This window comes from Hippopotamus amphibius, chromosome 1, assembly GCF_030028045.1.
Source record: "Hippopotamus amphibius kiboko isolate mHipAmp2 chromosome 1, mHipAmp2.hap2, whole genome shotgun sequence".
Classification (NCBI taxonomy): Eukaryota; Metazoa; Chordata; class Mammalia; order Artiodactyla; family Hippopotamidae; genus Hippopotamus; species Hippopotamus amphibius.
The window spans coordinates 122,147,798-122,213,159 of NC_080186.1; the positions used below are offsets into that span (position 1 = coordinate 122,147,798).

At 40.0% G+C, this 65,362-nt stretch overlaps 2 protein-coding genes and 1 pseudogene across 2 annotated transcripts; all 3 read right to left on the minus strand.

The window, feature by feature from the left end:
* Nucleotides 1-5,479: 5,479 nt before the first annotated feature.
* CRP (C-reactive protein) lies at nt 5,480-13,537 on the minus strand. The gene is made up of 2 exons (XM_057727298.1): nt 13,358-13,537; nt 5,480-6,317 (listed from the first exon to the last, which is right to left on the minus strand). The coding sequence occupies exons 1-2, from the start codon at nt 13,419-13,421 to the stop codon at nt 5,710-5,712; spliced, it is 672 nt and encodes a 223-aa protein (XP_057583281.1). The 5' UTR covers nt 13,422-13,537; the 3' UTR covers nt 5,480-5,709.
* A 9,138-nt stretch (nt 13,538-22,675) lies between these two features.
* On the minus strand, nt 22,676-50,641 carry LOC130839200 (C-reactive protein-like). Its single transcript, XM_057713200.1, is given in 4 exon segments — nt 22,676-22,893; nt 22,896-23,270; nt 23,488-23,566; nt 50,624-50,641. Coding segments are annotated over 4 exon segments (690 nt in total).
* A 349-nt stretch (nt 50,642-50,990) lies between these two features.
* LOC130839245 (C-reactive protein-like) lies at nt 50,991-52,963 on the minus strand (annotated as a pseudogene).
* Nucleotides 52,964-65,362: the final 12,399 nt, after the last annotated feature.

Sequence of the window (65,362 nt, forward strand, 5' to 3'; positions counted from 1 at the left end):
TCTTATTTACATTTGAAAAGATCATTCTCTCGGCTTCAGCCTGTGTGGCAATGCTTTCTCTTTGAGGCTGACCTCCCAGAAAGAGGTTGGAGGACTCTGAGTTTGTACTATGTAGTTAGTGCTTGCAAAGCCTTGCTCTCACAGGAGTTCAGTGGTGACTCCCTTGTCCTCCAGCCCAGACCCACCCCGGCTACCACCTTCCTTCAGATTTAGAGTTCCCAGGCCCGAAGGGCTATTCAATGATACAAAAACCTTTCTTTCCAGCTTCTTTTCCTCAGAAGTTTGATCTGATGCTGCTTTCTCTAACATCCCACTTCCTTTCTCTCTGTTCTTTTGAAGCCAGCCCACTGCTGAGCTGTGAAAGTTGCAACCAACTGCCCACACTGATCTTGCTCCTTTTACTCCCTATAGGACCAACACAGACCAGATCGCAGTATCTCCCATTCATTTCCCACTTCATGTTGTTTTGACTGTAGAATAAAGCCTGTCCTTTAAGTTGACTTCATTTCCCCTGAATTTCTGATGTTCTCCCAAAAATCCAACATTTCTGACCACATACCAAATTCTGAAGCCTCCTCACCCTTCATTGTCATCCTCGTTCTCCTGCAGAGCAAACTTGTTCCCTGTGGCCACAAGGGTCCCAGGCACAGACCTTTCAAATGTCCCCCTTGTTCCTTAAGTTTGTAATAATTTCCATATTTTTTATCTCCACCACAAGCTGACACATTGTTCACAGAGTCAGAGTCTTCATTCTTCTATATCTATTCAATGATGAAACTCTTCAACCTATTGGGTCTCTGATCCAGAGCCTGGGTCTTTGAAATCCACAATCGTGATCCACCTTGAATTGAGCAGGACCCTGTGCAGCTTCTGGGCATGGAAGCCTTTCAAACAGTTGCTAATCAGGGAAGGGAAGGGATGCAGAAACAAGGGAGGAGCAGTCAAGAAACAACAGTGCAACCTTGGGGCAGGGTCCTTGTTCTACCTCAAGGGATATGTATAGCAATATCTTTGAGCTCTTTACAGAACTAAAACCATCAACAAATGGAAGATGTTGGCATTCTTCATTCCAGAGAATATCACAATTTAATAACTTCCAGAAGCTCATCAAGAGACCACCTGAGACCAGATAAAGGAGTGCAAGCCCTGCACACACCCTAATCCTTACCAGCAACTCTGCCCTTGAACCATTGCTATAAAACTCCTCACCAAATCCTCCTGGGTTGGATCACACAGTTTTGAGGGGCACAATCCCACCGTGTCCCTCTTTGCCTTGCAAAGCTATTCTGTTAATAAAGCTGTTCTATTCTACTTCACTCAGAACTTTATCTCTGAGATTTAATTGGTGTTGGGGTACAGAGGATGGATTCAGCTTCAACCCTGTCCCTGATGATAGCAGACCCTCAGTGCTGTATGTGAGAAGTTGTCCACTACTCTGTTGCTGCACTAACAAGCCTGAAGTCTGCTCAGCCCCCCTTCCTGCTGCTTGTAGGTGGGGAACAACAAAATATAGATCGCTCAGTAGAGAAGCTCCTGTCTGTCTTCATGCTCCTGTTAAAGCTCTGAAGGGATAATCTCACCTCTTTCCCTGTAGGTTCTAAAGGAACTGAGCCATAGACGTAGGACTCAGGAAGGATCACATCAGTCTTGCCACTGGTGTTGGGGAAAGAAAACATTTCCCTCTACGCTTTTCAGGTTCTTCTGGCTGGTCTAAGAATTAAATTGACATGAGACAGATGAACAGGAGAAAACCAAATTCAATTACATATGAATGGAGGCCAAATGAGAAAAATTGAGGCAAGAGATAGATGGGCTCCAGGCTAGGCATTTACAACTGGCCTCCTGTTTACATTTCTTGGGGCAGGAAAGGTGGGTTTCAGCCTGGACACTTACAACCAGCCTCCTGTTTGCCCTTCGAAATGGAAGTAACAGATATAGGGTAAATAGCCAGGCTTTGTCTCCTGTGGACACCTTAAGTTAATAGTCATGGCAGAAACAGAGAGGGGCTAAACCTTGTTTAAGTAAAGGATCAAGAAGTCATATATTTCCCAACCTTGGGGCAAGGGAGACATTGCACATTTACAGAAAAGCTCCTTGGGGGTCAGAAAGGAGGGGTTACCACCCCATAATATGTGGTGTTAAGACCGCCCCACAGGCCTCTGGAAAACAGTTGCACATGCATGTTGGGGAGGGTCCTAGGGCAGGTCAGGTGTAGAAAAAGAAACCAGATAATTGGCCAAGATAAACAAAGACCCAGAGGAACTTCCCTATAAGAATGCTTTAACTGCCTCTTTACTGCAATCTTCCTCATTAGGAAGGAGGCCTTTCTTTCCAGGTGTGCACTTTTACCTTGCTTCTATCTTAAATAAACAAACCGTTTCTCTGTGTGCTCTTCCACTGCTGTTGTGCTATGTCTCTAATAATAAACTTTGTATCTGTTTTTATAGTTTTTGCCTCCATGAGAAATGCATTTTTTTCACTGGGGGCAAGGGCCAGGGGAAAATAGCTTCTAGCCTCTAGTCCTTGCTGGTCTAGTGGCTAGAATTCCTGGTTTTCCCCCAAGCTACCCAGGTTTAATTCCTAGGCAGGGAATGAATATCTTGCTTCATGCCACAGCTCACTGCTGCCTCTCTGAGATCAAAATGAGACACAAGGATAAGTTAGGGAATTGAGACTTATATGCCACTGAAAGAAGGAGAAAGGGGTAGAGCTTTGAGCCTTCAAAGTAGAGCAAGGCAATTCACATAAAGATGGAAAAACAAATGTTTGCTATGCCATGCAGAGACAATGGGACACGAAGAGGGCTTTAGTTTCCAACACTGCCAAGTTCTCTCACCACACCTAGCTCATATTCTTTTCAGGTATCTCTGGTGAGAGTGCTCTTTCTGGACCAGGTCCTTTATCTAAATTCTTTTAGGCAGTTAAGCGGAAGGTAAAAAGAAACGCTTCCTGAGTCTTCAGTTTCTTAAAAATAATCAGCCTAAACTAATCCCCCTGCCAAAGAGATAAACTTTGGGGAAGCAAATTTTGATCCACTACAGAATCTAGCTTAGACCTAAAGGAAGAAAGGTCTTCCTGAAACTTTCTCTCTCCAGATCTAGGTTTCAGGACAGAGCATGTCAATGAAAGAAATGGATCTAAGAAAGAAATGGAAAATTTTAGTTGAGCCAAATCTGAGGATTATAACCAGGGAAGAGCATCTCAGAAAGCTCTGAGGATTGTTCCACTCATTAGAAGTCAAGGTGCAGTTATATAAGTTTTTTGAGACAGAGGGCTTTACATCAAATGATGTATTATCATTGACAGTTTACATAATCCAGATCTAAGTGTCATTGTGGTAGGTCACGTGACCCCTTACAAGATCAAGAAGGAATGTTATCTTTTAAGGAGTTGTCTTGTTGATGCTAGTAGAATGGTGCTCTTTATGGTTAAGCAGGTACTCCTGCTGATGGGGGAGGTTTGGTGGATGCATTATGCAGATACACCAGGCAGAGTGGGGGGAGGGAGAAGGCCAATGGGCAGAGAATTATTTATATTTAAATTTTTCTTGCCTTGCCATAAAATATGAATTTTATTTCACAAGCAGCAACAAGAATCTTCGCACATGGTGGGGAGCAAAGGATCTCAGAGCCCCAGAGGTTGTCACGTGCATATGAAATCTGACCCCTTAGCTGTGGACCCATGGATGTTAGACTCGGGAAATGGTACCAGCATGATAAGTCCTTCTTCCTTCCAAGGGGAGGAGCCAGTCAGAGGAATGTGAAGGCTTCCCTAGTCTATGACCCTCTCCAAAAGAACCAAAGACATCATCTTGCCTGATTATGACGCTATTATCAACTGTGTCCTCCTCAGCACTCCAGGTCTTTCCATTGAGAGAGAAATGAAGACACAAATATCTTAAAAAGTGCACCTATGTGAGTCTGGGACAGTTGACAGGAATTGATGGAGGTAAGGGTCATTTAAGATGGGAGCTGAGGATGTCAAGGCTGGAGATGCATGACTTGAAACTCCTAATATAAGCATCAGTCTATCAACTAGCTAGTTTAAATTGTTGGGAATCTAATTGTGGCCAGATTAGCAGGAAGGAGACTCAGAGAATTCACCTCTCACACTATATTAGAACAAATAGGAGAACTAAAAAGTACTAAAGTATAAAAGAAAATTATTTAAAGCATGTAAAAAATTTACTTCATAAAAGATTAATCACAGGAAATTTAGAAAATTTCAGGCAGCGACGGCATTAAACTCTCAAGCAAATTGAAGAAAACAGAGACGATGAAAGATGAAAGTAGAAAAAAAAAACCATACTAAATCCAAGAAAGCATTTAAGACAAATCAAACCATTGCAGAATTTTAAATGGCATTAGAAATAGAAAGGATCCCAATACACCAAAGAGAAAAACACACCACTTGTAGGGGAGCAAAATCTGCCACCCCAAAATGTTTCTTTGGCATGTGGATTATTTCAAGCTGAAAACAACCAAGGCTCAAAAGACTCAGGAAGAAACTTTGACCTCCTCGCAATTGCCTAAAAGAATTTAGATAGAAAGACTATTCCCAGAATACAGCTATCACCAAAGATACTTGCCAAGAATATGGGCAAGAGGAGGTGGAGGAAACTCTGCAGGGACTAGAGCTCAGAGTCCACTCTGTGTCCCACTGTCTCTGGTGGCCCAGCAAACATTTGTTTACCAAACGTTTGCTTCTCCATCTTCCTGTGACCTGCCTTCCTCCCCTTTAAAGTCCCAAACCACTACCCCCAACATCCTCTTTTGTCTTTAGCTGAAGATATTAAAGTGAGGATTTGGGCCATTTTGGCAAGTTACTTAATTTTTCTGAGTTCCTCCCATGTATACATGTTATTAAACTTTTGTTTGATTTTCTCCTGTTAATCTGTCTCATGTCAATTTAATTCTTAGATCATCCAGAAGAACCTAGAAGGGTAGAGGAAAAATTCTTCCTCCCTAACAGTAATATGAAGGATGGCTTTGAAAAAATAAAAGCTCAAAATATAGGGATAAAGGATACATATAAAAGTGATCTGAGTGATGGTAAATGAGAAGAAAAAATAATGGAAATTTCACATAATGAAAATTGGTGATCCTGAAGAAAAAATAGAACACATTAAACAGAAACAACAAAACATGTCTTTTTTCCATTTTTGAATATTCATATTGAAAGGATTAAAGAATTAAAGATAACTCTAATGCGTAATGACCACATCCAGATGATGGGGGCAGAATGCTGGTAAAATTCTATTCCTGTATGATTTAGATAATTCAATAAAATACAATAAATGCGGTGGGTGTTCCTATAAAGGGAAATGAAAATGTTGGCTGGACTACAAACATATGCAGTCTTTTAGGAGAAAAAAAGTTGGCTCACTTGTTCTTCAACACTCATTAAAATGCAATGGCTCTCAACCTCAGCTGAATACTGGAATTACTTGCAGAGCTTCAAAAACACACTGATGCTTAAATCTGCTGAAAACATATTTAATTGGCTTGGGGTGTGGCCTGGTAATTCTAATGTGGAGATGTGTAAGACCCTCTACTGATGGAAAAAAAGTGGTGAAAGCAGCAGGAAATACACTCCCCCCAGGGCACAAGAGCCCAGTTTGCAGGGCGGTAGGTAAAACACCAGAGCCAGAGACAAGAGAAATGTAAGGTGTAATCCCCAGAAGACAACTTCAGGATTCACAAAAGGGCCTCAGGACCATAGCTGGTGTTTGACGAACACGTCACCATGTGTGTTATACTCCAGCTCCCGCCAGTTAAGGACGTTAGGCTGGAGGGTCCCACCAGAATAGGCAGAGCTAATCTCTTCTGGTGACAACACATAGTCCCACATGTTCACATCGCCAATGTCTCCAACGAAAGACTGGTTTTCCTCAAAGCTCCCACCAAATGAGTCCTGCTCCTGTCCCAGGATGATGCTTGCCTCTGTTCCCAAAGAGTATCCCCTCTTCAGACTCCTCCTCACCATGGGCTTCCCATCCACCCACAGCTCTGTAATCCCCGTGGTGGACTCCCAGGTCATACAGAAGTGCGTTGGTGCAGGAAAACGCTCAGGAGGCCTGAAATAAACGTCAGCTCCACCCACCGATACACTGTACGTGCCAGTCTTTCCCCTGAAGAGGAGGATCTCATTACTTTCTTTCTTTGTGGCAAAAGAGAAGAGGCTATAGTCTCGGGTCAGGTCGGTGTAGGCACCCAGGCACACGGTGAAGGCCGTGAGCGGCTTAGTTATGTGCGCAGTCAGCCTCACAAAGGAATTTTCCGACGCTACGGGAAACACAAAGGCCTTTTTGCGCATGTCTGTAGGGTAAAAAAAACAGAGGGGAAATGTCAGCAGCGGAGCTTTGTTAAAAAAAAAAAAATTCAACTGAGTAAATTTAAAGATCTAATCGTCGTTATTCAACGATTTGTGAATTGGGAGCATCCCATTTACACAGAGAAAGGCACTTCGAAGAGCTGTACAAAATGAAAGACTTATAGACAGAGGAGGGTGGGAAGAGGAAGTTCCCAGCAAAGAGTGGATTATTTCAGGCAAGGTCACCTTCCTATCGGGAAAGAAAGGGGTCTTATTGTGTGGATTACCTCATTAGAAAGGCCAGGTAATTTCAGACTGACAGGTTAAAAGTCACATTCCTGGGAGAAGCAAAACTACAATTAGGTTAGGTATTGCATCTTGGCTTGTTAACATGGGGCTTAACACAAGTGACTCCATTTGAGGCCAGTTGTCTCTTTCTTTAACAATTCCCCCCTTTAGATCATCCTGATATGTCTCCAGCTGGGGTGCAGGACCCGAAGTCAAATGGAGGCTTCTTGACTGTGAGATGTGTACCTAAGGTTCAAGTCCCTGGATTTTGACTGCCGTTTTGGTAGTGAGGAGGACCACGAGTCCTTTCCAAAGAGATTCAAGGACAGTCTTTGTTCTTAGTGATTCCAAATCAGAATGGGAGAAAATTGGAAACATTCCTTTGGAGATTCATAGCCAAATTCTTTAGGAAAATAGAAGAATTCAGGAGCCAGTCTAATTTGCAGATATATAACAAAACCTCAAAGACAATTAACAGGATTATAATTTAATATTTATGAAGGTCTATACATAACTTTTCTCTCTAAAATCACCTCCATTTTAAAAAAATCAAACATAACCACAGTGAAACCAATTTATTTGCAATAAATTTGGCCTCATTATTTACATAAATGCAGCAAGAATAGTGACTGACCATCTAAGCTCTTTTGAAGACTGCTCTGTTGGAACCTTGTAAGTAAAGTACCAAGCCTATTTTTCCAACGGGCTTTATTGACTCCAGAAAGTGAATGTTAGTTCCTTAAAACTGTTGGGTCATATCCAAGCCTATGCACATCTCCCTCAAATATGACATTTCAGTCAAAACCTTGGTAATATAACCAGTGTTTCAACTTGTGTACTGCTGCAAGGAGAACAGATTCTTATTGAATTTATGTAAATGACTAACTATAATGCCATGAAAAGGATATTCAAGAATTTTCAAATTCGGGAGGGATCAGGTAGAGAGAAAAAGTAAATGTTTCATCTTTGTTTACAAAGGTATACTTTGCCAAATTGCTTTCAGTCAGATAGCTTAAGAAAAAGCGTTTCCTGAAATCTGGAGAAAAAAAATATTAAGGAACCAGCAATATTTCAAACAAAAAAAATCATAAAAAATTATAATCATCTTCCTTAACTCTTTCAGTCTCATGTAATTAATATTTGTTTGCTCGAATCCAATTTTTCCATTAGTTCTGTCAATTTTTACTCAATTCAGTTTTATGATCTTAAAGCTACCAGAAAACTGCAGTTGTCAAAGCCCTTTCCACTAATCTTCTTGAAGATGAAGCACATTTACAGAAACACTGTTGCAAAAGCATCTGAATAAAACAAAACAGTCTGTAAATGACAAAAAACTTTAAAATGCCCATTGTTAAAGACCTGTTGAAAGCTCATTATAATGGAATTGACAAGGAAATTTGGTTATTTCTCTGACATGCAATGTTTTAAGATAAGACTGGAATTATGACTGTAATCAATTATACCAGGATATGTCAGATTTCTAGGAATTCCACACAATTATATAAAATTTATAGCATATACACATACAACATAAAGAAGGCTTAGTATTACTTCTTATTTGATAATGCTTCCAATATAATTTAATATATCAAATAAGCCTAATTGGTTTAACATCTCTTTTTTATAAGTAGAGAGAGCAAGTGTTTTGAGATTTTCCAGGGGTCCTCTGGAATATCCCAAAATGAGTTTGAGGTCAAAATGACTTCATTTAGAATTTGATTTCGGGGAAGTTTGTGAAAAATATCAAAAGATTTTAAAGCCCTTGGTCAACTAGGATCATAGGTCACTGCGAAATAATACTTATCCATTTAACCATAAAGACAGTTAAAGACTTCAAAGGCAAATAAAGAAAGTTAAATAGTTGTACAGTAAAGTGTAGCTCTTTTAATAGAGAACACTCAGCTTTCTTGACTAATCAAAAGAGAGAGTAGCATAGACATATGTATACTACCAACTGTAAAATAGATAGCCAGTGGGAAGTTGCTGTATAACAAAGGGAGATCAACTTGATGGTGGGTGATGCCTTAGAGGGCCGGGACGGGGAGGGTGGGGGAAGTCAAGGGAGGGAGGGAATATGAGGATATATGTATAAATACAGCTGATTGACTTTGGTTTACCTCAAAAACTGGTACAAGAGTGTAAAGCAATTATATTCCAATAAAAAAAAAAGACACGATAAAGATAACACAGGAAATTATTTTGACAAGACACAAAATCTTTGTTTTCTAGGCAAATTATTTAAGAGTTAAGAAAAAAAAAAAAACCTTTCATAGTCTCCTATCAAGAGCAGACCAATAGTTCAATAAAACTTTGTTTCCACAGAGAGAAAAGCAGATTCTAATTTTGTACCTGCTTCCTTTTCATATTAAAATTTACTCACTCAATTAATTTCATTTCTATCTTAGCCAGTCTTGACCATGCATAAAATCCCTTACCAAAGATTCCTTTTCCACAAACCTTCAACAACTTTCTTCTTTACATTCATAGTTTGTCCTATGTTTTTTCTCTCTCCCATTCTGAAATAACCAGCCTCTCTTTAGGACAAAATTACTTTATTTTCACTCAATAAAATGCTTTTTCATTCCTTGTACCTTCTTTTACTAAAAAACACACATCTTATTTTCTTTACATATGGAGATATTCACCTCATTATTTTGGGTAGTTTAAATCACATATATTAGAATTTTTTAACCCTTAGAAAACTTAAGTTTTAGTAAAATAAGGAAGTAAATAGTTGTAAACTGTCTTTTACCTTAGTATTTTGTGGCTTGGCAAATTTATAAATACTTTTCATAGTTTTTAGAAACATCTGCTTTCTCATAGTAAATTTCTCAGTGTGGTACAAAACATGTTTATTAACCAAACCTCTTTAGCTCCTCTGTAAATGGAAGCCAAAAGTGGATAAACCTATATTTAGTAATTAATGTTTCAGTATTGTATCTTATTTGGAAATAGTCTAAATAGTCAATGGCTGTTCATAATTTAGTTTAAACTAGCAAAATTTAAAGGTGTTAGTTTACCAAAAAGATTTGGGGAAATTATTTTTCTTAAAAATTTTTTTCTGTAGTTTTAATTTTTTGTTTTTTTGGTTTTTTATTCAAAAAAAATTTGAGGGAGGAACTATTTTAAAAGTTCACCTAAAAGAAATAAAATAAAAAAATAAAATCCACTTCGTTTAAAAAAAAAGTTCACCTAAAAATTTTTTTCCCCACTTACATCTATTTAATTCACTTGTTTTCAACAATTATGTTTACTCATGAAAATTTCATCATGCCAAGTTATTTCTCTTGCTGACAAATTTTGAAACAGAGATGATATGAACTTATTTGACTAGTAAACCCAAGTAGAATAAAAGTTGTATGTTTGCATCATTTTAATGTTGATAACGCTGAAGACGTAACTCTGTGGACATTTTAATTAAACCAACAAGCCTAAATTATCATTAATATTGAATATTGTCCCAGATTGTGTGGGCTTGAAAAGTATTTGGATTAGTTTCTATTATATTTCTGAAAATTTTAGGAACACTTTAAGTGCCTAATTTTCTTTAAGCCAATTAAATAGCCCTGTTTTACAAATTAATTTTTGGCAATACTATCCATAGGTAGAAATATACTATACATCTACAACACAAATATATAGACACACATAAGTGACAGATGCAAGTGGAGACTTTATAGCTTTCATTTTAATATTACTGCCACTAATCAGGTACAATAATACACAATTCACTAGTTATAAAAGAAGTTGGATTTAAGTTGTTATGGTAGATAGAATAAGTTAAGGTTATCTGCTCAGACGGCTAAAACTTTTTACTAATATTTGTGGAGAAGACAAAGATTTTTCATTCATCTAAGTTTTAAATGACCTCTTCCTCTTTTGTTTTTCCCCTAATAAGAATTGAGTCCTTGGAGTTTGTACTTTAAAGAGATTGGCTAAGAAAAGAATTCCTGGAGGAGACCAGATAGAACATTGACATCTCAAAGGCACAAGGGAAAGAATGCAAGTTCCTCTGAGAAGAACTTTGCTTCTTAAAGCCAGAACTTTTACAATACTTACTTGAGATAAATAGAGGAAGTTTCAGGATTGATAAAAACAGGTGGGCTTTGAACTTTTTCTAGAGAAGGTAAGGGCAATTGCTCTTAATTCCTCAAAGAATTGTGTTGCAGCCTTAAAAATACCAAGGGGCTGATCCTCCCATCTAACCATATTATCTTCAGTTTGCTCTCCTCTCCTCCCAGGTATGTAGTTTTATTTCGGCAGTATTAAACATCTCTTGGATTCAAGAGGTGTCCCCCAAAGAGGCTGCAAAAGATATTTTATTCCCCTCTCTACAGAGATCCAGAACAGCTGGCTCTGATAAGCAATTTTACCTTTTGGGACTTCCTAGGTGGCGCAGTGGTTAAGAATCTGCCTGCCAATGCAGGGGACACAGGTTCGAGCCCTGGTCCGGGAAGATCCCACATGCCACAGAGCAACTAAGCCTGTGCACCACAACTATTGAGCCTGCGCTGTAGAGCCCGTGAGCCACAACTATTGAGCCCATGTGCTGCAACTACTGAAGCCCACACACCTGGAGCCCATGCTCCATGACGAAAAGCCACCTCAATGAGGAGCCCGTGCACCTCAATGAAGAGTAGCCCCTGCTCACTACAACTACAGAAAGCTTGTGCACGGCAATGAAGACCCAATGCAGCCAATAAATAAATAAATAACTTTTTTAAAAAAAAAGAATTTTTACCTTTTGCTGGCTTCTGCCCCTTTTCCCAAGATCCCCTCTGCAAGCTCCAGTATCTATCAGAATTTGGCAAGGTTTTTAATTAATTTTAAATTTAGTTTCCCTTTGGATGTTTAAGGGAATAACATAGCAGTTTACCAGAAAAATCTCTGAGTCTCATCAACTCAGGGAGTGACCCATATGGGGCCTTCCATTGAAGGTAGACATGGGGTCTGTAAGGCCACTTTGGTTTACAGTCATATAAAGACAATTCAGACAGAGGGTCAGTAGACTCTGAATACTCAGTTAAAGGAGGGTAAAGAGGGACAGTAGGAATCACAGCAATCTTAGACTTTTGTTTTGGGTACTTCTTGTATCTTTTTCATTAGCCTTTTGCAACACATTTTTCAATGAAGCTATTTTGGAATTTTGAAACCTCTTGGAGGCTTCTGCATGCTGATTAAAACTGGTATCCTATTCTCGTATTTGTTTGATTTGGGAACCCTTACTTTCAAGCATACTTCTTAAATAATCGTATCTAATTGGAACATTCCCCATAATGGCCTTTATAATTCTAGATTGTTCTTAGTAAGATTTTGTGATTTTTGTACTATTTATAGCTTCCAGGACTATAGTTCATTGACATAAAGTAAGCAGGTGTGCAGGAAGGTGGCATGCGCAACTCTTTTGAATTCAAGGATTCCTATTTTTTTTTTTTAAGCTAAGCCTTTGGGTCCTCAGAGGCAAACTAATACTTAAGAGGGATGTGCCACTGGGTTGGGGATTGTGTGGTGTTTTACAGCATACCTTGTTGCTTGGTAATTTTCTTGAGGTTGGCAGGTAATCTAGTGTCAATATAACCTGTTCCATGACCACCTTATCCTAACACTGGAGTTTTAGTTAGGTGGTGAACACGCTAACAGCTTTTAAGTGCCTGAGTCATGCTCACCAATTTTGTGGGTTTTTTTTTCTTTTTTACTTCTATGATTCCTATTAGCAATAACCTTTATTTACTAGACCCAGCCTAGCTTAAGATGGACCCAGTATGATCTCAAACCCAGTCCAATTTTTCAGCTGAACCCAGTCCTGCTCCAGCTGGTAACCACAGCAGTTCCCAATATGGAATTTGGGGGTTGGGGAAAGGACTTGATCAGCAGACCCCCAAGAACAGTGTCTGCAGACTGGGGGTCCATACAACAGAGAACTGCAGACTGAGCCATCAGTCATTCCCAGCGCGGAATCTGGGGACAGAACCAAGGGCTGAGATTTCCAATCAAATAGGAAACTGATTGGCAAGCCAATTAGATTAGGAGCTTGATGCAAAGAGAGCAAAGCTCAGAACATAGAGCAACTTACCCACGGCCCTTCTGGAAAGAACAGAATCCCAGAAGGGCCGAGAGGACAACTACCATATTTCTAGTTTCGGAAGATCTTGGAAGGGATCTGTGGATTCCATCAATGCCGCCAAATCAGATCAAGTTCAACTGAGTAAATTTAAAGATCTAATTGGCTTTAATTCAGTGATTCATGAAGCAGGCAGCACTCATCTAGCTGATAGAAAGGAATTTAGAAGAGCTGTACCAAAGAAAAGAATTTTATAGGCAGAAAGGGGTAGGAAGAGAAGTTTTCTAACAAAGAGTGGATTATTTCAGGCAAAGTCACCTTTCTAAGGGGGAAGGAAAGGGTCTTTTCTGGTGGATTACCTCACTAGTCCTGACCAAGTAATTTCAGATTGACTGGTGAAAGGTCACATTTTGGGGAGAGGCTGAAGCTGCAATTAGGTTAGGTATTAAGTCTTGGTTTGCTGACATGGGGCTTATCACAAGGGACTCCATTTTGAGCCTGTTGTCTCTTTTCTAACCTTATTAGGCCACAAAGACATATTCTCTCACTATGTATAGAGAGATTGGATTTAGAAACCACAGACTGCCCCCTTTCCCAGATCACAACCCCTCTCCAAAGCTGGCTATTTTCCCTAACTTGGCTTTGTACAGGCAACCCTGATACAAGAGCCCGGCTACCACCTGAAGCAGCACTTACCTGTCTGGGAAAAAGCACTAGGGAGGCTAATGATGACCAGGAAATACAGTGACAGCTTCTCCATGTTCCCTCCTGCAGTCACTGTGCCCAGAATCTAGGATAGCCTCCTGGAAAGAGTAGCAGCAGCTAGGCTATCTGGGGCTTGGGTGTCTGAGAGCCCTCTGACTCAGGTCTGCTCTGCTTTGTCCTTATAAGTGCAAGAGTCAGATTGCCTCAGCTGACGGGTAAATGATTTTCCAAAATCGCTCCTTGGAGCCATAAATCAAGGCTCTAAGAGCAAATAAACCAAGACAAATCACAAAATGAGAGATCAATATAGATTATTTATTAGCGACTCCATGGGGCCTGCTGGTGCTCCAACAGCTCTGTGTGGCAGCGTTTTGTGAATTAAAACAGTTACATCCTGTGAATCCATTCTGGAGAAATGCTATTAAAAGTTTTGGGGTGGGGGAGACATTTTACTCACAAAGGCAACAATGATACCAGTTAAGATAGTGAAAAATTAGAAAACTGGGGCATATTTAAGGAAACTGTATATATCTGCATCCACTAAACAGAATGGATAGTCATTTAAAGTACTGGTTGTGAATTTTATGCTACAACATGTAAAAATGCTTATAATAGTATAATATGGAAAAAATAACAAATTTGTTTATGCACTGTATTTATTTTTTTTTAATTTTATTTATTTATTTATTATTTTTTGGGGGTACACCAAGTTCAATCATCTGTTTTTATACACATATCCCCGTATTCCCTCTCTCCCTTGATTCCCCCCCGACCCTCCCTCGAGTCCCCCCCACCCTCCCCATCCCAGTCCTCTAAGGCATCTTCCATCCTCAAGTTGAACTCCCTTTGTTATACAACAACTTCCCACTGGCTATCTATTTTACAGCTGGTAGTATATATATGTCTGTGCTACTCTCTCGCTTCGTCTCAGCTTCCCCTTCACCCCCTGCCCCCTCCCAAACCTCGAGTTCTCCAGTCCATTCTCTGCATCTGCGTCCTTGTTCTTGTCACTGAGTTCATCAGTACCATTTTTAGATTCCATATGTGTGAGTTAGCATACAATATTTGTCTTTCTCTTTCTGACTTACTTCACTCTGTATGACAGACTTTAGTTCTACCCACCTCATTACATATAGCTCCATCTCATCCCTTTTTATAGCTGAGTAATATTCCATTGTATATATATGCCATATCTTCTTTATCTATTCGTTTGTTGATGGGCATTTCAGTTGCTTCCATGTGCTGGCTATTGTAAATAGTGCTGCAATAAACATTATGGTATGTGTTTCTTTTGGGATTATGGTTTTCTTGCACTGTTTTTTAAATGAAGTAACTAGTTTAGGAAAAAAAAAATCTATTAGGGATACTCCCAGAAAAGTAAGTGTCCTTATCATGGTAATAAAACTATTATATGAAGGATATTTTTCTCTCATTAACAACATTTCCTTAATGTAGTTATATTGCTTATAAAATACTGTGTGTGTGTGTGTGTGTGTGTGTGTGCGTGTGTTGTGTAATTAAGAAGCAAGGAAAGGGAGAATAGAATAAAGATAAGTAGTCCTTGAAGCTCCAAAAGCTACTGTTTCATTTTATGAATAGGACACCCAGTCCGTGGACTATTTGGCTTTAATCCCAAAACATTAAAATTTCATGTAAAAAGAATCTTGAGCTTATTCATCATGAGTTTTCCAATTGACATTCGAGAAACTGATAATGGACATTATTTCTTATTTGACTGGAAGAACTAACTGACATGTGGTAGCATATTCTAAACACACAAGAGAAAAGGACTATTGCAAATGATAGTATTGCTACATTTCTGGAAGGCTTTGTTTTCGAATGGTGTACAGTTAAATTTTCTTTTCAATTACCCTTTCCCAAACTCTTTGCATCTTATTTTTAAAATATAAGACTGACAAAGTAATTGCTGCAAAAATTTTTCTTTTCTTACTGTAAACATTTGCCCAGTTAAAGATATATGCATAATTTGAACAGAACAAAATGTATATAATAGGTAAAAGATTGGGACAAAGAAGAAAGTTTCCCAGTACCCAGACTGCCTTCTCACAGCACTGGGCTTAAGGTAAGTCAAAAGAAGGCTTCTATGAGTGTGATGGGTAGACTCTTTGGAAATGTTATTGATTTCAAGGAGCCCACCACAGTATCAGATCTATGTCCATAATGGATATTCTGAACATGGCTTAAAATTGAAAAAGACAGAGAGGCAGAGAGACATAGATAGAGAGAGTGAGAGCTAAAGCAATAGAGAAAGAAGAGAGAGGAAAAGGAAGAGAGAACTTGAGAGACCTTCCCCGTGAGCTGTTTCACAAGCCACCCCTGGTTCCAGGAATCTGCCAAGGCAACACTGTAACCTCTCATGCCATATGGCAGAGCCTTGGGTGAACTTTACCAGAAGAGAGGTGTAATAGATCAGTTTGCCATGTGATGTTTTCCCTGCTCAGATATGTTTGCTTGGGAGACCTCTCCTCTCTGCCTTTTACAGCTCAAGATGTCCCTCTAAAAATATTTAAATATTTCAGCTTTTCTAGACATCTTGGCAGTTTGGTTTCTCCCTGATTTAAAGCCCCAGTGGATCAGAAAAACACTTCAATTGTAGGGACCCCAAGTATCAACTGGGGATAAAGAAAAATATTGCAAGACAAACAATGTTTGTTATCTTGTCATCACAGTGCAGTTTTATTAATACATAAGAGTATGGTAAATATAGAGCTATCATTTTATTTAATCCTCAAGTACCTACAAGTCTAGCCTCCAGTTCCTAAAGAGCAAGTTTGGTAAGCTCCCACAATTCAATCTGGAACCACTGTAACATGGGGAAAAGAGGAAGCAAGGGACACGTCAGTCAGAAATAACCACACATCCAAAGACAGCAGTAGTCTTTGCAAAGCTGTCACTCAGCCTAGAATAGTGGTTCCCCAGTCCCCGCTGTTGGAGACTTGGCTGCATATGGTATTCAACTAAGGAGCTTTAAAAATACTGATGCCTGTATACCCAGACAAAACAATAATTCAAAAAGATACCTGCACCCCTATGTTCATAGCAGCACTATTCACAATAGCTAACAAATGGAAACAACCTAAATGTCCATCAACAGATGAATGGATGAAGATGTGGTACATATATACGATGGAATATTACTCAGCCATAAAAAAGAACGATATAATGCCATTTGCAGCAACATGGATGCAACTAGAGATTATCATACTAAGTGAAGTAAGTCAGAAAGAGAAAGACAAATACCATATGATATCACTTATATGTGGATTCTAAAATATGCCACAAATGAACCTATCTATGAAACAGAAAGAGACTCAAACACAGAGAACACACTTGTGATTGCCAAGGGGAAGGGAAGGAACAAGGAGTTTGGGATTAGCAGATATAAACTATTACATTTAGGATGGATGAAGAACAAGTTCCTTCTATATAACACAGGGAACTATATTCAGTATCCTGTGATAAAACACAATGGAAAGGAATACAAAAAACAAAAAAAAAGGATGTCTATGTGTGTAACTGAATCACTTTTCTACACAGCAGAGATTGGCACAACATTGTAAATCAACTATACTGCAATTTAAAAAAATAAAATAAAATAAAAAATTTGGATCACACCAGTAAAGAATCTGCTGTAATAATCTGGGGTGTGACCTGGGAAACTGGATTTTTAAAAGCTCCGCAAGTGATTATAATATTAGCACCTAAATGTGAGAATCACTGGCCTAAAGAATTTCTCATATGATTCCATGCCCTTGATGAATGCTTCCTAGAATATGAAATGATGTCTAAAGGCACACCTAACAGTGGAAAAGATAGAGACTTCCAAGTCAAAGAAGAACTTTGACAGCATTTCAAGGGCATAGTCTGCCTAATGTTATGTCGATACCAAAGCTGAATAGGATTTTTACGTGCAAGTTATTCTCCCAAACATACAACAATAAAATGAAAAGTTGGGAGATTGCCAGTGCCCCCAAAATGGTAGTTTACATGCTGGATATATGGCATTCTGGAATGGCTTCTCCATGAGAAAACATGCACGCATTCCCTTACCCTCTCTCCTCAACGAGGGGTTTAAGTACAGCGTGTAAACTTTCACTGCATGCGGCAGTAGAAAACACTGGTTGGAAGCATGGGGCTCTAGGTCCAATCCCAACTCTGGACAAATTAATTAACCTCTCTGGACCTCAGTTTCCTCATCTGTTCAATGAGGACTATAAAATAGTACTTGCCTCATAGGATTGTCATTAAGCAAATAAATATACCTAAAGGACTTAGAACAGTTGCATGGAATGTGGTAAGAGCTCAGCATGTGTAAGGCATTTTTAAGACAGTCTGTGATCTGCCCTGTGTGATTAAGCCATTACCATCCTGGGGGGTGGTGATGGAAACTTACGAGATTGCTTATCTCTGTGTATAAAAGGACACAGGGTAGAGGGATGACACTGAATGAGTCCTCAGATAATGCACCAGAGGCAGGCCTAGGGGATAGATAACCCGACTCAAGATGTGCTAGATCCTTCTTTAAAGATCACCGGCCTTCCAGCTTATTGGGAGCAGATAAGACATCTGAGCTGCCAGGAAGACACTAAAATGATGATTCTAAAAACTATTGGGCAAAAAAGCTTGTGAAGTTCAGATTCCTGGGCTCTGACTCCAGAGAGTCTAATCTGGTTAGGTCTGGAGTCAATGAATAAACCCCTCAGGGGATGATGATGCCTGTAACCAGCAGGCCACAATTTAAGAATCACCAGACCAGACAATCTAGGAAATTTCAGCTAGGAACATGCATTTTCTGAAGAACAAGGCTAGCAAGGCCGCTCAACCCATTTTGTGTTACAGGAGAAATGAAAAGATGCATAGATAAGATGGAGGTGGAGAACAGCAAGGAAGGCAGACAGGCAAGTTATGCCAACCCACCTGAGACTAGAGGCTGGTTATCGTAGGATAAATGTATTTAGAAATGAGCACAGCACTTCTCTTCTTTCCCTGGGAGTCTGAGGATCAGAAATCTATACTTTCAAAACCTGACGTGGGTATTATTTATTTATTTTTATTTATGTATTTATTTTTTTGGCCGCGGGTCTTTGGGATCCCAGTTCCCTGACCAGGAATTGAACTCGGGCCAACTGCCGGAGAATTCCCTGGGTGTTTTAGTTGTTGATGTTGTTGTTTTAATGATCTGGAGTTGTTTGCTTTTTTTTTTTCTTTTGGTCAATCCTTGCTTCCCTGGAGATCCTGGATATCAAACTTAGTGACAGTGAGAAACATAGGGGAAAAAAAATCACAGATTTACCACCCTGCCTACTTTGTCAACTGGTACTCCAACCATCAGGCCCAGTTCTGAGGTGACCTGTAGCCTCTCTTCCAGGCCCTGGGTGGACCACAGGAAGGGTCTTCATCCACTCCCCTGGCTGGAGACCACACGAGGCTTGTCACTGTGACTAATGATCCAATATTTCTCCCCAACACAGGGGGATTTTAGGTGCCTGATCTGCACATCCCATGTTGCATCCTGAGCTAAGGTGCTCCCTTATACTCGGGTCACTTCAGGCCTGGACCTGAAGCCCTGGCTCATATTCTTGTACCAGCATGGCTGTTTTCAGTCTTCAAAAGGAAGTGTCCTATCAGGTAGCAGCCTCCAGCATCTGCCTGTGACTTCACATTTATAATCTCTGACATATGCAATTGGCATACCCCCAGTGTTTGGCTGTGAATGGTCTACAGTATTTCTTCATGCTACTGCCCTTGTAACACCTAAGCTTCATTTCATTCCTGGATGTGTATAAATCCATTCTCCTACCCCCTTGGAAGGAAAGACATGTTTATTGTCTACTGCGCATGTGCCCTCCGTATTGTTTACTTTATTTTTCTCAAGGAAGCCGTACACGGTAGTTTTTATTGTAGGTTTTATGTATCATTTGGTCCTCTGTCTTTTTAACTTGAGACCTAATACCTGATTTTGCTTCTGGACAAACTGGACGCATGATCCCTGCTGTAAAGGAAAACCAGTGCTAACGGCATGGCTTCTTTAGCATCAGCTGGAAGTGGCCTTCCTGGATAATTGATCTTAGTCTCCACTTACTGTGGCAAAGAACTGCTTAGAACTAACTCACCCAAACAAAATCATCCTCTTCAGTAGATGTCATCTAACATTTAACTGGGTTATGTCAAATGACTCTATGTAGTACAATACACCAGTTACCTTGGGATATAGTCTCTAACAAGATTACAATGAAGTATCTACCAGAAAGCTAAGTTTCTTAAACATTCTAGGAATGCTTTATTGAGATTTTTTAATGTTCACTGAATGCAAATACCAGCTTTAAAATTTTTTCTGCCTCAAATTATCAAGGCCAGAGGCTGTCCATAAACAGTGTGTAGTAAGGTACCAGTAATTGAATTCTGAGAAAACTATTAGCTCAGCCCACATCCCTGAGCTGAGATGTTGGGATAGTCTTCTATAATTAAGACCTATCTCCTGACTAGATTCTTTAACTAGGAAAAAAGTATCAACCCTTCCTTCTGCTTAACTGAATATCAGGGGTATGGATCTGCCCTAACTAGACGGCAGAGAACATTTGCACCCATGTATTTGCCCAAGAATGTATCCTTAACTTCCATGCTTCCAAATGGTTATCAAAAGTCAATTGGGGGGACTTCCCTGGTAGTGCAGTGGTTAAGAATCCAGCTGCCAATTCAAGGGACACAGGTCCAATCCCTGGTTCAGGAAGATTCCACATGCCACAGAGCAACTAAGCCCGTGCACCACAACTACTGAGCCTGCACGCTAGAGCCCACAAGCCACAACTACTGAGCCCACGTGCCGCAACTACTGAAGCCCACGTGCCTCAAGCCTGTGCTCCACATCAAGAGAAGCCACTGTGATGAGCAGCCCACACACCGCAATGAAGAGTAGCCCCCATCTGCTGCAACTACAGAAAGCCAGCGTGCAGCAACGAAGACCCAATGCAGCCATAAATAAAAATAAAATTTTTAAAAAAAGTCAATTAGGGGAATCAATATTCATAATTCAATATTCATAAATTCATCTTCCTAATATACTGAACTTAATTTTTGGCAAATCAGACCCTCTGATTGCCGTCAACCCAGACCATTTCCACCAAATTGTATTTCAATGGCATATAGTGAACCTATGTTTAGGGATATCATATAAAACAGCGTAATAATAATAGCAGATAACTGTTTTGAGAGCTTACTATGTGCCAGGCACTACCTTAAGTGCTCTCTATGCATTATGCATGATCTTACTTGATCCTTTCAACAACTCTTTGAGCTAATTACTATTATTTCTCCCCACTTTATAGATGAGAAAACTGAGATGTAAAGAGGTTATGTTACCTAAAATCGCATAGCTAGTAAGTTGTAAAGCCAGGATTTAAACCTAGGCAGGCTGATTCCAGAACCTCTCTGCTTAACTAGTGTATAAAGTAACTATTTGATATGTAGTCACAGGACGCCCCCTCCTTCATACTTGGATGTGACCTCTGTGGAGTAACTTCAACAGCTCACCTAGTACTACAAGGCCAAGGTGAAGGATACCTCTAAAAGAAACCAGCAGCCATCATCCTTGGGGGGTCCTTTTCTAACAGGGACCCAAGCAGCCTGGGAAAGTGCATTCCAGTCATTGAACCTGAAAGCAGATCCTTGGAATCTCAATGATCTTTAGTTTTCGGTCCTCAAATTGGAACAATGATAGAGTGAGGATTTTTTTTAATTGAGGTATAGTTGCAGTATGATATTATATGTGACAGGTATAGTGCCTCACAATGTTTAAAGGTTATACTCCATTTATAGTTATTATAAAATATTGGCTATATTCCTCATGTTGTACAATACATCTTGTAGCTTATTTTGTACATGATAGTTTGTTCCTCTTACTCTCTAGAGTAAGAGTTTTAACCTCCCACAACAGACCTCACATGAATAACCAGCTATCACAAAAGAGGGGCCATGCTCAGCAGAGAATCCCTATAGGAGGTTAGAAGGCCATAGCTGTGTTCTTGCAGGACGAGGTAATGGTCAATCTGATCTCACCGGGACTTGGTTTCAGAGGATCGTTAGGAAAGTTAGTCACGGCTTCAAATGCAACCATCAGACAACAGCTCAGACTCGCTAATGTAAACAGGGGCTTTATTGGTTTGTGAACTTGGGAAGTCCAGGTACAGATCTGGTTCCAGGCAAGGCTCAGAAATTCAAGCAGTGCAGTCAAGGCTCCATTGCTCTGTCAATCCCTCAGCTCCGCTGGTGCCAGCTTGGCTTCTTTCCTCACAGTCTATCTCCACGTGGTAAACAAGAAGGCTGCTGGTGGACTCGGGTTAATACACTCTCAGCTTGGAATTCCAGCCCAAAGAAGACATCCCGCTCCCAAAGATCATAAATCAGTCCTTGGGAAGACTATAATTGGTCCTGCTAGGAACATGTAAATATCCCCCCACCCCACCCCCCAATCTCCAAATACGGTTGAGCTACTCTGATAGGACACCCTGAGTCACACCCACTCTGTGGCCTGGGTATGTTGTGGAAACAGGTGGGGATTCACAGTCCCACGCAGTTCATGTGGAGTCTGACAAGAGTTTCCCAAAAGAACCACAAAATTAAGAAATCACTGTGAGCAAACAAAAACATGGCTATGTAAGCCCTTGTCAGCAATAATTAAAGTAAACTCTATCTAGATGCCCCGCTTTGCCTACAAAAAGAGATAGGTCTTCTCTACTAGGGCCAATCAAATGACCCTTCTGGGGTACTTTGAGAAACTGGAGGAACTGCACCACTAGGTTTCCCGTTTCAGAAGACCTGGGCCCAATGTCATAACTCTGAGGCTGAATAGCCTTGTGAATATGAGCAAGTCCCTCCTACTTTCTGGGGGTTCCTGAGCAAGAAATTAGATGGGAGACCAGCACTCCCTTCCCAGCTTAAAGAAAGACTCATCTTGTGACTTTTTAAGAAAAAAATTTCTCCTTTCTGAGTCCCGATTTTCTCATCTAAGTGAGGGTAAGGGATTATCTCTAAGATCTTTTCAACTTAAAAAAAAAATAGCAACACCAAATGCACCTCCGATCCTGATCCTGCTGGACGAAGCTTCCCAATGTAGCTCCCAATCTCCCAAGCCAGACGCTTAAAAGCCATCTCTGGTGTTGAGGAAGGTAGAGTAGGGAAGCAAAAGCCTGTGTTCACAGGGCTGGCCTGCAGTGTGGGCACTGGGGGTAGGGAAGGGCAGAACCACAAGGTGTAATTGCCAGGAAGCACCTCCAGGACCAGGTCATGGCCTCAGGGCCACAGCCAAGGCTTGACAAACACCTCACCATGTGCTTCATACTTCAGTGCCCTCCAGTCCAGAACATGAGGACTGAAGGTCCCACGAGCATAGACAGTGCTGATCTCATCTGGCGATAGCACAAAGTCCCATGTGTTCACATCTCCAATGTCTCCCACCAAACATTGGTTTTTATCAAATGCCTCCTGCTGCTGCCCCAGGATGATGCTTGCCCCAGAGAGGCTCCCTTCTCCAGACTCTTCCTCACCAGGGGCTTCCCATCCACCCTGAACTCTGCAATCCCGGAGGTGGACTCCCAGCTGGCACAGACGTGTATTGGAACTTGAATGTTTTCAGGACTCTTGAATAATACCTCGGTCCCACACACTCCAAAAATATAGCCTCTACCCTTAGACGAAAATATGAGGATCTCATTAGGTTGTTTCCTGGTGGCATAAGAGCAAATGCTATACCCACGGGACAGAGCCAGCTCTGAGCAGACATAGAGACACACAGTGAAGGCTTTGAGTGGTTTCTCTAATTGTGCTTCCAGGGATACGTAGGAATTATCTGACTCTTTGGGAAACACAAAGGCCTTCTTATTCAAGTCTGTGAGACAGAAAACAGAGGAGAGATGAGAAGTTTCTCAGATCACAAAGATCTATTCCCTCACATGTAGAGTTTGGGATTGAGAAACTGATTGTTCCTCAGTTACACACGCACACACACACCCCATGCTGGATGCTCCTCTGAGTTCAGTTTGTATACTCTTATGCCCTATGCCCATTGCTCGGATCAAATCCCTGGCATAGCCTGGAGTACCCACTTCCTGTCTGGTCCAAAACATTAGAGAAGCTGATCAAGATCAGGAAGAAGCACCACAACAGTTTCTCCGTGGTCACTTGCTGCTGCCAATGTTACTAGAATCTGGATTCACTCTCTTGGAGAAGACATCTTTTGTTGAAAGCTCAGGGATCAGAAGTCCTACATTCTGTACCTCAATACCTACCCTATCCTGCCTGGATTTATATCCAAGACAGTGGGGGAGTCTGTGCCATTAAGTAAATGATTTTCTAACGCTGCCTTTTGCAGCAAATGTCAGGGATCTGGGAGGAAGGGAAGCAAATAATTCCAGAACAGAGAAATCAATGAGAGTTAGTTATCAGTATTATAATCTCCTGTGACTACTGAATCACCAGTTCTTTGTGATCTGAAAAATGAAGAAGCTCCCCAAGAGTTCCACTTTGGCTATCTATCTTGAGAAAATAATGGAAAATCTTAACTTAATAGAGGAGTAGACATCTGAGTACACATGATAGCTGCATCTCCAGCACCTACTTCAACCCAAGTCATGGGGTTTCATGGAGAAAAGCTGATAGCTTCTGGAGATGAACATCATAGCCAACACATCAAACGCCTCTAGTTTACAAACTGGGAAATGCAGAAAACAAACATGCCATCCACTCAGCCAAAGACAAATTTTTCTTAGCCACTTGAGTTTAATTATGAAGAAATCTCTCATCCAGTGAAACATGTTCCTGATCACAAACTTACCATATTTTCTGAAAATGTCAAGGTTTAGGGAAGAGTCAGGATGATCTGACCCTACTCTTTCCTTTATTCACAAAATTCAAGGAGTCACTCCATGGTGCCTGGCAATCTTGCTATAGTTCCCTACTTAAGTCACTCTTCAAGACAGCTGTTCTGTTCCTCCTCTCTCCTCAAACCCCCAAAATGTCACCCATTCTTATACTCAGCATTCACAGCTCTTTATTGAGAAATTGGAAGCAAGCAGAAAAAAACTACTGTATTTCTTTTTTATTTTTTATTTTTTTGGCTGCCTCGGGTCTTTGCTGCGGCATGTGGGATCCTCTGCTGCAGAGTGTGGGCTTCTCTCTAGTTGTGGCCTGCTTGCTCAGTAGTTGTGGCACGTGGGCTTAGTTGCTCTGAGGCATGTGGGATCTTAGTTCCCCGAGCAGGGATTGAACCCATGTCCCCTGTATTGGAAGGCAGATTATTAACCACTGGATCACCAGGGAAGTCCCTAAAAAAAACTACCATATTTCTTGTAGCAGGGGCTTTTAGCAGCTCCACAATGTCTGTTCTCCACTTCTCACACAGTAAGAATAGCATAGTTTGGTTGGACACATGGTCACCCAGCCAAACACTAAACTTTACAGCCTCTCCTGCAGTTAGGAGTGAGAATGTGACTACATTCTGGCCAATGAGATATGAATAGAAGTAGTAGGGGTTTCCTGATTACCCGCTTTAAAGAAAAGACATGTGTTCTCCCCTTCCACATCCCCCCTTCCCTTTGCCTAGTATTCAGACATGATAGCGGGAATTAGAATATCACTTTTAGACCACCATGGGTAAGATGCACGTTTGAGGTTGGCAGATAGATGGAGGCTGGATAATTTACTGTGGGACCACTGTATTAGCTTTAGACCACCTACCCAAATATTTACTTAAAAGAGATATACTGTTTTTTGGTTTTCTTATTTTGTTTTGTTTTTAATTTTTATTTATTTATCTATTCATTTATTTATTTGGCTGCATTGGGTCTTTGTTGCTGTGCACAGGCTTGCTCTAGTTTGTGGTGATTGGAGGCTACTCTTCATTGTGGTGTGCGGGCTTCTCATTGCGGTGGCTTCTCTTGTGGAGCACAGGCCCTAGGTGCACGGGATTCATTAGTTGTGACATGTGGGCTCAGTAGTTGTGGCTCACAGGCTCTAGAGTGCAGGCTCAGTAGTTGTGGCACACGGACTTAATTGCTCTGCGGCATGTAGGGTCTTCCTGGACCAGGGATTGAACCCATGTCCCCTGCATTGGCAGGCAGATTCTTACCCACTGTGCCACCAGGGAAGTCACTGTATTTTTGTTAACTCACTATTAATGTGGTCTGCATGTTATAAAAGCCTAATTGATATCCTTATACAACCTCTCACCACCACATCTAAAGTCTTTCTGCATCTTTACTTACATAGTCTGCCTCTCTCCTAGGACAAAGGATAGACTGTCCCTGTATATTTCGAAGGCCAACACTTGCACTTCTGCAAGGGATCCCAGACCCTCCCAATCACTCAAGGAATTTTGCTTCTACAGGTATTCTATCTGCTGCATTGTTAATATCTTCATCCTTACTCAATCATTCCCAAAACCAAACAAACACACTGCAATATATTTAATCTTTTATGGAAAGAAAAAAGAAAAGAAGATAGGGAGGAAGGGAGGGAGGGAAGAAAGAGGGAAGGATTCTTCATCCCAGGAATCCCAAGATTCCACATCTTCTTCAGCTACTGTCCATTTTTTCTGCTCTCATTTACTGTAAAACTCCTGAAAAGGGTTATGTGTACTGACAGTCTCTATTTTCCCAACTCCTGTTCTCTCCTCGATCCATGCAAACAAGACTTTGGCCTCCACCAATCCAGTAAAACAACCGTAAACAAAAACCTCTCTCTTGTCAAACTTAATAACTGATTTTTGGTTCAACTTCTCAGCAACAACATTCAATACAGTCTGTATCTTCTTGAATACTTGCACATCACTTTTTTTTTATTGGAATATAATTGCTTTACACTCTTATACCAGTTTTTAAGGTACACCAAAGTCAATCAGCTGTATTTATACACATATCCCTATATTCCCTCTCTCCCTCAACTACCCCCCACCCTCCCCATCCGGGCCCTCTAATGCATCATCCATTATCGAGTTGATCTCCCTTTGTTATACAGCAACTTCCCACTGGCTATCTATTTTACAGTTGGTAGTATATATATGTCTATGCTACTCTCTCACTTCGTCACAGCTTCCCCTTCACCCCCCGCCCCCCCAACCTCATGTCCTCCAGTCGATTCACTGCATCTGCATCTTTATTCTAGTCCTGTCACTGGGTTCATCAGTACCATTTTTTTTTTTTAGATTCCATATATATGAATTAGCATACAGTATTTGTTTTTCTCTTTCTGACTTACTTCACTCTGTATGATAAAATCTAGGTCTATCCACCTCATTACATATAGGTCCATCTCATTCCTTTTTATAGCTGAGTAATATTCCATTGTATATATATGCCACATCTTCTTTATCCATTCATTTGTTGATGGGCATTTAGGTTGCTTCCTGGCTATTGCAAATAGTGCTGCAATAAACATTATGGTATATGTGTCTTTTTGGATTATGGTTTTCTCTGGGTATATGCCCAGGAGTGGGATTACTGGATCATATGGTAGTTCCATTTGTAGTTTTTTAAGGGACCTCCAAACTGTTTTCCATAGTGGCTGTACCACCTTACAGTCCCACCAACAGTGCAGGAGAGTTCCCTTTTCTCCACACCCTCTCCAACATTTGTCATTTCTAGATTTTGTGATGATGGCCATTCTGACTGGTGTGAGGTAGATACCTCATTGTGGCTTTGACTTGCATTTTTCTGATAATTAGTGATGTTGAACATCTTTTCATGTGTTTGTTGGCCATCTGTATGTCTTCTTCGGAGAAATGTCTAATTAGGTATTCCGCCCATTTGTGGATTCGCTTATTTACTTTTTTGGTATTAAGCTGCATGAGCTGCTTCTGTATTTTGGAGATTAATCCTTTGTCCATTGCTTCATTGGCAAGTATTTTCTCACATTCTGAGGGTCATCTTCTTGTCTTGTTTATGGTTTCTTTTGCTGTGCAAAAGCTTTTAAGTTTCATGAGGTCCCATTTGTTTATTCTTGATTTTATTTCCATGATTCTAGGAGGTGGGTCCAAAAGAAACTTGCTTTGATGGATGTCATAGAGTGTTCTGCCTATGTTTTCCTCTAGGAGTTTTATAGTGTCTAGCCTTACATTTAGATCTTTAATCCACTTTGAGTTTATTTTTGGGTATGGTGTTAGGAAGTGTTCTAATTTCATTCTTTTACATGTTGCTGTCCAATTTTCCCAGCACCACTTATTGAAGAGGCTATCTTTTTTCCATTGTATATTCTTGCCTCCTTTGTCAAAGATAAGGTGCCTATATGTGCTTGGGCTTACTTCTGAGTTCTCTATTCTATTCCATTGATCTTCCTTTCTATTTTTGTGCCAGTACCACACTGTCTTGATCACTATGGCCTTGTAGTATAGTTTGAAGTCAGGAAGCCTGATTCCACCAACTCCATTTTTCCTTTTCAAGATTGCTTTGGCTATTCAAGATCTTTTGCATTTCCATACAAATCGTAAGATTTCTTATTCTAGTTCTGTGGAAAATGCCATTGGTAATTTGAATCTGTAAATTGCTTTGGGTAGTACAGACATTTTCACAATATTGATTCTTCCAATCCAAGAACATGGTATGTCCCTCCATCTGTTTGTGTTGTCTTTGATTTCTTTCATCAGTGTCTTAATGTTTTCTGCATACAGGTCTTTTGCCTGCTTAGGCAGGTTTATTCCTAGGTATTTTATTCTTTTGCTTGCAATGGTGAATGGGAGAGTTTCCTTAATTTCTCTTTCTGCTCTTCCGTTGTTAGTGTATAGGAATGCAAGAGATTTCTGCGCATTAATTTTGTATTCTGCTACTTTACTGAATTCATCAATTAGTGCTAGCAGTCTTCTGGTAGAGTTTTTAGGGTTTTCTATATATAATATCATGTCATCTGCAAAGAGTGACAATTTTATTTCTTTTCCAATGTGGATTCCTTTGATTTCTTTTTCTTCTCTGATTGCTGTGACTAAAACTTCCAAAACTATGTTGAATAGCAACGGTGAGAGTGGACACCCATGTCTTGTTCCTGTCCTTAGAGGGAATTCTTTCAGTTTTTCCCCATTGAGAACGATGTTGGCTTTTGGTTTCTCATAGATGGCTTTTATTATGTTGAGGTAATTTCCTTCTATGCCCATTTTTTCTGGAGAATTTTTATCATAAATGGATGTTGAATTTTGTCAAAAGCTTTTTCTGCATCTATTGAGATGATCATATGGTTTTTATCCTTCAATTTGTTGATATGATGTATCACATTGATTGATTTGTGAATATTGAAGAATCCTTGCATCCAAGGGATAAACCCCACTTGATCATGGTGTATGATTTTTTTAATGTGCTGTTAGATTCTGTTAGCTAGTATTTTGTTGAGGACTTTTGGATCTATATTCATCAGTGATATTGGTCTGTAATTCTCTTTTTTTGTGACATCTTTGTCTGGTTTTGGTATCAGGGTGATGGTGGCCTCGTAGAATGAGTTTGGGAGTTTTCCTCCTTCTGCTATATTTTGGAAGAGTTTGAGAAGGATAGGTGTTAGCTCTTCTCGAAATGTTTGATAGAATTCACCGGTGAATCCATCTGGCCCTGGGCTTTTTTTTCTTGGGAAATTTTTAATCACTGCCTCAATTTCCATACTTGTGATTGGTCTGTTCATAGTTTCTATTTCTTCCTGGTTCACTCTTGGAAGATTGTATTTTTCTAAGAATGTATCCATTTCTTCCAGGTTATCCAATTTATTGGCATATAGTTGCTTGTAGTAGTCTCTTATGATCATTTGTATTTCTGTGGTGTCCGTTGTTACTTCTCCTTTTTCATTTCTACTTCTGTTGATTTGCATCTTCTCCCTTTTTTTCTTGATGAGTCTGGCTAATGGTTTATCAATTTTGTTTATCTTCTCAAAGAACAAGATTTTAGTTTCATTAATCTCTGCTATTGTTTCCTTCCTTTCTTTTTCATTTATTTCTGCTCTGATCTTTATGATTTCTTTTCTTCTGCTCACTTTGGGGTTTCTTTATTCTTTCTCTAATTGTTTTAGGTGTAAGGTTAAGTTGTTTATTTGATATTTTTCTTGTTTCTTGAGGTAGGACTGTATTGCTATAAACTTCCCTCTTAGAACTGCTTTTGCTGTGTCCCAAAGGATTTGGGTTGTTGTGTTTTCATTGTCATTTGTTTCTAGATATTTTTTGATTTCCTCCTTGATTTCTTTAATGATTTCCTGGTTGTTTAACAGTGTGTTATTTAGCCTCCATGTGTTTGTATTTTTTACAGGTTTTTTTCCTGTAATTGATATCTAGTCTCATGGCACTGTAGTCAGAGAAGATGCTTGATATGATTTCAATTTTCTTGAAATTACCAAGGCTTGATTTGTGACCCAAAATGTGATCTATCCTGGAAAATGTTCCGTGTGCACTTAAGAAGAAAGTGTATTCTGTCATTTTTGGAAGGAATGTCCTATAAATATCAATTAAGTCGAGATGGTCTAATGTGTCATTTAAAGCTTGTGTGTCCTTTATTTTCTGTTTGGATGATCTGTCCATTGATGTAAGTGGGGTGTTCAAGTATCCCACTATTATTGTGTTACTGTCAACTTCCCCTTTTATAGCTCTTAGCATTTGCCTTATGTACTGAGGTGCTCCTATATTGGGGGCATAGATATTTACCTTTGTGATATGTTTTTCTTGGATGGATCCCTTGATCATTATGTAGTGTCCTTCCTTGTCCCTTGTAATAGTCTTTACTTTCAAGTCTAATTTGTCTGATATGAGTATTGCTACTCCAGCTTTCTTTTGACTTCCATTTGCATGGAATATCTTTTTCCATCCCTTCACTTTCAGTCTATATGTATCCCTTGGTCTGAAGTGGGTTTCTTGTAGGCAGCATATAGAAGGGTCTTGTTTTTGTATCCATTCAGCCAGTCTGTGTCGTTTGGTTGGAGCATTTAATCCATTTACATTTAAGGTGATTATTGACATGTGTGTTCCAATGACCATTTTCTGAATTGTTTTGGGTTTGTTTTTGTAGGTCTTTTCCTTCACTTGTGTTTCCTACTTAAAGAAGTTCCTTTAGCACTTGTTGTAAGGCTGGTTTGGTGGTGCTGAATTCTCTTAACTTTTGCTTGTCTGGAAAGCTTTTGATTTCTCCCTCAAATCTGAATGAGATTCTTGCTGGGTAGAGTATTCTTGGCTGTAGGTTTCTATCTTTCAGGACTTTCAGTATATCCTGCCATTCCCTTCTGGCCTGCAGAGTTTCTGTAGAAAGGTCAGCTGTTATCCTTATGGGTTTTCCTTTATATGTTATTTGTTGCTTTTCTCTTGCTGCTTTTAATATTTTTTCTTTGTGTTTAATTGTCATTAGTTTGATTAATGTGTGTCTTGGTGTATTTCTCCTTGGGTTTATTCTGTATGGGACTCTCTGTTCTTCTTGGACTTGATTAATTATTTCCTTTCCCATGTTGGGGAAGTTTTCCACTAGAACCTCTTCAAATATTTTCTCAGACCCTTTCTTTTTTTTCTTCTTCTTCTGGGATGCCTATGATTCAAATGTTGGTTAATGTTATCACTAAGGTCTCTGAGACTGTCTTCTATTCTTTTTATTCTTTTTTCTTTTTCCTGCTCTGTGGCAGTTATTTCCCCCCTTCAATCTTCCAACTCACTTATTCATTCTTCTGCTTCAGTCATTCTGCTGTTTATACCATCTAGAATATCTTTAATTTCAGTTATTTTGTTGTCCATTGCTGTTTTTTTGTTCTTTAGTTCTTCTGAGTCCTTATTAACTGTTTCTTATATTTTCTGTAGTTTGTTACTGAGATTTTGTATCATTTTTACTATCATTACTCTGAATTCTTTTTCAGGCATTTTTCCTATTTCCTCTTCATTTATTTGGTCTTGTGGGTTTTATTTCTGCTCCTTTGCCTGCATGATGTTTCTTTGTTTTCTCATGGTAGTCCAAACTACAGAGGTTGCTTGTCCTGGCAATAAAGGGGTTTAAAGAAGACTGTCCAAGCCCCAGACTAATGGCAGAGTGTTTAGTCAAACAAATACTAAGACAAGGAAACACATACATGTATAAGACACACAAATACTGAATGCAATAGAACATAAGGCTCTGGAAAGACCTGACATAAGAACCCCATTATGCTATCAGACATTCAAAGAGGAAACCAACAGAAATTCAAAACCAAAATAGAACAAAACAGAAACAAAAGCAAAAACAAACAAACAAACAAGTAACACCACACACACACAAACACAAATCCAGGGAGATATTGAAAGCTAGGATCAAATATAAAAAAGAGCTAGAGTACCACCAGACAGACTGGAGGCTCTCAGAATGAAATGGCAATTATACTAAGAACTAAGATAAAGACAAAAACCTAATAATAAATACCAGGGTGGTGTGTCATCTGGAGAATAAAGCAAGGGGACTGAGCAGATTGATAATGTCACTTATAAGTATGTTAAGATAAAATAAACTAAAGAAGGATAGAAGACAGGGCAACAGAAGAGCATAGTGTGACTGGGAATATGAAAATAAAAAGAAAGAAATAGAATTGTATAAAAGATAGAGATGAAAAGAAGGTAGGAGAGATATAGAGTCAGCACTACAAAAAAACTTAGCTAGGAATAGAAATATATAAAAAGGCTAAAAATAAAAATAGAATAAAAAATAGAATTAAAAAATATATTACAAAACTTGTGGGTCCCTTAGGACTAGATTGTAATTAATAAAAAATAAATAAATAAAACCTAGAACTGACCCCAGAATGGACCAGTTCAATAGAATTAATACTAATATTTCTGTTTCCTTGGGTCTCAGGTGTAGGTGTCCTTCTACCTGCCTTGGGTTTTTGTATTATTCTGCAACCAGCAGAGCTTCCTTTATTGTTCCTCTGTAAGCACTGGTGTGTGGGGAGGGAGAGGGTACAATAGTGGCTCCTTCCCCTGGGAGTGAGTGAATAGTGGCACACTGTCTGGATCACGGCTGTTCAGTGGGATGTGGAGGTGCCTGTTGCAGAGGGACGCCAGTGGCTCGGTGTAAACAGAATGTCTCAGAGTTGGGCCTCTCTCTGGGCTTTTTGCTCTTGGCTGCAGGCACTCTAAGCCAGCCCCACCCAGGGGCTTTTGTTATCCCTGAATCCCTTAGCTTGGCTCACAGGGGTCCTTCCTCTGCCCATCGCAGGTGCTGAGAGAGAGAGAGAGAGAGAGAGAGGGAGAGAGAGAGAGAGAGAGAAAGAGAGAGAGAGAGGCTATGCCTTTGGCTCCTCCCCCCGCTCATGAGCCAGGAGCATCCAGCTGCCACCATGGCCCCACAGCTCTCCAGGGTGGGCACTCTTCCCTGTAGACCTCTTCCCTCCTGTCCTCTTGGTCCATCTCCCCACTGCCAACAATGTTTCCCACCCTGAACCAGTTCTCTGGTTCCCACGTTCCCGCTCCAAGACCCCCTGTTCAGCTGTGAATCAACGTCTCAGTCTGGGAAAGCTGAGCCGTGGTGTGGACCCTCTATGTGTTTCTCACTCCCTCCTGTCTGCCACAGCTCAGCCGCTTCACCCTCTTTGAGCCATTGTAAATGCCTCCCTACCAGTTACGTCCCGATCCTTGCAGTCCTTTCTGGTGTCCGAGGTCATCTGCTGATGTTCAGTTGGTTCTCTGTGGGAATTATTGCATCTTTTGGTGCATTCCCAATGCATCTGTGGAGAGGGATGCATTCCACGTCCTTCTACTTCGCTGCCATCTTTCTCCTCCTCCACATCACTTTTTAAAAAGTGAAATAGTTTTAAAGTCCTATGCCTAAAAGAAGTAGTCCTCCCTTCCACCTCTCTCCATCCTTGATTCCCAAGTGGAGCTGAGAGATAGCAGAGCCTCCAAGGACATTGCTTGAGTCACTGAATCAAGTATCACCTGACACTAGTTCCACCTCAGGTCTTCTGAAGTCTACTAGCCAATAAACCCTCTTTTTACTTATTTTAGTTGGTTTTATGATACTTACATTTGAATGTTTTGACAAATAGAAATATCTCTCTGACAATACCATTAATCCAAGGCATTGTGTATCCAAACTGGTTATTACTTGCCCTGAAATGAAACATCCATTGGCATCCTTGCCATAGGAATCCACGTCCCCCTCCACCCCATACATTTTTTACAGAAGGGGCAGCATTTAAGCTAAGCCACAAAAGGGAAGTGGGAGTTTTAAGACTAAGAGAGTAATGGGAGGAATGGTCACCACAAACTTCATTTTCTACTGTTTCATTCACAGACTCCAAAAAACCTTGTTTGACTCTCTCATTCATGATAGTGAATCAATGTCTTTTCAGTCCCAAAATTTTATTGGTTTGCAAGACAATATTCTGAGATATCCTTGCTCCACAGTTTGTACCAATTCACTCTTTTATTTACTTTCCATAGTGTTCATTAGTGTAACTTCTCTACCTGGTGTTTCCTACTTCCTAATCACTATTAGTATTGCTGTTCTGCTTTACCAGAAAAATAATTACAGTTGTATTTGTAAGGTATTACTGTCCCTCTCTGTTGCCACTATTTATAAAGACTTCTTAATGAAACTATCTATAGAAAATTTGGACCTAAGTCTTTCAAAGTAAGTGAGAGGCTTTGGAGACTTCTTGAACAAGGAAATAACAGTCAGACTTGCATTTTGAAATTTTCCTTGGCAGCAAGATAGGATGTATTGGAGTTAGAGAGCATACAAATAGGGAGACTGCTTAGTGGGTCTTATTTCATTAGCTCACCAAGACACATGATAGGAGCATTTACCAGGCATCAGGCACTAAGCCAGTTAACTAGAAAGTTGTTAAAATGGTTTTGGACACAATTCCAATGTGACAGGGCAGGGTGTGTGTGTGTGTGTGTGTTCATACCACCAAGCAATGTTCCAACATCAGCTGGGTGTCCTACAATTCAATTCTGACACTATCTCCCCAGAGACAGTGTTAGATTCCACAGGTTAAGGGTTCAGTCTTACAAAACTGCCCCTCCAACCTCCCCTTCAGATGCCAATTGCAAGCCCAGGTTGTCATCTGTGCTACTGACCTATTGGCTATAGATCAAGGGTTCCAACAACCTCTTCCTCCGTGGGTTCAATTAATTTGTTAGAGTGGCTCACAGAACTCAGGGAACATTTTACTTACTAGATTACCCCTTAGTTATGAAAGGATATAACTCAGGAATAGCCAGATGGAGGAGATGTATGGGCCAAGGTATGGGTACAGAGCTTCTATGCCCTCTCTGAGCATGCCACTCTCTCCACATCTCCACATATTCACCAACCTGAAAGCATTGAACATCATCCTTTTGGGTAATTAGGGAGGCTTCATTACATAGACATGATTGATTAAATCATTGGCCATTAGTTATTGAACTCAATCTCCAGCCCCTCTCTCTTTCCTGGAGGTGGAGGGTGGGACTGAAAGTTCCAACCCTCTAGTCATATGGTTGTTTCTCCTGGTAACCAGCCTCCTTCCTTAGGTGTAGTCCAAAAGTCACTTCATTCACATAACAAAAGACCTTGTCACTCTTCAAGGGTTTTAGGAGCTCTGTGGCAGAAATAGGGACAAAGACCAAATATATATTTCTAACTACAAATCATTGTATCACAGTTATGCTAAAGATAATAGGGGTCAAAACTAGGGCAGAAGCGGTAAGACTACAGAGAAGGGAGAGATTCGAGAAGCAGGTCAGCAGGAAAATTGATAGGAATGAAACACTGATCAAATATGAAGCTATAGAGAGCAGTGTTCAAAGATATTTAGCTAGTTCTCTTATGGCAAACACGATGTGAATGAGGTCAAGGTGGTTTGATTGTTAGTACATGAACCAGTTAGTTTCAGTTACTTTGTGGTCAAACACTACAATTTTAACCTTGGTTAGGCATCTAGGAAAGATGATCCCAGGGTCAAGAGAAATTGTGAACATAGATTGGTACAGCAGCAGCGTCTCTGTTAGGAAAAAAGAGAGAAAGTTCATACTCTATTATTTATGGGCAATGACATCATCTTTTTGAAAGGCAGCCTATTGCAGAGCCTGACACAGAGTTGGAGCTCAATAGTGTTGCGCGGTGAATAGATGAAGAAATAATGAGGGAATGTAGGAAGGAACTGCAGGATAAAGGGTCTAGATGTTAAATTGAGTCAATGGTGGACTGAGCTCAAGCACAAATATTTTCTTCCCATCTCAATTCCTGGAAATGATAGAGAACATTTTTAAAAGAATAAATTGACATAGTGCCAGAAAAAAAAAAGAAAGTGCTCCATGAGCAGAAAGAAATGTGAGAGGTGTCTGAAAGACAAAAAAACAGATAAATCACATAGAGAAAGAGTGTAACCCAAAATATATGCTGAGGAGGGCTGTTCTGAAAATTTGAAGTGTTTCTCAGAGGGCTCCAAAGTAAAGGAAAATGGAAGCAAGTGGTAGGACAAAGTAATGGAGAGATTGATTAAGGAGTCAGTGTCACCATCCTTTGCCTTCTTAGACAAGCATTAAGCATCAGAGGTCATCAGAGGTCTCACCCTAGGCAGTGAGAATTCTTTGGCCTGGGAAACAAGGCACCCGGGAGGCTGGAGATACCTAAAGGAAACTCTGAACTCCCACATCCAGAAGAGAAATTACTGACCCCTTGCCAGCACTTCTTGCTCATTCCTTAAAATCCCTGGAGACAAGCTACAGAAAACAGTAGCAGCATCTACAGACAAGCTGGAAGAATTAATGCCATGAAAAGGCGACATCCCACTCCACAAGCATAGGAAAACTCATCTTAGGAAACAGAGTTTAAGAGCAATTGAGGGACTTCCCTGGTGGCACAGTGGTTCAGACTCTGCCTGTGAATGCAGGGGACACAGTTTGATCCCTGGGCTGGGAAGATCCCACGTGCTGCAGAGCAACTAAGCCAGGGAGCCACAACTACTGAGCCCAGGTGCCACAACTACTGAAGCCTGCATGCATAGAGCCTGTGCAATGCAACAAGAGAAGCCACTGCACTGAGAAACCCACACACCCAAAAAAGAGTAGCCCCTGCTCACCACAACTGGAGAAAGCCCACACACAGCAACAAAGACCCAATGCAGCCATGAATAAATTAATTAATTAATTAATAATCTTTTTAAAAAAGAGCAATTGAGAAGTTATTTGTTGAGAAATATGATTAAGATACTAAGCATATAAACCATAGATGAAAGAAAAGAAAGAAAGAAAGAGAAACAAAGAAAGGAATTTGGGATCAAAACCAAGATACTCAAAACAGGGATTTCAGAGGAAGAAAACTTTGGGATTATATGTAGAAAAATAATCAAATAAATAATAGAAATTTTCCCAGAATGAACGACAAACATGGTCAGATTGAAACGGTCAGTTACAAAGTACCAAATATGGTGTATAAAAAAGACCCATGCTTAATAATTTCAAGGAGCTTAATAACCATGAAAAGGGAAAAAATTGGAGAAATCTCTAGATAGTGTGTGTGTGTGTGTGTGTGTGTGTGTGTCCTAGAAAGGATCAAGAGTCAATGGATGTTAGGGACTTCCCTGGTGGTGCAGTGGATAAGACTCCTACTCCATGCTCCCAATGCAGAGGACCTGGGTTTGGTCCCTGGTCAGGGAACTAGATCCCACATGCACGCCACAACTATGAGTTTCCATGCCACAACTAAGGAGCCAGTGAACCACAACTAAGAAGCCTAGCTGCTACAACTACAAAGCCCACATGCTACAACTAAGGAAGCCAGTGAGCCACAACTAAGGAGCCCACAAGCTGCAAATAGGGAGCCCACCTGCTGCAACTAAGACCTGGCAAAACCTAATAAAACTAACTAACTAAATAAATAAATAAATAAACAAATAAATAAATATTTTTTTTTAAAGAGCCAATGGATGTTAGAAAGAAAGAGAGAGGGAGGGAGAGAGGAAGGGAGTGAAGAAGGGAGGAAGGGTGAAAACCGTGAAGAAAAAGAGAATTTTAAAAAAGAGAAAGCTGGAGACGGATCACAATGGCAGAGTAGAAGGATGTGCGCTCACTCCCTCTTGCAAAAGCACTGGAATTACAATTAACTGCTAAACAATCATCAACAGAAAGACACTAGAACTTACCAAAAAAGACACCCCACATCCAGAGACAAAGGAGAAGCTGAAATGAGATGGACCTCCACAGGACTGGGGGAAACAGAGACTCCACTCTTGGAGGCCACACAAGGAGCAGTGTGTGCACCAGGACCCAGGGAGAAGGAGCAGTGACCCCATAGAAGACTGAACCATACCTACCTGCTGGCATTGGAGGGTTGCCTGCAGAGGTAGGGGGCAGCTTTGGCTCACCATGGGGACAGGGACACTGGTGGTGGGGTCCTGGGAAGTGCCCATTGGCTTGAGCCCTCCTGGAGTCCACCATTAGCCCCACCAAAGAGCCTGTAAGCTCCAGTGCTAGGCAGCCTCAGGTCAAAAAACCAACATCATGGGAATGCAGCCCCACCCATCGGAAGATAAGTGGATTAAAGATTTACTGAGCTCAGCCCACCCAGCCCTACCCACCATTAGTCCCTCCCAGCAGGAAACACAGCACAAACCTCCTAGATAGCTTCCTCCACAAGAAGGCAGACAGCAGTATCAAGCAGTATCAGCAGTATTTTGTTCTGTGGAACTGAAAACCACAGCCACAGAAAGATAGAGAAAATGAAAAAGCAGAGGACTTTGTACCAGATGAAGGGACACAGTAAAACCCCAGAAAAACAACTAAATGAAGTGGAGATAGGCACCCTTACAGAAAAAGAATTTAGAAAAATGATGGTGAAGATAATCCAGAACTTTCAAAAAAGACTGGATGCAAAGATCGAAAAGTTTACCAAAGACCTAGAAGAATTAAAGAACAAACAAACAGAGATAAGCAACAAAATAACTGAAATGAAAAATACACTAGAGGGAACCAATAGCAGATAAACTGAGGCAGAAGGGCGAATAAGTGACCTGGAAGACAGAATGGTGAAAATCACTGGTGCAGAAAAGAATAAAAAAAAAAGAATGAAATGAAATGAAGGAGCCTAAGAGACCTCTGGAACAATGTTAAATGCACCAACATTTGCACTATAGGGGTCCCAGAAGGAGGAGAGAGAGAAAAAAGACCCAAGAAAACATTGGAAGAGATTATAGTTTCCTTAACATGGGAAAGCAAATAGCCACCCAAGTCCAGGAAGCACAGAGCGTCGCAGGCAGGATAAACCCAAGGAGAAACACACCAAGACACATGTTAGTCAAAATGACAAAAATTAAAGACAAAGAAAAATTATTAAAAGCAACAAAGGAAAAATGACAACACACAAGGGAACTCCCATAAGGTTAACAGCTGATTTCTCAGCAGACACTCTGCAAGCCAGAAGGGAGTGGCATGATATATTTAAAGTGATGAAAAGGAAGAACCTACAACAAAGTATACTCTACCCAGCAAGGATCTCATTCAAATTCAACAGAGAAATCAAAAGCTTTACAGACAAGCAACAGCTGAAAGAATTCAGCACCACCAAACCAGCCCTACAACAAATGCTAAAGGAACTTCTTTCTCTAAGCAGGAAACATAAGAGAAGAAAAGGACCAACAGAAACAACAACAAAACAATTAAGAAAATGGTAATAGGAACATACATATTGATAATTACCTTGAATGTAAGTGGACTAAATGAGTCAACCAAAAGACACAGACTGGCGAAATGGATACAAAAACAAGACCCATATATATGTTGTCTACAAGAGACCCACTTCAGACCTAGGGACACATACAGACTGAAAGTGAGGGGATGGAAAAAATATTCCATGCAAATGGAAGTCAAAAGAAAACTGGAGTAGCAATACTCATATCAGATAAGATAGACTTTAAAATAACAAATGTTAAAAGAGACAAGAAAGGACACTACATAATGATCAAGGGATCAATCCAAGAAGAGGAGATAACAATTATAAATATATACGCACCCAATATAGGAGCACCTCAATACAGAAGGCAAATGTTAACAACTATGAAAGAGGAAATTGACAGTAACACAATAATTGTGGGGGACCTTAACACCCCACTTACATCAGTGGACAGATCATCCACACAGAAAATTAATAAGGAAACACAAGCTTTAAATGACACAATAAACCAGCTAGACTTAATAGATCTCTATAGCAAATTTCATCCAAAAACAGCAGATTACACATTCTTCTCAAGTGCACATGGAACATTCTCCAGGATAGATCACATTTTGGGTCACAAATCAAGCCTTGGTAAATTCAAGAAAATTGAAATCTTATCAAGCATGTTTTCCAACCACAATTCTATGAGATTAGAAACCAATTACAGGAAAACAAACTGTGAAAAACACAAACACATGGAGGCTAAACAGTATGCTACTAAATAACCAACAGATCACTGAAGAAATCAAAGAGGAAATCAAAAAATACCTAGAGACAAATGATAGTGAAAACACAACAATCCAAAACCTATGGGATGCAGCAAAGGCAGTTCTAAGAGGGAAGTTTATAACAATACAGTCCTACCTCAAGAAACAAGAAAAATCCCAAATAAACAATCTAACCTTACACCTAAAGAAACTAGAGAAAGAAGAGCAAACGAAACCCAAAGTTAGTAGACGGAGAGAAATCATAAAGATCAGAGCAGAAATAAATGAAATAGAAACAAAGAAAACGGTAGCAAAAATCAATAAAACTAAAATCTTCTTCTTTGAGAAGATAAAATTGATAAACCTCTAGAAAGACTCATCAAGAAGAAGAGGGAGAGGACTCAAATCAATAAAATTAGAAATGAAACAGGAGAAGTTACAATGGACACCGCAGAAATAAAAAGCACCATAAGAGACTACTACAAGCAACTATATGCCAATAAAATGGACAGCCTGCATGAAATGGACAGATTCTTAGAAAGGTATAACCTTCCAAGACTGAATCAGGAAGAAATAGAAAATATGAACAGACCAATCACAAGGAATGAAATTGAAACTGTGATTAAAAATCTCCCAACAAACAAAAATCCAGGACCAGATGGATTCACAGGTGAATTTTATCAAACATTTAGAGAAGAGCTAACCCATCCTTCTCAAACTCTTCCAAAAAATTTCAGAGGAAGGAACACTCCCAAACTCACTTTATGAGGCCACCATCACCGTGATACCAAAACCAGACAAAGATACTACAAAAAAAGAAAATTACAGACCAAAATCACTGATGAATGTAGATGCAAAAATCCTCAACAATATCCTAGCCAACAGAATCCAACAACACACTAAAAGGATCATACACCATGATCAAGTGGGGTTTATCCCTGGAATGCAAGGATTCTTCAATATATGCAAATCAATCAATGTGATACACCATATTAACAAATTGAAGGATAAAAACCACATGTTCATCTCAATAGATGCAGAGAAAGCTTTTGACAAAATTCAACACCCATTTAGGGTAAAAACTCTCCAGAAGGTTGGCATAGAGGGTACCTACCTCAATATAATAAAGGCCATATACAACAAACCCACAGCAAACATCCTTCTCAATGGTGAATAACTGAAAGCATTCCCTCTAAGATCAAGAACAGGACAAGGATGTCCACTCTCTCCACTGCTATTGAACATAGTTTTGGAAGTCCTTGCCACAGCAATCAGAGAAGAAAAAGATATAAAAGGAATTCAAATTGGAAAAGAAGAAGTAAAACTATCACTGTTTGCAGATGACATGATACTATACATAGAAAATGCTAAAGATGCCACCAGAAAACTACTTGAGCTAATCAATGAATTTGGTAAAGTTTCAGGATACAAAATTAACACACAGAACTCTCTTGCATTCCTATACACTAACAATGAAAGATCAGAAAGAGAAATTAAGGAACCCCAATCCCATTCACCATTACAACAAAAAGAATAAAATACCTAGGAATAAACCGAACCAAGGAGGTAAAAGACCTGTACTTAGAAAACTATAAGACACTAATAAAGGAAATCAAAGACCACACAAACAGATGGAGGGACATATCATGTTCTTGGATTGGAAGAATCAACACTGTGAAAATGACTATGCTACCCAAAGCAATTTACAGATTCAATGCAATCCCGATCAAATTACCAATGGCATTTTTCACAGAATTAGAACAAGAAATTTTATGATTTGTATGGAAATGCAAAAGACCCTGAATAGCCAAAGCAATCTTGAGGGGAAAAAATGGAGTTGGAGGCATCAGACTCCCTGACTTCAGACTATACTACAAAGCTACAGTAATCAAGCCAATATGGTACTGGCCCAAAAACAGAAATATAGATCAATGGAACAGGATAGAAAGCCCAGAGATAAACTACGGTCAACTAATCTATGACAAAGGAGGCAAGGATATACAATGGGGAAAAGGCAGCCTCTTCGATAAGTGGTGCTGGGAAAACTGGTCAGCTACATGTAAAAGAATGAAATTAGAATACTTCTTAACACTATACACAAAAATAAACTCAAGATGGATTAAAGACCTAAATGTAAGGCCAGACAGTAGAAAACTCCTAGAGGAAAACATAAGAAGAACACTCTTCGACGTAAATCACAGCAAGATCTTTTTTGACCCACCTCCTAGAGTAATGGAAATAAAAAGAAAAATAAATAAGTGGGACCTAAAGAAACTTCAAAGTTTCTGCACAGCAAAGGAAACTATAAGCAAGACGAAAAGACAACTCTCAGAATGGGAGAAAATATTTGCAAACAAATCAACAAAGGATTAATCTCCAAAATATATAAGCAGTTCATGCAGATCAATATCAAAAAAACAAACAACCCAATCAAAAAATGAGCAGAAGACCTAAATAGGCATTTCTCCAAAGAAGACATAGGGATGGCCAAGAGGCACATGAAAAGCTGCTCAACATCTCTAATTATTAGAGAAATGCAAATCAAAACTACAATGAGGTATCACCTCACATCAGTTAGATTGGGCATCATCAAAAAATCTACAAACAGTAAATGCTGGAGAGGGTGTGGAGAAAAGGGAACTCTCTTGCCCTGTTGGTGGGAATGTAAATTGATACAGCCACTATGGAGAACAGTATGGAGATTCCTTGAAAAACTAAAAATAGAGTTTAAAAAAAAAGTTTAAAAAAATAAAAATAAAAATAGAGTTACCATATGACCCAGCAATCCCACTGTTGGGCATATACCCAGAGAACACCAACATGCATAAAGACACATGCACTCCAATGTTCGTTGTAACACTATTTACAATAGCCAGGACGTGGAAGCAACTTAAACGTCCATCAACAGATGAATGGATAAGAAAGATGTGGTACATATATACAAGGGAATACTGCTCAGCTGTAAAAAAGGAATGAAATTGGGACATTTGTAGAGTCACGGATGAACTTAGAGACTGTCATACAGAGTGAAGTGAGTCAGAAAGGGAAAAACAAATATAGTATATTAACACATATATGCAGAATATAGAAAAATGGTACAAATCAAGCGGTTTGCAAGGCAGAAATAGAGACACAGATGTAGAGAACAAACACATGGACACCAAGTGGGGAAAGCTGGGGGGGGCTGGGGGATGAATTGGGAGATTGGGATTGCCATACATACTTTACTAATAAGGAAAAAAATATCAAATTTTACACCTTAAAAACATAAAAAATTTTAAAAATTAAAATAATAAAAAGTTGACTTATTTTAACAAGTTAACATGACAACCCAAATAAAAATAGTACAAGAAAGGAAAATAAGAAGTTAATCTCATCTATGAACATAGATGCAAAAATCTTACATAAAATTTATGCAAGTCAAATTAAACTACATAAAAAATGTCTTAAACAACATGACTAAGTAGAGTTGTTAAGCAAACAAGAACAAATGGCAAATATTCCCACCTGCTGAAACACCATTTATTGGGGCCATTCACAGTCACAGCTGTGCCCCCATAAACCATCACACTCTAGGGCAACACTCAGAGACCTAGCAGGGCAAAACATCAGACTCTAAAGAGGGACCCCTACCCTTGGGTCGTGAGGCTGCTTGATTAGAGAAGTACCAGCTTCTCCCCTGGTATGATAAGAGTCAGTAACACAATGGTAATATGGCATGACAACTTAGCATTCATGACTGGGGTGGGTCCTGATTTCCCCTGGTGTGGTTGGGGGCTGAGTTCCAAGCCTTATAGTCACAGCTAAACAACTCTAACACAAGCTTAGAAAGGTTCAGCCATATATACATTCATGGTGACACCACGTTGGCATGGCTGAGGGGTAGGTGTTCAAGCCTCACAATTGACAAGGATTGGTTGCCTGAGTGGTTTCCACGAGGATTTACAGTGGGCCAGAACCTTTTCTGGGTAGCCAGCTGCAGAGGGTCATCTTGAACATGGTAAAGTTATTAACACTTACCTCTCAAAGGTTTTCTTCAGAAATTCAGGCATAGTTTGAAATTAGGACAACCTATCAATATAATTTATACCACCTTGACAGACTTAAATGATGACATCATAAGCTTATTTCAACAAATACTGGAAAAATTTAGAAAATTTATCATTTATCCATCATAAGTAGGAGTAAAAAGAGTAGATACGAATAACCTAGAGCAAATCTCATTCTTAAAAATGAAATTTTAGAAGCTTCCCTTTAGATTCAGGGACACAGCAAATTGCCTACTATCAACTTACTGCACTGTCCAAGCCAAAGCACTAAGACAAGAAAAAAAAAGTGACCTGATGATCACAAAAGAAGAAAGATGTACAGTGATTTACATATATGGTAGTTTATATTTAAAATCCTGGAAAACCTGCACATAAACTATTAGAATCAATAGGAGTTCAACATTTGTGTTGATAGAGGATAACCATAAAACACATTAAAAATGCTTCCCATGGCAAAAATCAATGAGAAAATGTGACTTATAAAAGATCCCAGTCACAAGAACAATAAAACCCACACAACACCTGGAAGGAAGCATAATGGAAATGTGCAACACTTTTATTTAAAAAATTATAAAATATTATTAAAGGCCATAAAAAGGAATAAATCTGTAGCAAAATTATACCCAACAATGGACCCAGTATGATGCTGCTTATGCTGCCCAAATTACTGTATATATTCCATTCAATATGTTCATGTCCTATGACCCAATAATTCTTCTAGGACTATAACCTATAAAAACTTCCTTGGAGATATGCGCAAGGAAATTTTTTTCAGTGTTGTTTATAATTGGGGGAAAAAAAATAGAAGGAATCCCAATGTCCACCAGTTGTGAAATGCATATTCATATGAAGAAGTGGCACGCCTCAGTTAAAAAGAATGAAATAGGTATGTATACACTCTGCTTTGCAACAAATACAAGTGTCTGGATGCAAATTAGCCCTTATTTAATTGGTAACTAAAAGAACAGTGTCAGGATAATATAGAAGTTATAATCATTCGTATGCCATTTCCTTACCACGTTAATGTAGTGAAGCAATAAATGTAGTGAAGCACACTTTCTCACAATTAAAGAAAATACTTGGTAAGATGTGGAAATCTTAATGAAAAGGCTGGATGTTCTGCCTAAGTGCCATTAGTGCACACAGTGGTTTAGTGGCTTCAAAAATTGCTGTGCATTTCAGAGCATTAAACTATATTGTGTTGTTGCTGGTGCTGATGAGGAAGTTGCCAAGATATTTCTCTTCTTTCCTTTAAAAAAACATTTTTTGATGATTAAATCTACATAGGGATCAGACTTTAAATTTTGATGAAACCAACATCTATTGGAGGTGATTGCCCTCAAAGACATACATCTAAAAGGAGGTCGTATGAGTCCCAGGCTGAAGGCTGCAAAAGCGTGACTAATTGTGAGGCTGGTGAAAATGTCTGAAAAGCCCTCACCATGCTCATAATTTGACTGGGATTGTTGTTGGTAGTGTTAGTACTCTGGTGTGTTAGTGCATAGGTTTTGAGTCATCTGCGCCTAATTGTCTCTGGGTCTAATTATCCCATAAGCCCTGCTAATTTTAGTGCACAATTATGCTGGACATGAGGATTTTCAGAAATGCACATAACACATTATAGCAAAAAAAAAAAATGCCTGCATTTCAAAAGGGCTGAATCTTAAGACAAAGTTGAATAAAAAAGGCAAGTTATAAAAGCTACTTAAAGGTTATCTATTACTCAGCTTTTAGAATTCAAAATAATATTATATAATGTACATAAATATCCACATAAAAATACTGTTTATAAAGTATTTTTAAATACATAACTTATCCTAAAACCCCACAACTCCAGTTTAATAAGGAGAGAAACATTAGATAACCTCAAATTAAGGGACTTTCTACAAAATACCTGACCAGCACTCTTCAAATCTGTCAAGGCTGTAAAACACAAGGAAAGACCCAGAAATTGTCAGAGACCAGCGAGACTCAGGAGACATGATGACCGAAGGTAATGTGGTGCCCTGCATGGAAACCTTGAACAGAAAAAGTATGTTAGTATAAAAACCAGGGAAATCTGAATGAAAACTGGAGTTCAGTTTACTGTAATGGTCCAATGCTGTTTTTTTTAGCTTTGATAAATGTATCATGGTAATGCAAGATATTAAAATTAGAGGAAATTGGGTAAAGGACATAAAGAAACTGAATTATTTTTGCAACTTATCTATAAATCTAAAATTATTTCAAAATGAAAAGTTTATTTTAAAAAGTTCAACTTATTGAAAAAATACGTAACAAAGAGCATAATTTCATTACTGTGCTTGCATCTGGGACAAAGGATAAAGTTTTCTTTAAATTACTTGAGTTTTAGTTTTAAAAATTCTGATGCATCGCTTCTCGGCCTTTTGGCTAAGATCAAGTGTAAATTCTGATGCAAATTTCCAATTCTTGGTAGGATCATTTCTCAAAAATAAAAAATATAATTTAGGGAAAAAACTGGAATATTTTTAAGTTAAAAATAACCAGTAGAAGTATATATAAATATACGTACAACTTCCAAAAAACTCGAGAGAAAATGTAAGTGTTGGGGTGTAAGGATGCTTATAAATTCCACACTCCTTTCCAGCTGAGTTTTGAACCAATTGAGAGAATTTAAGAAGCCAGACAGAGCTCAAAACACTGACTTTAAAACTGAAAGGGGCTGAGGGTTGAGGGGGGTGGCGGGGGCTGGGTTGGTGAAGATGAATTAATACCAATCCCCAGATACAAAGAACTTTATACACCCAGTCCCAGGCAGTGCTAGACCAGACGGACTTCTCCTCAGGGGTGAATAGTATTTACTGTCAAAGTCACCAAATACTTGAGAGTAGGCCCAAACATGTGCAGACAGGCAGGTCCCAAAACACAGACACACAGACATACACACACACACACACACACACACAGGGGAAAGAAAAGGACTGACATACATATGCTTGGTTCCTTATCCCAAAGTCATTAATAGGACAAGTCATTCCTTCCAGAGTAGATGACAAATATACTGCTGGTAAACCAGTTGTCTGGAATAAAAAGCCCTGATTTGTAGTGTTTGCTGGTTTCCATGCTTTAAATATTCCCATTAGGACTGATTTCAAACTATCAGTGTGACATCACTGAACACAGAGTTGGGAAGAAGTGTACAGAGCCTGGGTTAGACAGCTGCAGGACACGACTGACTTCACCCATGGAGACAAATAAGGATAAGGGAAGTGAGGCCAGGGACATTCCTCTAATGCTTCTTCCATCTTATGGAAGGAAACATCAGGAATGGGGAGCAGATATGTCATTCAAAAATACCTCTATTTTTTTGTTCTTTTAATCTATGTGGGTCAACTAATACACCTGTGACCAACCAGAGATGTAACTATCCCCAGTGCTCCTTTATAAATTCTCCTATGACTGCTGGCACTTAATGTAGATTTTGCTCCAGAATAATAGTCTGAATAATAGATTAATTAACTCTGAGGGCATGCTACAACCAAGTCTAAAATTAACTCCCTACTGTTCCCAATTCAAATTATTTCTAGTCATATCATCCAAATATAGTTCCATCAAAAGTTCTGCAATGAAATGCAATGACAATATTAAGGTATTTCAGTAATAAATACCCACAACATCTAGTGCCCCAAATCTAAATGCAAAATCTCTTCATTATTAAACATCCAGGGAGAGTTTAAAGTCGAAAAATTACATTCCCTCGTAAGTAAAATCCAAAGTCAAACTGTCTCACCCTTGTGAGTTAAAAATCCAAAAAATTAGACTTTAAATTCATTCTCCCCAACTTCTACTTCTGCTTTGTCTCAGCCAGCTTTGTCACACTGCATAGTCAGGGCAGAGCCACATTCTGTCAGCATCTGCAGCCTGGCCTTCCTCCACCAAGCAGAGCAAGGCTCCTGCAAGCCCTGCAAAGTTGAATGAGCTCTTCCTTTGAAGAGTTCAAAGAGTTTAGCAGGGCACACAAGATTACCACAGCATTGACTCTCACCTACAAAATGTAGAAAACAAGCTACTACCGCAGCTACTAAATCAGATATCCCAGGCAAAAGTATTTTCTGCAAACCCAGAACTCAATGGTGCCAAAGGCAATAATAGAAACTCTATAATGGTTGAGAGAATGAAAATAGTTGAAGAAAATTTTGGTTTGGGTTTGACAAAACACCAGTGAATTGATGTCGATTGTCCTGAGTGGAATTTGGGAGGAATCCCTTGAGAGATTAATCTGAAGTCCATAGATTTACCCCTACTGGGAGGGATTCTACCTCTGTTCACTCTGAGAGCAGCACTGGGGACACTGAGAACCTCTTGAATAGTTTAGTAACCTGAGATGTTGGCAGTGCCCATCACCATGTCTCATTTGATACGTCTTCTGTATAATCAAATACTCGTGATTCACATCCATCCCTTTGAGCCTTATGCTTTTGACATCTCCTATTTCTGACACCCCCTGGGCTTCCCACCCAATGGCACAGCCTCAGAAGTACATTCAGGGCAAGAATGCTTGGTTCTGGGCCCCAGAGGCTGCTGCCATGGCCTCTTCCTGGAGAATTGTTCAGGCTGGTGAAATACATTTGGGAAAGATCTCTCTCCTGTCCTCCCATTTGTTTCATCTTGGTCATCACCCTAAGCAGATCTCCAAACTGAAGTGCTTGTTGATGTTTCTGAATTTCAGCTTGTGGGGCCAAATACACTACTTAAGAAATCACTTCATCAGCTTTCAACGCTCCAGGCCATCTCTAAACAGCATTCTTTCTGCTACATCATTTTCTTATGTAATTACCAAAGCCAGAGCCAAATTTGGAGGGGATGATGCAACTTAAGTAAAAAATGAATAATAAAATATGCTTGCTATTCAAATATAGCTTCAATATAGTACCACCTAGGACCCTTTTTCAACCAGACTGCCACTCCTAAGCCCCTTGAATACAGAAATTCTAGCACCACCACCACTGGTCATTAGTATACTCTGCTCAGCTACGGTTCTTGCTTTGTGACAAGAAGTAATTCAGGTGTGATTAATAAGTGAAGGAATGATATCAGTGTAATATAGATGTTGCATCATTGTTTTTTCTCATCCAGTTACTATTTTCCACCACCAAGTAACAGCAGCTATCACAAAGCACACCAAAACAAGGGAATACAGCAAACTGGAGGAATGCAGAACCAAATATTCTTCCTCAGCCCATCTGGGCATGTACTCTGTCTTAGAAGTACCTGCTGTGCTGTCCTTTCTCATCTTGGTGCATTTTGCCTTTATCTCCACTACTCAACCTTTACTTACACACCTTTCCATCAAGTTAGATTTACCTGGGTTTTTTTTTAAGGTAAAGTCTACTATTTGGTTATTGTAACTTGATACATGCATGATAATAGTTTTTTTTTCATGATAATAGTTTTATTAGAATTGTCACTGTTTTTGACATTGAACCAATTACATCACTGAATAAGTTTTTTGTTGCTGGTTTTTTTGTTTTTGTTTGTTTTGCTTTACCCAGCTATCAATTTATTGCAATTTCAAGGACAATTCCAATAATGGATAAGTTTTTAATGTTATGCCCTAAACCATATTTATCCTTCCATAATCCCTGTTACTTTTTGGGATATAATTCTAAAGAACAGGAAGTTTCTCTATGATATATTGTATTGCAGCATAAACATCAACACTGAGCAATATTCATAGAGAGATTGAATATCATATAAGATCATTTATATGATACTTTTAAGATTGAGTCAAATACTTAAACCAAATTCTGACAATGTAGAAACTCTATACAGGGGGAAGAAAAAAAGGTTGGGCTCCTGAAAATCAACAACAAACAGCAGTTCACATAAAACCTGCTAATTGAAGTCCCTTGATCATACAAAACTATGAAGAAACCATATAGGGGTCTTCAGGAAAGGCTTTTCCAGTAGCAGGTAGCATTAATCTGAAAGGATTTAATGAAAGGACCTTGCTCTGTCAGGAACAAGAACCAGGAATCCAAGCAATTCTCTCTTTCCGCCTTTCAATGATGCTCAAACTGATGGAGAATCTCTCACTCAATTCAAAAATATGAATAGAGGAATAATCCACCTAGTCCAGTTTGGGTCAGGAGATCACCATTGATCCAAATCAAGTGTAGTCAGTGATTTAAGAGCACATAATGGAAACACAGTTGCCAAAACCCACCCTTGGATGTGGAATGGAGACTCAGTTATAGGAAGAAAGGGGCTGGAACCATAGCCAGAATATATCCACTATGTAGGGAATCAGAAGACCTGCATTTCATTTCCACTCTGAGCTAGACTATTACTTTTGTAACAGTGCCTTTCCTCTCTAAGGCCTCAAACTCTGTACAATAAGGGCTTTGGTCTAAAGCATCACTTTTCAAATTGTGTTACTTGGAAAGAAGGTCTCTGGGAAAGAATTAGAGATTTCACCCACAGCTAACACCCTCCAAAAAATAGTGGTGATTTAAACAGCTTAGAAAGAGATCCATTGTTTCTACCAGGTTTTGTTTTGTTTTGTTTTGTTTTTCTGAGGGGGTGGAGGTTGTTGCCATAAAGTTTTATCTAGTCTCAAGTTTTCAAAAAAATGTATGAAAACCATGATTCCATGTGGTCTCTAAGGTACCACTAAGCTCAAAAAATCTCTCAGTTCTGATCCCCAGTGATTACTGCTTCAATATGCTGCCTTCTGATAGACACTCCCTTCGGGTGATGGTGCACTGAAGGGGATGGATTCCCCAGAGGTCCAGTAGTTAGCACTCTGTGCTTTCACTGTTGAGGGCATGGGTTCAATCCTTGGTAGGGGAATTAAGATCTCACAAGCCCGGCTTCCTTCATGGCGCAATGGTTAAGAATCTACCTGCCAATGCAGGGGACACAGGTTCCATCCCTGGGCTGGGAAGATCCCACATGCCTTGGAGCAACTAGGCCTGTGCTCCACATCCACTGAGCCTGCGCTCTAGAGCCCGCAAGCCACAGCTACTGAGCCCACGCGCTGCAACTACTGAAGTCTGTGCGCCTAGAACCCATGCTTTGCAACAAGAGAAGCCACCACGATGAGCAGCCACCACGATAAGAAGCCCACACACTGCAATGAAGTGTAGGCCCTGCTCTCTGCAACTACAGAAAGCCCGCGCGCAGCAACGAAGACCCAATGCAGCCAGTAAATAAAAAATAAAAACAGAGCCTAGACAGGGTTGCAATACTGAAGAGCCTGATGCATGGGGAGAGAGGGGTTTAATCTCTGAGGTTTGTCCTTCAGAACCCTCACACTGAGAGGAGCAGAAAGGGCCTCGAGCCACACCTGGGGCTTGGTGAACACTTTGCCTCACACCTCAGACATCGGTGCCCTCCAAGGTCAGGACATTAGGACTGAAAGTCCCACCATGTAGACACTGTTAATCTCAACTGGTGACAGCACAGTCCCACAAGTTCACATCTCCAATGTCTCCCACCAAAGACTGATTCTTATCAAAGTTACCACCAAAGGAATCCTGCTCCTGCCCCAGGACAATGCTTGCCTCTGTCCCCGTAGAGAATCCCTTCCTTCTCCAGACTCCTCCTCACTGTGGAATTCCCATCCACCCAGAGCTCTGCAATCTCTGGGGCAGACCCCCAGCCCATAAAGAGGTGCTTTGGACCAGGAGAGCTCTATGGGATCTTGAAAAACATATCAGAACCACACACAAACCCACTATACACATCAGTCTTTTCTTTAAAGAAGAGGACCTCATTTTCTTGCTCCAGGATGTTAATGCCTAGAGACTATACCATGGGTGAGGTTAGTACAGACTCTGACATACACCATGCACAAGGACTTGGTGGCTTCTCTAGCTACACCACCAGTGCAGTAAAGGAATCATGTGACTCCATTGGGAACACAAAGGCTTCCCTGCCCATGTCAGTGAGAGAGAGAAGGAGATGGAAGAAAGAAGTTAGACAGCCTGGAACACAAAGATCTCTTCTCTCACTTCTCCATAAAATTAGGAGACCGCATACTCCGCTCTCTCCCTTCTCCCTCCTCCATGCTAAGAGTTCCCTGGACCTGCTTTGAGCAACCTCAATTCCCACAGGCCAGACCACAGGCACAGCCTTGGCCGAACCCTACCTTCCTGGGCAAAGAACACTGAAGGGTGATGAGAGCCAGGAAACACAGCAACCACTTCACCACGTCTGCTCGCTGTGCCATGTTCAATTCAGGTCTCAAGGACGTATCTGTGAAGGTGATGTAGGAGGCTGCTGTCCAGGGCCTCAGTGACCCAGATGCCACTGTCTTAAGACCTACTCCTTTCTGAGTTTATATCTACAGCATGGGGGATGTCAGTACTGGTGTGTGAATGATTTCCCAGATTTTCCCCCTTCGGGCCAGGAGTCAGGGATCCAGGCTTAAAGGTAGCAGAATCATTCCAGAAAAGGGATATCGATTGGGGTTGCATTGTTGGAATCCCAACTCTGTGAGAAAATGATTGAAAACCTGAGTAATTAGGGGAAGTCGCTTGTTCTCAGGCTCTGCTATGCTCTACCCATGTGGCCCCTCTTGGGGGCCCAGGGAAGTAAAACTGAGCCAAAAGGAATAAAGTCTTCACCTCTATTTTATGAAATAGACATGCCTCCCTTCACCAAGGGCTGTGACAGGGGCAGCCTGGATACAGACCCTGCAGGGCCGTGGAAGGGAACCATCACTAGTGCAAAGAATGTTTCAAAACTGCATCATGGGGCCAAGATTCAAAGCTTTATCAGAAAAGGAAGGAAAATCATCCCCGACAGGGAAATCTGTGTGGTTACTTATTAGAGATTCCTGTGACTGCAGAGCTCCTGTTCCAGGAGGTACAAAGTCAAGGGAGACCAGATGTATTGGGACGGGACCAAAGGATGTCTCTGTCTCCATATTATGACCTGAGTTCCCATCCTGCTCCCCATTTCTCCACTCCTAGGCCCCCAGGGAACAACCTGAACAGAGAGCCCATGCTTCAAGGGAAAACACAATTGAACATCAGAGCTAGAAAGAATTTTAGAGGTTATCCAGCCCTGACACCTCAGAGACATCAGGTGACTTGTCTGAAACCACACAGCCTGGTGTTCCTCACTGTTCCAGAGCTATTGCCCTTCCCCCGTCCTACTGGGAGGATCTGGAAGGGCAGGAACTCTGTCCACATTCATGCCAGGAGCCAGGAACAGTGATGATAGGGCCTCCTTGGAAATGTTCACTGATGAATAGCAGACTTGAAAGTACCCTTGTTGTGCAACCACCTTGCCCCATGCTCTTCCTTTATAACTGAGGACCCTAAGGCCTCAACAGCTCTTACATCCCTCTCACGAGCTCTGTGGGTTCAACTTGTTTCATCTGTCCTTTGTTGTCCTAAGTCAGAAATAAAATCCAGAAAAGAGTCGGGGTTGTCTTAAAGCAAAAGACAAGGTTCATTGTTTGCAAGGTTTGCAAACTGGGGATATGCACCCAAAGTTCATCCCTGGGGGGGATGGGGGTGAGGGATTTTTAGAAGCAAAACCTGCAGAAGTCACAGTTGGGGGACTTGCAAAGGAGATTGGATGGCCCCTGCAGCCTGACCATAAGTCCTCACAGTCTGACCACAAGTCTTCAATGATTGGCTGTCACTGGAACTTCTCGTTGGGGGCTTTTCCAGGTAGGACACTTAGCAGAATCAGAAGTCTTTATAGTTTTTTGTCTGTGGTTTTTCTAAGAACACAGAGTACACGATTGAACCCCAGATCTGTCACGACTGCCTGGCTCCGTTTTACTTTGTGTCTCTGTTAGCCCCACCGGGTCCATTTTCTATGTTCCTTCCACAGGGGATTCCTCTTATTTCTACTTTTCCTTAGGGGATTATTTTATTTTATTTTACATCTTCAAAGACCTATTCAGTCTCTTGGGCTTCTCACTTGATTTGCTACAGAATCAATGTCTCTCAACAGTTCCACTCCATTTATTTGCTATTCCCCCTCTACGTAAATTTATAGACTTTTTGCTTTAGGTTTTGTTTTTGTTTGCTACAATAAACAGTAATGAAACAGACATAAGGAAATAAAAATAACTAACATGAGACGTTGCATGAAATCTGATAAAGCACTCATAGAAAAAGTCATCTAAATTCTTTCCAGGTTCTTCCTTTGCAGGCATTGTTCTTCATGGTTTTATGACTTAGTCCTGCCCTCACCAATAGAGTCACTTCATCTCTGGCTACAGGACTCAAGAGTCATCCTACCTCCTTTCACAGGCACAGGACTACATACCTGCAGTTCAGCTACTCCAATTTCCAGGAGATTCCTAGGCCACAATGTTAAATATCAGACACACACACACACACACACACACACACACACAGACTTAGTGCTAAGTCTGTTCAGTGTCAAGTGCAGGCAACACTGTTGGTAATTTCTACTGAAAGCCACAGTGGTAAATTCTATAAACTCATTTGGTTCACTCACGACCCGCATCCCAGCTTGCCTTCCTAACCTATCCTACTTGGAAAGCTAAAACCTACATTTCCCAGATCTTTTGCTGCTAAGATTCCACATGTGATGTAAACGTCGCCAGGCAATAATACCTGCAGATACTTGGATGCACAAAGATTTTCCTAGGGAGTCGATTTGCAAATCCTCAACTTCCACGTGAGTCTTTCCTGGAACTGAGCCCTCTGACCACACATGTGTTCTTGAGGCATCTCATAGGCTGTCCTTTCCTACCTCCTGTTTCATGTTTACAAAGGGAAAACCACAGGCTGATTAACTTTTTTTTTTAAGAACTTTTATTGAGATACAGTTAACAGACAATAAACCGCATATATTGAGTGTACAATTTGGTACTGATTAACTTTTAAAGTACACACCTTTCTCCTTCTTCACAGGTATGCACAAAGTTTAGTCACGATGTCTAATAAGGTTAATGGAATGATTTCTGATGTAATTCTAACTTACCGCCAAAAGGCAAACCCCAGAATTTAAAACGTGTTCACACGTATTTGCAGAAGAAATAGCATGCCTTGTACTGCATTGTTTCATAAAATTTTAGCTTCACACTACATTAGACTATTACAAATTAAGTAATGCAAATGAGCACAGTTGATATGTTATCTGATTTTTATAATTTATTATATATAATTTTTATAAAAATGAATAATCATATGCACTCTACATCATTTTAATCTGGGCCTTACTGATTTGAATAATCTACATCAAAAGATTCTTTCCATAATTTATTTCTTAGTGGTTTTTATAAGAGGCTTTGGAAATACAAATCTAAGTAGTTATATGTTTTCCATGAAAATATATAATTAAGTATGCATAAACAAAATGTACATTGTGTTGACATATAAAATTAGAATTTGGTTGTATATTTATTTGGTTGTATGTTATAGTGGAAAATCTTGTGACACAAATTTTCCAATATCTGAATAAATTAATATTATTCAAACTATGAAGTAAAATGTCACCTTTTGATATAAAAAAATTTTAATTGGATGTTGTGATGGATTGAATTGTGTTCCCCCAAAAGATAAATATTGAAGTCCTAACACTCCAGTACCTGAGAATGTGATTTTACTGGGAAATAGGGTAGTTGCGGATGTAATTAGTTACATCAGGATGAGATCATACTGAAGTAGCATGAGCCCCCATTCAATACGACTGCTGTCCTTACAGGAAGATGGCCATGTGAAGACAGAGACACACCGGGAGGACGCCCTGTGACAAAAAACACAGGTCGGAGAGATGCAGCTGCAAACTAAGGAATGCCAAGGACTGCTGGCAAACCACCAAAAGCTGGGAAAAGGCAGAGGATTCCCTTGCAGGTTTCAGAGGACGCATAGCCCTGCTGACACCTTGATTTCAGATTTCTAGCCTCCAGCACTGTGAGACAGTAAATTCCTGTTTTTTAAGCCCTCCAGGTCATGGTACTTTGTTCCAGCAGCCCTAGGAAACTAATACAGATGTGCTTTATACAAATGTGATTTCCATTTTGAATTGTACTGTCACTTTCTAGTAAAAGAAATCTATATCATTTAAATTTTTAAAAATTTGCCAAGCAGTGGCTAAGGAAGAAGCAGAGTGTTGAAGAAAGCAGACTGAGAATTCTCTTGGACACAGTAAACCAACAGTTTGGGGGCTTTTATAAGAGATCAAAGCTCTGACAAAACACGACAGAAGTTTTCCAACCAACATTCCAAGAACTACCAAAGATGAACTAAAAGCAAAACATAATAAATCTTACATATACCACATATTTCTTTCTAAAAACAATTCTGCTTTGTGATCATCATAAAAAAAACTGTCAAACAATAGTATGAAAAATATCTCTAATGCAATGTGCAATAATTATCTACAGAATGTTCAGACTCTAAAATTAAATCAATTAATTCTTGTGAAGAAAGCTAAGGGCACTGGTAAAATTATCACTAAGCTTAACATTTAAACAGTTATCAGGGTTGGCTTGGAGAGCGTCATAAGAATTAGCATTGCTCATTAGGTCACTACTTTTCTAGTGAAAAATAGAAAATCTTACATAAACATGGAAAAAGTTATAATACCTGGTGCCCCATTGATAGGTAAAAAGACTTTACATACCAAGTCTGTCACTGCCATTACATCAATTCCTATTCTGACATTATTGTAATTTGTATAGTGAATGAAGTTATTGAAAAATAATGGTAATAATAATAATAATAGTGGTAATAGAAAACAGTTCCGTAGCTCTGTTCTGCTACAGTTACAGTTCTACTATATGCTATACACTGTTCTATGTGCATTCCCATATTAACCCAATTAGCCCTTACAAGCCAGGATAGGTACATTATGCCCATTTTACAGATGAGGAAACTGAAGCACTGAGAAATTGTTCACCAGATTATGGTAACTATTTCGATGACAGATTTCCCATTCCTTTCAGGTAGGAAAATCCACAGGTGTTTTCAGTTAATAAATTGTGTCCACTTTTTTTACATATATAAATTTATTTACTTATTTATTTATTTATTTCTTAGCTGCATTGGGTCTTCGTTGCCGCACATGGGCTTTCTCTAGTTGTGGCAAGCAGGGAGCTACTCTTCATTGCGGTGCACGGGCTCCTCATTGTGGTGGCTTCTCCTGTTGTGGAGCATGGGCTCTTGGCACACGGACTTCAGTAGTTGTGGCACATGGGCTCAATAGTTGTGGCTCATGGGCTCTATAGTGCAGGCTCAGTAGCTGTGGCACACGGGCTTAGTTGCTCCACGGCATGTGGTATCTTCTCAGACCACGGCTCGAACCCATGTCGCCTGCATTGGCAGGCAGATTCTTAACCACTGCGCCACCAGGGAAGTCCCAGTGTCCACTTTTATGGAGAAGAAAATGCATGCACAGGGTGACCAGTGATATTCTTTTTAAAATTTGGAAACTTTTATTCACATTGGTTCGGCTTATACTCGGGACATAAGGGTCTCTATGAACAAAATTGTTATCCTGGCCAGCTTGCTGGGTCTGTGACCTGCCCTTAGAAGGGCCCCACCTTACGAGGGCCAGTGCTGGCTTTAAGGCTCTAATGTTTCCATCTTGAAATACTTAAATTTTGAACAAGGGGCCCCACATTTTCAATTTGCACTGGGCCCTGCAAATTATGTGACTGGTCCTGATTGTTACATACACAGAAATTGTTTTATGTAGTTTTTTTTAATCCATGCTTTAAAACTTGCTTTAGCTTGGGAACATGATTTTATTGGTAAACAAGTTTTGGTTGCAAAAAATGCAGTTCTGACTTGTAGGGAGTATTGGATGTTGCTATTTAAATTGTAAATATTGTAAAATCAAGGGAGTTAAGCCTGTATCTTCTTAAACTGATGTGTGAGGAAATGGGATCATCTTATCCCCAGCTAGTCGCTGCATTTAGAAGTGAGACGGTTGTCATGGGGATACATAATAGCATGTTTATTTGGACTGAATATGAAGTCGTACTTTTTCTGACAGAAAAGAAGTTGATTTGGCTGAATGGTTGACAATGGATCGTGGCTCTCTTCATTAGATAACATAAACATGTGTCTCAGTTTGCCCAAGGCAGTTGTTTACATCCGTTGTCCTGGCATAATAATTAGTAGGCCACCATCATTAGGTTTTATGGTGGATAATTTCCATAAATTGACTGAGTTAAATTTCCAGAGCCAACATTTCTTTACCCCCCAAAAAAGTACATCATAAATGTATGTTATCAAAATATAATAAAATTAAAATTAATATTCAAAATTTTCTAAACCTTTCTAAGTATATCAAATAAAACAGACACCTCTAAAAGGCAATAGATAAAATGAAGTGTCATTGATAGGTCTTAATAAGTCTTTCCTGTGTAATTCAGAGAAATTGAAAATTGCGGGAAAAGATTCTTTTGCAAGGCAGGTTTAAAAAATTTTTGTTGTTGTTTTCAGCAAACTTAAGGATAACCTAATCAGCTGATAGAGCATTGAATGTAACTTTTATGATCAAGAATTTGTGATTTGCGTATAGCTTGGAAGGAGTTCAAAGGATTAAGCCAATGTGCAAGTATAAAACTTGTTCCGAGCTCATCTACTTATTTATGTGAACAAGATTTCTCTGAGAGTACATTTTTAAAGGTGGGGGGATAGAACTGATGTTGAAACCAGCTCATCATTGCTATAAGTAATATTCATATACAGATATATAAACTATTTGGAAAAAAGAGAATAAAACTAGTCAGTGAATGTTTGATGAGGGAAAAGATACTTCCATAGTCCTACATGACCTCTCCCCAAAATACTTGCTATAATAATTACAAAGAATATAAGTAACTTTATGGAGGAAGAACCTGGTCCACATCATGTTAGCTAAGTGATCAAAGTTAGCAGCACTTGTAATAAGACAAATTTAAATTGTGTTCTCATGACTACATGCAATGAGGGGAAAAATGCCTATTCTGTGGTATTATTGCCAAAAATAACCTAATTCTAATCATGCGGAAACAACAAAACCCAATCAGGGGACATTCCACAACGTAATTAGGTTGTAATCTGCAAAAGTGCCAACACCGTGAAAGTCAAGTAAGCACAAAGAATTCTTTCAGACTAAAGGGGACTACAGAGACGTGGCAACTAGAAGCAATTGTGTGATCTGGACTGGATCCTTTAGCTATAAAAACGACATATTTGGAACAATTGGTGAAATTTGAAGATGGTCTGACTATAGAATGATAGCACAGTATCAATGCTAGTTTCTTGGTTTTGGTGGTTGTGTAGTTATAGAGGAGAACGTCCTTCTTTGTAGGAATTATACATTAAAGAATGGGGGAGTGGTAATAGGGTTTTACGTTGGCAATTTACTCTCAAATGGTTCAAAAAAAAAGTTCTTTGTATTAATTTGGGGGGTGGGGGAGAATAAACTTCAATGGATCCCATGTCAGAGAAAAAACAAATTTCTTCAAATGACCAGTAAGTCCATCCATGATCTACCCCCTCTCCTCTACTTGGACCTCATCTTTCACAATGTCCCCCCTTATGCACTTTGCTCCAGGCAACAAGGCCTTCTTTCTTTTCCTCAAACCAATCAGTCACACTCCCACCTCAGTATCTTTGCCTTAGCTATTCCCTCTGCCTGAAGTGCTCTTCCCCCAGAATTCTACATGGCCAACTCCCTCATCTCCTTCAAGAATCCTTCAAATGTCATCATTTCAGTGGGGCTTGCTAAAACCACCTTATGTTAAAAGACCAAAAAAAAAAAAGAGAGAGTCGAACCTCCTACACTCTTAATTCCCAAGCCCAGTTCTGGTTTTTGGGTTTGGGAAAACAGTTATAGAAAACCCCAAAAAGTTCATTTGGGGTTTTCTATAAGATGTTGGGGAAAACCCTGAACAAACTTTTTGGCCAACCCAATATTTTGGGTTTTGTTTCTTTTTCAGCGCACTATCCCTTTCTACACATCAGGCAATATCATTGTATATTATGTTTACTATTCATTATCTGCATGTCCCACTAGAATGTAAGCTCCATGGGGAGAGGGATTTTTGTTTTCTTCACTGATTTTACCAATTTCTTAGGACTGTGTCTTGCACATAAATATTCATGGAATAAATTAAAGAATTTCCATTTCTGGGTGAAGGTTAAGATATATTTGAAATAATACCTTGTCATTTTTAATTGTTTCAATTTCTCAAAATAAAAAAAAAAGATTAAAAAAAGAGGAAGTAAAGAGTAGGACTTCCATTTCTGGCAACATAACAGACTTAAAAAGTTTTAAATATAAAAGATTTAGAAATTCTGGGTAAAATACAACAAACATACTTTAAAATGCATAGTTGAACTACAAAACAAAAAAGAAAAAAGTGAAGAGTGTCTCAAGAGACAAAATAAAAAGAAGAGGAAAAGTCGGAGTGCAAGATAGTAAGAGCGTGTGGTTATCTTAGTTGCCCAAGTCTTGGCTTTAGGGACAAGAGACAACACTATTTGCACACAGCTGTGGAACAGGAACTGAGACTACCCCCTCACCCCCCACCGACACACCATGCACACAAGTACACATAATGCCAAGACCAACTTAGATCTACATCCTCACTGAAATAGTTACAGAAACAGAAAAACATAAGCCATACATTTTTTTAAAATTTAGACTTGGTTAGAAAAAAAAATTCAAAGGCAAAGACTGGAAGCCTCAATTAACAATTGCTAATGAAGAACCTTTTAATGGGGGACATGGCAGGGTAGGGTGATGACCCCAGTGGTTTCAGAAGTCAAGCAAACTAGCCATCACATCTCATTAGATTAGGAAAAGGAGAGTAAGATACAGAGAATGGACTGGAGAACTCGAGGTATGGGAGGGGGCGGGGGGTGAAGGGGAAACTGAGACGAAGCGAGAGAATAGCACAGACATATATATACTACCAACTGTAAAATAGTCAGTGGGAAGTTGTTGGAGTCCAACTCGAGGATGGAAGATGCCTTAGAGGACTGGGGCGAGGAGGGTGTGGGCTGCAAAGCGTGTGGAAGTGTGGCGGTGGGGAGGGGAGAGTAACTTCACAGTGGAGAAACCTGACAACCACTGCCTGTGCCTGGTGGTCAAAGTCAACATCACAGCCACAAATTACATGCATCGTTTGTACTCGATATAATGTGACAAAAATGGCACTTTTACCTCTGTGATCTCCCTCCCCATAACCCACAACCGCAGTCTAATCATGAGAAAAACATCAGACAAATTCCAATAGATGAGGACCCTGCAATATACCTGACCAGGACTCTTCAAAACTGTCAAGGTCATCAAAACCCGGGAAGGTTTGAGAAATTGTGACAGTCAAGGGGAACCTCAAGAGACTTGACAACTAAACGCAATGTGCATTTATTCGGAGCAATCTGAGAACATAAAAAGGACATTAGGTAAAAACTCTAAAACTCTGACTAAACTATGAACTTTAGTTAATTAAATGTGTCAGTATCGGTTCCTTAATTATTACAGACGTACCATATTAAAGCAAAAGGTTCATAAGAGGGGAGATCATTGGGAGGGGGATCATATGGGGAATTCTTTGTCCTATCTGCTCACTTTTTCTGTAAATCTAAAACTGTTCTCAAATATAAAGTCTAGGATAAAAAGAGTGATAACGAAAAGAAATGGAGCTTAACAATTAGAATATATATCATTATTTTATTATCATTATTAAACTGGGACAAATTTCTACCTTTATATCCAACAATAATTTACAGGAAATACAGCATATGGAGGAACATATTAAACTTTGCCATAGGGATCCAGTCCTCAAAATGACCTGGTACCTTTAATACATAAATTGCAAACAGAAAAGTGACAGACGGGGAGCCTACAGATGAAAAGAGATTTAGGAGGCATATAAACCCATCAAATGTGAGGACCTTATTTGGATCCGATTTAAACAAGCAAAGTTCCCTGTCCCACTTTGCCTGTGTCTCACTTGTGCTTCCTCAGTCACCCGCCAAACAAACCATCTGTACCCAACCCCATGTCTCAGTGTCCACTTTTGGAGAAATCCAAATAAGGACATTCATCATTAAAAGAATATCGAATAATGCACTTTTTATTTAATAACTTTACATGCCGGGTGAATTTATTTAAATTACATTTTAAAATATGTTTTATTTATAAATAGAAGGAGAAAACTGCTGAACACCACTGCTAAGTTTTCCATTGCCTGTTCTCGGTTACACATAGCCTTGGAAATAAGCCCAGGCCCACATTCCCCAGCCGCGAGGGAAATCAGTTAGCTCAGATCAGGATGAAGGAAATGTGCCCTTCCTATTGTTTTCCTTTCTGGGCTTTGATAAGGTCCCATGTTTGTGAACAAAAACATAATAATTCTTTTAAAAGGTAGACATGCTGCGTGGGCTCCTATCAGTACTTCCTTGTGCTCTTTAGTTTATTAGGATAGAAGACGCTAGAAGTCCATAAACAGAAAGAGAAACAAAGAGCACTGGGAAGTGTGGACAGGGATGTTATTGTTTATTCATGCATTTTTTTTTGACCCTGATTGTTTCTTAAAACTAACTGAGAGCCTTTTTCTCTTAGAGTGGCTACTACTGCCAGATAATGAATGAGGCAATTCTTGAATCTGCCCTAACCCTCCTATTATTATTTATCAAGAGAGTGATGACAAGAGATTCCTGATTACAAAAGATTCAGTAGAAAAGAGGCTTTAATTAGAAATCAAGAAACCTGCATTATCATCCTAAAACAGATACTATTGTGCTATAAAAGCTTGAGGAAATCACTTAACCTCTCTGGGCCTCAGTGTCCTCATCTATAAAAAAAAGAACATTGAATTATAAGGTTTCTGACACTCTCTTTGGTTTTCAAAATCCTACAATTCTATTATTTCTGGTGACCAAATGCTCTTAAAGCAGCTCATTCCTCTCAAGAGCTCACTAAGATCCTCTGAAGTGTTCTTGGGTCAGATAGAGAGAAAGAAGAGACAGCCGCTCAGTGTGGATGCCAGTTGGATGGCATCAGACCCTGAGACAGAAGTGGGAGAGTCTCCAGCAGGTACCAGAAGGACCCGGCCCTCTGGGAAGACCAGGGCCCAGGACCACAGCCGGGAACATGGCCGTGTGTCTCCTACATCAGTGCCGGCCAGTCCAGGAGGTTAGGACTAAAGGCCCCACCACCACGGACAGTGTTAGTCCCTTCAGGGACTGCAGTGATTCCATCTTTTATCTCCTTGAGCTCCCTGCAAAGACTGCTTCTTAACAAACTCCCACCAAAGGAACTCTGCTCCTGCTCTAAGATCATCTTTGCCTCTGTCTTCTCAAAATGTTCTTTCTTCAGGATCTTCCTCACTAGAGGGTTTTTATTTGTATAGAACTCAGCAAAATCTGAGCTTGGCTCTGAGTCACATAGCTATAAAATAGGAACACAGGAGGGATCCTTGTGACTCTTGACAGGGACACACACACACACACATACAACGTATACCTGAAAGGAATGATAGCATCACCGTGGTCCCTAGAGGCAGAGGAGAGAGCTAACTCTAGCTTACAGTGAGATCAGAGAAGACTCAGACATTGGGAAGAGCAGACAAACGCCTCATCAGCTATAGTTTAAAACCTCCTAAGTATTAGTTGACTCTTTAAAAAGCTTAAAAGCCAGTCCCCTGAGGTTTGTGTGAGAAACAAAACAGTGAAGGAAAGTAATTTTCTCTAAGAGCAAGGGCCTCGCTTTGTCACTACGATTGTTAGGGAGCGTAGATCCCTAGCAATAATCACCAAGCTCTTCCTGCCACGTCTCAGAGCATAAAATGCCTTTCAGCACATCACCTCATCTGGCTTTCACAACAAGCTGGGACTTATTGTTGTCATGGGAAAAGATGTGAGGAGGGAGATCTGGAGGCCTGGGTGCGAGCCTGGACTCTGCCACTGATTAGCCTGTGTCTTTTTTTTTTTGGAGTAGAGTTGATTAGCAATGTTGTGTTAGTTTCAGTTGTACAGCAAAATGATTCAGTTATACATATACATGTATCTATTCTTTTTCAAGTTCTTTTCCCATTTAGGTTATTACAGATTATTGAGCAGAGTTCCCTGTGCTATACAGTAGGTCCTTGTTGATTATATGTTTTAGATATAGCAGTGTGTATATGTCAGTCCCAAGTAATCCCAAGTGAGTTACTTGTCCTCAGGGCATGTTTTGGCCTTCTTGTTATAGGTCAGGAAACAGAAGCTCAAATGGGATAAGTGACTTGTCCCTACCAACAAGTAACAACAGGGACAGATTGGAAAGAATGAAGGCCTGAAGCGACACCTTCTTTGTCACGTGTCATTAACATGAAAATAATATCCAGAGGCTGAGATGGGCAGGGTGGGCAGAAAGTAGGACTCCTGAGGTTGAGGAGATAGGAAATCCATCATCACAAAATTAACATGAGGCTTCCCTGGTGGCGCAGTGGTTAAGAATCAGCCTCCCAATGCAGGGGACGCAGCTTTGATCTCTGGGCCAGGAAGATCCCACATGCCACGGAGCAACTAAGCCCATGTGCCACAACTACTGAGCCCACGCACTGCAACTACTGAAGCCCATGCACCTAGAGCCCGTGCTCCACAACAAGAGAAGCCATTGCAATGAGAAACCCGCACATCACAACGAAGAGTAGCCCCCGCTCTCCACAACTAGAGAAAGCCTATGCACAGCAATGAAGACCCAACGCAGCCAAAACTAAAATAAATAGATAAATAAATAAATAAATCTTTCCTAAATAAATAAATAAATAAAACTCCTAAAAAAAAAAATTAACATGGGTTATTTCTCTAAGAAATGACTGTGTAAATGCCAGGCCCAGTGGAATCTACAAAGAGCAAAATTAGGAGGTGACCATGACTCAGACGTGTGACTACCCCGACCCCCAAATCTCAGGGACGACCTTGAGGCTCCCAAAGAATCATAGGCTCCCATCTGCCAGTCACAGCCAGTCATCAGGAGTCTCATGAAAGGGGTCTTGTAGGTGCATCCTCTAGTCCTTCTGGGTACCTGACTAGTTAAGAATAGAGGTATGTCTAGAGGTGTAGAGTCCAAACTCTCAATAACTCCTTGTTTAAAATAATCTCTTCTCATTTTTGTCCTAAATTTACTGCTTTAAAATTTTAAGTAATGCTTCCTAGTTCTGCTAGAACAGGAAATGTGATTTTTATGCCAAGGTAACCACTTCCTATCTAGAGATTTTTAATCACACTCTCCTCAATCTTCTCTTTACAGCCTGAAGAGTCCTCAGTGGAAAAATCATTCACCTGAATACTAGTCCTCTCAGAGGACCCCTCCCCCTGCTCCACCATGCTAAAGCCAGGGGAAGGAGCTTTTGCCAAAAGAAAAAGGAAGAACAGAACCAGAGCGAGAGTTTCACCACAACCAGTCCCCAAGGACTCTGATAGCAGCTGTGATGGTAGAGGTAGGAATGAGCTGGGGCCACTGCTTTGCACCCTTCCAGGGGGCACCAATCACATGGTATCCCTTCATGGGGTGGCACTGGTACAAGCCCATCTTTCTTCTTCCTGCTTTCCAGTTGCCATCTCCATATCTTGAGTTTTGTTTCTTCTGGTTTTTTAAGGGGAAATGTGCAAGGCA

Excerpts from the sequence above, each read along its gene's own strand:
- CRP (XM_057727298.1), bottom strand. The coding sequence starts at position 13,421 with ATGGAGAAGCTGTCACTGTATTTCCTGGTCATCATTAGCCTCCCTAGT. Across the intron at positions 6,318-13,357 it reads TAGTGCTTTTTCCCAGACAG|ACATGCGCAAAAAGGCCTTT; the intron begins GTAAGTGCTGCT and ends TTTACCCTACAG.